The sequence below is a fragment of the Mus pahari genome, chromosome 16, assembly GCF_900095145.1.
Source record: "Mus pahari chromosome 16, PAHARI_EIJ_v1.1, whole genome shotgun sequence".
NCBI classification, from domain to species: Eukaryota; Metazoa; Chordata; class Mammalia; order Rodentia; family Muridae; genus Mus; species Mus pahari.
In genome coordinates this window covers 32667106-32739194 of record NC_034605.1, presented here as the reverse complement: position 1 = coordinate 32739194, position 72089 = coordinate 32667106, and the positions used below count along the sequence as shown (strand labels likewise).

Below are 72089 nucleotides of genomic sequence, written 5' to 3'. Positions count from 1 at the left end.
AAACACACACAATCAAGCACCTAAGATCTCACTTGTCCCGGGTAGATTACTCAACCTTAATCTTATAAATATGAAAATAAAAGGCACAATTAGAGCTAAAACATGACACTTTATTTTTAAACCCGAGGAAGCAAAAAGCAAAAGAGAAGAAAATGATCTAATTTGCATCTCTGGAGTGTGGGGGGCAGGGGGCAGGGGGCAGGGGGCAGGGGACAGGGACAAAAGTGCTTTTTCCCAGGGTTTGCTTCATCCCTCGGGCTTCTGGATCCCCCACCCCCTTGTATTTCCATTGAGCTCCAATTTTATAATTCCTTCTATGGGGACGGCAGGTGACAGGGATCAAGGCAAGTTCTCACTGTATTCCTAGCCTGCAATACCTGATGCTCTGGGGTATCCTCCTTGATGCTGGGTTGTCAGTGCGTACCACCACGCCTGGCTTTTTAGCGTTCACATTTCTTTCTCATTTTCTTCTGATAGTGCAGCTTTTTGAATGATCATAATGTCTGGCTAACAATGCACTTGCCTCCACCAAAAGTCGAGGGGGAGCTTTGGCAATGGGTCAATTTCTGTCCAGCTGGGAACTCCCTGGTGGTGTCTGTTAAGATGGCCCTAAGGGTGTCGGCAGTCTCTGATGGGATGGATGCTGCTGAGGATAATGGCTAAGATTTATTTTGCAGTTATCATGCACCTCTTCAGTATTTTATAACAACTCCGAACAAAATGACCTCATTTGACAAGGGAGAGATTCGGGGGTATAAAGGGATGAAGTGCCATGACGGGCCAAGTTTGGCAGGGTAGGTATGGGAAGCTGGGATTCTCCAAATGTTAACCATGCCCATGTACCTGAAATAATGGCAGAAATATCTGGAGAAGAAGGAAACTTACATCTTCAGTGAGCTGGAAAACAGATTTGTGTGGGATGCTGGAGGTGGAGATAACCACCAAGTCACGGTATTTGTCACCTCAGGGACATGTGTGAGTCTGGCTGTAGATAACACTTAGAAAGGGGGAGAATAATACTTCATATGCATACAGAAAACGAAATACCACTCAACCATCAGAAAAGAGGAGGGCCTCCTGTCTATAGTGGTTCAGATGAGCTTTGAGGACAGTGTGTTCAGTGATTAAAAATCCTGTCACTGTAGGACAAAACCCTACATGATTCCATTTATTGAGGGATCTAATCTAGTCAGATTCACAGAAACGGGGAGCAGAATGATGGTTACCTGAGATGCTGAGGGGAGGGAACATGGGGAACTGACAGCTCTGTTTAGCAATGTGTCTCCATACTATAGTAACCCTTAAGAAGCCAAGAAGAGACTAACTCTTGTATTCTTACCACAGTATCATAACAGTTGTCAAGTGTTAAGTATATCAGCGACAACTGAGAAGACAAGGGGCAGCCATCTCCCAGCAGTCGAATAGCTGGGAGGGCTATGGAAAGCTGTAGGTCAGATAGCACTAGAGAGGTGGGCTGAGGAGCGAGTGTTGGAAGAACAAGGAGCAGGACAGATAAGCAGCTGTAAGGGATAGGCAGCCCAGAGTTAGAGGAGAGATGAAGGGCTAAGGTCAGCTTCCTCATTGGCTAGCTGTCTCTGGGAGCCGCCATAGTTTCTACTCTCAGTTATTGTGCCTGTTTCCAAGAAAGACAACAATACTAGGTATGTTGTTCCCTCTACAGGGCAAACACTCTCAAGGGCGCGCTGCCTTGAGCCTATGTCTCTTTGGCCAGAATTATGACTCATGGCCACCCAAGGCTAAAAGGGAAGCTGGGCAAACAAGCTAGTCATCTGGGATTATAGGTAGGAGACAGAAGAGAATGGGCAAGCGAGCCACCAAACCAAGAGCAGCATCTGTACAGCTACCACCCTCACCCCTGCCTGAGTGTAAGTGGTTCACAAGATTGCTTCTCACCTAAGTCAGGGATGCTGCAGGGGAGCTCCCTTCAGTGGGAACCTAGGACAGAGACAGAGGAGAGCGAGGAGTGGGACAATCTCCACGTCTGCTGTGCTTCAAGGAAACAGGCTTATGGGGAGTCCAAAGTGCATGATCATTGTGCAAACAGAAATTAGCCTGGCAGCTGCAGGGGCCAGGTGAGGCAGAGCCCGGCCTAAGCCAGGAACACTGAGAGCAGAAAGACATGACAGGAACAAAGACCTGGTTTATTTTGTCATCTATCTCCCTAGCATCACCAGTGTCTCCTGTGTACCAATCACAAAAGATTCCCAATACTGGGGCTTTTTTCCCCCCTCATCCTCCACAGAGACTTTCTGTAAAAGCATCACTCTTGGGAGGCCTTCCAAGAGCTGAAGCAGGCCAGTAGCGATCACAGTCCAGCCAAGGCTGCAGGTGGAAGGGCCTTGGGAACAGGCCCTCCTGGCTGAGGTCACTGTGGTCCCTGGGAGTCATCCCAGCTGTCGTTTGAGCTATGTGGCTTTGGAGGGATGAGCTGGGTGATATCCTAGAAGCTGCCTTCCCTGACCTCCAGATGACCAGGGCCTGTTCTGCATTTAGAAAAGCAAGTCGTGAGTTAGCTTAGCAGAAAGAGCTGACACGAAGGAAGGAGGCCTTGAGTCATCCCATCTCATTTCTGCATCGTTATTTTTTTTTCCCATTTCATTTTGCTTTAATTTCATTTGCGAAGGCTGTTTTTGGCTGTGAAGGAATGAGCTTTTCCCATGGTGAGGTCAGGACTCAGGACTTCAGAGGATCTGTTACAGTTGTGGTTCCTTAGATGGGTAGAGCTTCTGGCAGCCAGGACAGCTGAGAAGGACTCTTTGTGGACCTCTAATGGCTGGGTCACCTTCTCTCCTGTGACTGGACGCAGGTCATGGATGGAGCTGAGGAGCAGTCGCCATCCTCAGGGGCCCTTGTGTTCACAGGGCTACAGGGGAGGGTCATGTCTTTTAACACAGCTTGTGCCACTTCCAGCCCCAGGGCTTGGCACGGAACCACTGAAGATGCTTTGAAAGCCTTACCTTATTTAAGGAGACCCTATTGGTTTCACGGGCTGGGGTTGTTGCTGCCAGTTTCCCACATGCAGAGGGAATGACTTAGGAAAATGCTACTGCCCTCCGAAGCCGCGACTCATGACCCTGGATATCATTTTGTTTTGTATCTTCAACAAAGTCCCTTCATAACGGACTGTGTTTACATGAACTAACTGACCTGTTGCCTCCTTTAAAGTCAAGCTTCTCTTTCAACGGTGGGTTTTTGTATCTGATAGTTTGGTAGCACACTCCCTCTCACATCTAAAAACACGCAAGAAAAGCAGCTTCCCTCTCCTTACCAGTGTGCTGTGCTGCGCTCTGAAACCAAGGCCTCACACATGCTGGATGAACTGCCTGCTGCCACCGAACTCTAGCCCTGCCCCCCCCCCTTTGTTGGTTTTATTCTATTTGAGACAGGGTCTACTTTATAGCCAAGACTGACCTGGAACTCCCTGTTGCTCAGGGTAGTCTTGATCTTACAGCAATTCTCCTGCCTTGCCACAACCAGATTCCCAAAATGTTTTGAAGTCCAAATCTATTCTTATATGGAGAAAGTGAAACAATAGAGACTTTCTGTTTCTTTAGAACTCAGGGATTGAAATGAGATTGATATACAAAATTCGTTTAATTAGTTCTCAACTGCCAAAATGTGTTTCATGAAGCCCCAATGATAGAATGCCACATTGTGCTTCTCATTAAGGAAAAAATCCTTGATTTTCTTGGAAATAGGTTTTTTAGGGTTTTTTGTTGTTGTTGTTTTGTTTTTAGTTTTGTTTCTGTTTTAACCAACTATTTGCTTATGTATGTATGTATGAAGTTCAGAGGGCATCTGAAGGGGTCAGATTCAGGTCATCTGGGGGTGTGACAAGTACCTTTACTTGCTGAGCTGTGATGGTTTGTACATGCTTGGCCCAGGGAATGGCACTATTAGGAGGTGTGGTCTTGTTGGAGTAGGTGTGTCACTGTGGGATTGGGCTTAAGACCCTCACCCTAGCTGCCTGGAATCCAGTATTCTGCTAGCAGCCTTCAGATAGAGATGTAGTACTCATGCCTGCCTTGATGCTGCCATGTTCCCGCTTTGATGATAATGGACTGAACCTGTGAACTTGTAAGCCAGCCCCAATTAAATGTTGTCCTTATAAGAGTTGCTTTGGTCATGATACCTGTTCATAGCAGTCAATCCTTAACTAAGACACCATTTCTGGAAGAAGTTGCCAATCTAGAAAATAAATTAATAGACTAATTGAAAGTGATTCAAAATTTCCATGTGGCCTTGGCTGTTCCTACATTCTCCTTTCCTTCCTCTGTAATCTCAGATGCCACCAAAAGATATAGTAGGTACTTCTGTGAATCTAAACGACCCATGTGTCTCCTCCAGTAACTAGTAAGCTATGAAATCATCTTGGATGTCTGGGATTGGGAAAGGGCGTGCAAGTAAGCATAGTCATGAGTTGAAACAGGCTCCGGGGATGCTTAGATTAGCATGCTGAGACACAGGCAAAGAACACATGCTAGGAGACAGACGTGGTGGCTTTTCTCCCGCCTTGGCTGTTCTCCCTTCGGTAGTGGGAGACAGTGAGAACATACTCGAACATCTCCCTTTCAGATCGTCAGTATCTGCACCTCTATTCAGCTCAGAGAGGTATGTCCACCATTGCTCAGTGGACTCCGTGGTACTGGCTCCTATCTGGATATCTCTGAAGAGCAAATAGGAGTGGCTCTGTTCTCCTAGAAGTCGGATTCCTATGAAGACCTTTGAGAGCAGGTGTGAGGGGAATTAGATCATGGATGAGAGCTCTCAAAAACAGGATTAGTGCCCTTGTGAAAAAGATCCTTGAGGAGCTGGAGAGATGGCCCAGTGGGTAAAGGTACTTGCTGTGTAAGCCCAAAGCCCCGAGTTCTAATCCCCAGCACCCAAGTAAACTACTGAGAGAAGCTGCATGAGTGACCCGAGAAGGGTCCCTGACCGTTGCTACCTGTCACTCTAGCTCCAGGCTCAGCGGGAGACTGTGTCAAAGGTTTAAGATAGAGCATGATTGAGCAGGACACTTGATGTCCTCCTCTGGCCGTTGTGCTCATACACAGGCACATGCATGTGCAAATGTACACACCACAGATGCACTCCTAAGGAATGTATACCAGGATCCTAGTGAATTCTCTCATGTTTTCTACCACATGAGAACACAGAAGTCTCCTATTAGACAGAAAGTGGCCCTCACCAGATACTGCATCTACTTTGAAATTGAATTTCTCCATCTCCAGAATTTGGAGAGAGAATTCTGTTCATTTGTAAGATGCCCAGATGGTCCTATTCTGTTAGAGCAATCTTGGTGAATGAACTAAGACTCTCACCCCTCCCCTCACATAACTTTCCAAATAACAGGGCTTTCCCTTATTATGATGACGAACCTAATGGTGTCATCCATTATGATGAACCATCCAATGTTTCACCATCATCTTGAAAGAAGAGAAAAACTAAACATTTCAATGAGACCCACCAGCTAAATTCTCCCATCACCACCACGCCCAGGATGTAAATCTGTGGTCCTCCAACTTGTCCTGTTGGTCTACAACTCTCTGTGAACTCTCTCCCCTCTTTGTTGTCCTGGAAACTGCTTCCCCAGTCTTCTAAACCCAGCTCAGTGTTAAACCTCGGGAGGATCCTGCCTTCTCTTGCTTTTAGGCTTTGTGTCTGACATGGCAGGCCTCTGTTGTAACCTCTCTCCCACTAGGGCTAGTCTTGCCCTCTGTAGTGGCTAGTTTTGTGTCAACTTGACACAGGCTGGAGTTATCACAGAGAAAGGAGCCTCAGTTGGGGAAATGCCTCCACGAGATCCAGCTATAAGGCATTTTCTCAATTAGTGATCAAGGGGGGAGGTCCCCTTGTGGGTGGTGCCATCTCTGGGCTGGTATCATGGTTCTATAAGAGAGCAGGCTGAGCAAGCCAGGGGAAGCAAGTCAGTAAAGAATATCCCTCCATGGCCTCTGCATCAGCTCCTGCTTCCTGACTTGTTTAAGTCCCAGTCCTGACTTTCTTGGTGATGAACAGCAGTATGGAAGTGTAAGCTGAATAAACCCTTTCCTCCCCAACTTGCTTCTTGGTCATGATGTTTGTGCAGGAATAGAAACCCTGACTAAGACACCCTCACAGGACTACTTGGGAAGGAAGAGGGTCTAGCTCATTCCTGTGTCTCCAGGATCCTAACACCACGTGGTACCATGAATTAGGTGCCTAATCTGTGTCTGTGAGAAGGAGTGCATGAAGGAATTAATGTATACTTTAGTGAGGAGAGAGGACTGTAAGGCATTTTCAGCTTGGGGGAGGGAGGATGTGGGGCCAGGGAGCCATGGGATGGGGGAAAGCAGGCCTGGTGCAAGCAGTGTGAGGTCGAGGGTTGTCCAAACCCTAGAAATCTCACCCTGAGAACAGCAGGGGTAGGATGGCTGCCCCCTGCCCCAGACCTGCATGACCCCATGTAGCCATGTGCCCTACCTTAGGGACTTCCTTTCTCCTTATAAGGTCATGTCCATCAGTCCCTGGAATTCCTCCTCTTGCAAAAGAGGCATCCCCAACACTGTGGCCTCTGCCAATGATTTACACTCATTCCCTGCCCACCTCCCAAAAGGTTTAAATAGCCTCCCCTCCAATAAACTCCAGTTCTCTGAAGCTGTTCCCAGGTGTGTGTTCTTCACCAGCGCTCTCATTGCTGAGCAAGATACTGCCTGCATCCGCCCACAACTGGCTAAGCACCCACAATGCAGAGAAGCAGACCTGAGATGGCAGGGGGATGGGGCGAGGGCTATAGAATGACCTTGAGTTGGGAAGTGTATGTGGGCTTCAGTCCCAAGCATCATTTATCTTTTTCCAACCTTACAGTGGTGGGTGTACGAGTAGAATTTCCACACCAGCTATTATCACCATCACTTAGGAAATTTCCGGAACTGTGAGTTCTCCAGTTTCATTCCAAGTTCACCCAGGTAGAGCTCCTGGTTTGGGTGGTTTGGGGGTTGGGTGGCAAGCTGTGTTTGAACAAGCCTGGCAGAGATTCAGAGGCAGCTCCAATTTGGAAGCTGGGCCCCCGAGGACAAGGAAGTCAGGATTTGATAACATGCTCTGTCCTGGCTTGAGCTCCCCGCAGGTGGATGAGTTTACACAGGCTCATCCTCTGCAGAAGACACCCCTCAGAGAGGCCAACTTAGTTTCCATACATATCTTAGACCCTTACCCCTTCCTGTCAACTAACCCTTTCCTCAGAGTGACTTTCCATGCTCTGGCTCTGTTTAAAACGGCCAAGTAACCAATTCTAGAGGACAAGATCTAGAGCTCAGATGACTGCGAAGAGTCTCCTGGGATGAAAAACATCCAGTTTGTGTTGGAATGAAGCCACATACCTGAGCTGCTTCGTCCCTGATAGCAAGAGGAAGAAGATGGCGGCCAAGACTGGAGAAATGACCTTGAAGTCAGGGAAACTCAAGTATCAGATAGAACACAGTTGGATTTAAGCCTCATTTGTCTGCAATCTAAGGTTTAGCAAAGCCTGGTGTAGAAGCAGATGTGTGTGTGTGTGTGTGTGTGTGTGTGTGTGTGTGTACGTATGCATGTGTATGTGCATGTGGGTGCCTGTGTATGTGTGTGTATGCATGTGGTCTCATGTGCACATGCACATGTGTGTTGGGTAGCAGTCAGAGACTAGCCTCTGGTGTGGTTCTTCAGGTGCTGCTCCATTTGTTGCTGGGTTTTCGTTGTCACTGTTGTCGTTTGAAGCATGGTGGTCTCTCAGTGTCCTGGAACTCGCCAAGACTAAGCTGGCTGATTGGTGAGCCCCAGGAACTAGCCCGTCTCCACTTGCTCAGTGCTGGATGTTTACATTACAAACACACAGGGTTTCATTTATTTTTTTGTTTGTTTGTTTTTGTTTTCTAAACATGTGTTCTGGAGCTGGAACTCAGGTCCTCCGTGGTTGCAAAGTGAGCACTTTTCAGACTGAGGCTCCACCCCCCCACCCCTCCAAGCCCGTGATCATCCTTATGGTCGAATCAAGATCTTTTCTGAACAGACCATACCAGGCACACCTGGCAGAGGGTCTCAGTACTATTGCATCAAGAAGTCATTTCATTGTCCTGGAGACTGGAGGCAGTGGGGGTAACATGGAGGAGGGCTCTTCATCATGGTTGCTGCTTCCATTAGCAGGGAGCAGAGAAGCCTTGCTTCCCACCCCCTCGCCCCTCCCCTACCCCCAGATCTCCCTAGAAATGGAGGTTTGGGCATTGCCCCATTCCCATGCACTAGTTGCAAAACAAACGACCATGCCTTTTAAGATTCTTGATTTCCCGCTGATCTCACCAGGGATTTATAGAGCAAGGAAGCTTTGCTTAATCTAGCAAGCAAGTTGGTTCATCAGAGTATTTGCTTATTTTCACCCCTTTGAAACTGTTTAGCAGCTGAATTATTTAAACCAGAAATAGATGAGGGAGTTAGAAGGCAGGAATGCTGGCCCCAGGCACAGCCAGGAGAGGGTGCTAAATGTGGTTATCAAGAGATCAAAGAGTCCAGGAAAGGCCTTTGATCTGATACTCGTCAGAGTCGCAATTAGGGCTTTGAGAGGCTCCCTCCCTCCTCCCGTGTTTCTTCTTTATTCTGGACACCTGGAAGTGGTAGAGGATGAGGGAGGCGGGTCCTGAAAAAAAGCCCCGGTGCTGTTGGCTGAGGGGAATCAAGTATGCTTTAGGACATCAGACTGTATCTACTGGAGGAAACCCGCCCCCCAGTAGATACAGTTGGCTTCGTTTGTCATTTTCCCCCTTTTTACGTGTATGTGCATATACATGGATGTATGAGTGTTTGGATGTGTGCGCGTGTGCGGATGGAGAGGCCTGAGGTTGACATCTAGTCCAGAGTCTTCTTCAGTTGCTTTCTACCTTATTCCCTGAGACAAGAGTCTCTCAGCTGAACCAGATACAGGATTGTCTAGTGAATCAGCTTGCTCCACAGAGCCCCTGTCTCTGCCTCCCATGTGCTGGGATTATTATAAACATCTACTCGACATTTATATGGGTGCTGAAGAGCCAAGTCCACATTCTTGCCACAGGACTTTGCCCACGGAGCCCTCTTTTTGGTACCATGTATTGTTTTTGAAGAATAAAAAGAGGAATGCACCCCCCCCCATACTCATCCCTTATACTTGCAAACGCGTGTTCTTGGGGTATGCATCGCCCTGTGGTTTTTTGTTTTTGTTTTTTGTTTTTGTTTTTGTTTTTAATGCAAGTCCTTTGATACAAATAAGAAAGGTATCTATCAATTGAGAGGTAGTAGAGTCGGTTTTGGGTGCCCAGATTTTCCATCTGTTGGCTATAAGATGACCCAGTGGAGATTGTCATATCTGAGTGGTTGGTTTTGTCACCAAGTCAAATTGTACCCCATTACCCTATGTGTGACTTCTTTCTTTCTTTCTTTCTCTCTCTCTCTCTCTCTCTCTCTCTCTCTTTCTTTCTCTTTCTTTCTTTCTCTTTCTTTCTTTCCTTCTTTCTTTTGCTAAACAACTGACTCATTGCACAACTGAACATAGAGCCTTTTTTTTTTTTTCCCGGAGAGCCAGGAAAGCTGTCTGCGTGGTCTGTAAGATCCTGTTTACAGCTGTAAGGAGCCTCAGACTTACTCTGAGCATCCCGTAAGACAACTTTCTCAGCTTCCAAAGCACAAGAGTAATGGAGCTGGTATCTGCAGCCAAGGCACTCGGTGTCAGTCGCTGTGTGACACAGAATGTCTCATGGTTTTCAGGTCTGTTGCCCCAGTCAGGATGTGACATGTTGGTTTCCTAGTCATAAGGGAGTGAAATACTGGTTCTCATCTCCCCTGGCCTCCTGGGAATGGAGCCAGCTTAGCAGTGGCTTCCAGCCCTGAATTTGGGTGGAACCCTGCTGACCTAGCCTGTGAAGATGAGCATGAGGTTATATTTGTTCTAGAGGCTGGGGGGGTGCAAAGGCCTGTGAGGCAGCTTGATGGCCTTGTTTCTTCTTGATGCACAGAGGAGGCCATTCCCAGCATTTCTTAGCCTGAGCTTGTCCCCAGTGCTCACCCCCAATCTCTTTTGTTTCTTTGTGTCTGCCTCATTTTAGTGTATACAGACTGTCTCATGGAAATAAGAAAAAGAATTACAGCTGAAGATTCATTTGAATTTCTGAATGGGACTGTGTGAAATACAGAAGATATTTGTTATTTAAAAAAATAATAATACTTGAGATTTACTTGTGGAATGAGGGACCTTAGCAAAAACCTCTTAGGCTCCCCCTAGCAATTAAAAGAGGCCTAATAACATATCTCCAACATGTGACACAGAAATTCAGGCTTTTTACTCTTTGAATTTCCATTTAGGGACGAGTCTGTCCCCTGCTTCAATTTTTTCCCTTGAGACAGTGTCTCCTGTGGCCCAGATGGGCCTCCAATTCACTATGTAGGTGTGAGTGACCTTGAACTTGTAACCTTCCTGCCTCCACTACCCAAGAGCTGGGACTATGGGTACATGCTACCACACTGGGTTTACCCTGCGCTGGGGACTAAACCTAGGGTTTCATTCTTGCTAAGCAAGCATTCTACCAACAGAGCTACGTCTCCACAACCATTCCTATACCTTAAACTCTTTAATGTTGGGAGGAAAATTACTTTTGGGGGAAGTTGTAAGTTTTAACAGTGGGAAGGATAGTGGATTGGCTCTCAGCCCTGCCTTCTTCTGTGTAACGCCCCAGTATGCTGGCTTTCTGAAGGAGCAAGTGACTATGGACTTGATAGCTTCCTCTCTGCCAAATCAGGATGAAATGATCTCTGTGATGACTTCTAGCTTCCACTTCCCCAAGTGACTAGTGTCCTACACTGGACACAAATGAAAGACTGTGGTTTCTTTTTTGTTTTTGTTTTTGTTGTTGTTGTTTGGTTGGTTTTTAAAGAAAACTCAGCCTGAGCATCCAGAGATGGACAGGGTATCAAATCCCTCTCTAAATTATCTAGATTATTAGTGCTGTCAATAAACACCCTTGGAGGAAAACCCCCTACTCTTCTGATGAGTGTACTAACTCCTGAGTGACAGCTAGCGTCCTCACCACTGCCTTCTGACCACTGCCACTCAGTTCAGAACACTCCTCTTCTAGCATGAAGCCATTGCTGCCCAAATTTCTAGACTCAATGGGCCTTCAGAGGAAGGTGCTGACACGCATCCCAGGCCTACAGTTCTTGCTTCTCAGTTCTCCCCATCCCCCCAAGCCTATCCTAGCCTTTATCTGGGGGATTTATAGGTTCTCTGTCCCTCCAAGTGGAGTTGGTATTGTATTCGCAGACTTCCTCTAATGGTCACTGAGAATGTTGCACTCAGACTCGATTAAGGAAGTTTTCAGGGGACCTGAGTTAGTTCTTGAGAGAGGACTGTGTACCTATGATCTATCTATCCCCTACCATCTCTGCCCTCCCATCTCAGAGGATTGCTGGAATGAGACTGTCGTCACACAGCATGTGTGGAGCTGAGCAAGCTAGGCATCTCCCTTTGCCTTGCTGTCCTCTCTTATCACGTGATTTGTTCCACTTCAATACACTCCTGTCATGGTGATGTCCTCTGCCATGAGGTCCCTTTCAGACCTGAGATGATTCTGGTGCCAACTCCTGGCATTTTCAAAATGTTAAGGTAAAGAAATCTCTTTATGTACCCAGCCTGTGCTGTTGCAATAGTGGCACACAGCTTGTGGGTGTAACCAACCAATATCTGATTGGATGTAAGACTCACTCCATGAGATGGAACCTATGCTTGATACAACTTGAGTAGTCAAGAAGGTTCTTGAATCTAGATAGGCCATGGACCTAAGGGGGAACAATCTATGTCTTTCTGCTGAGGGAATGTAGCAATGAAATAACTCCAAACAACATTCTGCCAAACTCATAGATCAGCGTCTTTTGCTGAGCTGTCATCAGAGAAGCCTCCTGCAGTAGAAGGGATCTAATACAGAGACCCACAACAGGACAACATGCTGAGAGGAAACGGTCTTGGAACACTCAGTCCTAAGAGGAATGTCTTCATCAAATGCCTCCCCTTCAGGGTTATGTGGGAAAGGAGGCAGAAAGACTGGAAGAACTGAAAGGGTTTGATGATACTCAGGACACTAAGAACCTTCTAAACACACATTACTGACACACATACAAACTCACAGAGATTGACACAGCACACACAGGGCCTGCACGAGTCCAAGCCACATGAAAAGACCCAGTACTGAAAAGGAAAGCAGATATAGGCTCTCATCCTTAACTCAGACGCTTTCTCCATGTGTCAACCACTCACAAAGGAAAAATTAGCTTTCTCCAGTGGAGTCTTATGGGCAATGCAATCTACAACTAAGGACAGACCCCGTGCCCAGCAGTAGATGGCCAACTCAAATGGCCTCAATGGTACTTTGGGAGATTTTTAGTCTCATAATGCTTTATTTGGGAATTTTTACCTTTTGCTTATATATTATGGTTTCCAATTTTGTCTTTTTATGGATTGTATGTTTGTGTGTGTGTGTGTGTGTGTGAGAGAGAGAGAGAGAGAGAGAGAGAGAGTCTCTGAGTATGAATATGTTTCTTATGCTTTTTCTTTTCTTTTTTATTTGCTTATTTTATTTTACTCTACCTTGATTTTTAATTTGTCTGTTTTCTAAAGAGAGAGAGAGAAAAAAGGCACGGAGTTGGAAGGTGGGGAGGTGGGGAAGATCTTGGAAGAGATGAGGGAGGGGAAACTGTATATATTGTATAATATATATTATATGAAAAACTCTTTTCAATCAATTAAAACTCTTTTAATCGAAATACCCAGCCTCGGATATTTTGTTATCACACTAGAGAACAGACGACTACCATCAGTCCACTCGAGTCCCCCACCGAGTAGGCTGGAGGACGAGGACGATTTCAGCATTTACTGCCTCCAGGGTGAGTAGTTTCATTCAAACTATGTTCATTAAAAACTATAAATTATAAAATTCCTATTATAAATAGATGAGAAGACATAAAAGCAAAAACAAGGAACTGTTGCTCTCAGAAGCAAATCCTCTATCTGTCATCGTTCCATTAGACGGATACAGTTTCTGGCCAGATGTGATATTCAGGATCCAGTGAGTCAGCTGATCTGAGGGCAGTTTCTCTTGTTTGTGGAGAGGGAAGGCTTCTTTAAGACCCAAAGGATTAGTGTCAGTCACTACTGACTACTCAGTGATCCCCATCCACATATGATCACCACACCCAGTGAAGAATCCTTCCTGTTTTCTCTGTCCTGAGTGATAAGAAGGTCAACCTTCGGCTACTGCCAAGGAGGACTGGGAGGCAATTGATCCCACACCATCACTGGAGTGAGTAGAATCCAAAATTTCAAAGAGAAAGTAGCTTTTGCAAGGCAGCATGGTGGAAACAAGCCTGGGTAACAGATAAGGAGACTCACTGACTGCCAGTGATGTAGTTGACTTAGGACACAAACATAATTTCTTGCTCTCAGTGAGCTCAGAGTGACTGTCAACCCGTATTCATTCCTTACCAGAAATACTGATGTAATAGCCTGAAATTCGAGAACATTTTCTTCTCTTCATAATTAAGTAGAGATGTTGTGGGGATGGAGCCAGAGAATGGTCCAGATCTGGATAAATTCTGATATTTAGGGGAATGTATATGAAGGTGGTGGTGCACCTGTATGTGTGTGCATGCACCTGTATGTGTGCATGCACATGTATGTGTGTGCATGCATGTGGACAACCTCAGGTGTTAGTCTTCTGAAGACGCAGGCATTGTTTTCTGAGACAAAGACTGACTAGTCTGGAACTTACCAACAAGGCTAAGCTGCTGGCCAGTGGGTCACAGGGATCTGCCCATCCCTGAATCTTTAGCACTGAGATTCCTAGTGGGTACCACCATATCTAACCAGGATCCAACTGCTGTCATTGTGCTTGTATGCCAGGTACTATAACAACTGATCTCTCTCTGTCTCTCTGTCTCTCTGTCTGTCTGTGTGTCTGTCTGTCTGTCTGTCTGTCTGTCTCTCTCTCTCTCTCTGTGTGTGTGTGTGTGTGTGTGTGTGTGTGTGTGTGTAGATAGTTTGATAGATGTATTACAATTGCTACATAGTTCTGGTCAACCTCGGAAATGGAAGAATATCAGTTGCACTAAGAAATCCACATTTCTGCCTTTTCCATCCTGTTCTGTCATTTGATTCATTCTTGGGTTTGCCTTTTTTTTTTTTTTTTTAATTTTGAGAGCCAGTTTCGCTGGGTAGACCTTACTCACTATGCAGGCCAGGATGAGCTCAAACGCATAGGAAATCCACCTGCCTCAGCCTCCCAAATCAACCTTTGTCACTTTCTTTGGCTATCAGGAGCCTGGTTTTGCTTTTAATCATCCTGTGTGTTGGGCAACTCTAGAAATAAATTCCAGGAGAAAAATTTCAACCCCTCAGGCTGAAGAAGCATGAAGCTCACAACTGGTGGCTCACGACCTACCTCCCATCTACTGTCAATCCCAGAGGTTCGCTTGCTGATTCTTGGTTTCCTCCTTAGAAGTTTACTGGAACGAGCCAAGTGAAGAGAAAGGGTACATTTTTATAACTTGTGGTTGCTATAATTAAAGTTATTAGTTAAGGAAGGGCTATTACTCCCGGCAAAACAATCAGAAGGAAGTTTTAGCAATTAAGTCAAATACACTGTGGTGGGGAGGGGGGTTCCCCTCCCTCCACCACCCACCCTGGTTCCTTTTGGAAAACAACCTCAGGCGAGTGTTCTGTACTTCTCAAAGAGCATGGTGACTCTGCCGAGGCTGGAGAGCAAACAGTGGAGAGTGATCTGGGCTGTTGACTCTCTCAGTAGGTTAATTAAGAAAGCTGTTAGCGATGAGAAAAAAAGCTGGAGCAGTCTCAGTTCCTATTGACAAAATCCATGACATCGGCAGAACCGCTGTTTGTTCAATCCTGAGAAAGACATGCTGGAGGCATTTAGGGGAAAAGGCTGACGAAGGAATCTCCAAGTCCAGTACAGAGTGTCCCGAACACTACCACAGCGCTGACGACCTGAAACGCCGTGTGCCTTTCCCTTTACTCTAACTATGTGAGAAGAGGTATCTGGGTCCTCAGGTCTGCTCTGAAAAGCCCAGTTGACGGGACAGAGAATGATTACCAAAGACATCTGGCTCAAGATTGGAAATACTGAATCCTAGACCCGCAAATGGCATACTATGTGACAGGAACAGAGTTTGACTCTTTGGGGTTCCATTCTGAGACTGTCTGTACAGTCCAGCCTTGGGGACTCAAGCAGCTGATCTTTCCCCTGGGACATCACCCCTGAGCTGCTCCCTCCCCAACGGGTGTGCTAAGTGAGATAGAATCCTATCCATTACCAGAAAGCTGGGCTAGGAGTAACAGAGCCCAAAAGGACACATTGCTGGGATTGTCCTGCTCACACAGGGCCTGGAGCCAAAAGGATGTCACTAGTGATCTTTGACTTTGGCCTTCCCTGATTCTTCCCCAGTGTCCCCAGCCATGGCTCAGTCATGTCCCTGCAGGGTTGGTCTCTCTTAGGACCACCACAAACCCTTCCTAATGCTGTGGACAAACATACCAGACCTGGAGAAACTGTTGAGAATGAAGCAGAGGGCTTCACTCCAGCGGGAACAGGCCTTCACGCCTTCCCTTTTCCTCCACGAGGGCACCATGGTTCATTTCCAGTTGTTGGTTGATCAAGGGCAAAGCCAAAGGGAAGGTACCTGTCTCTGGTGGCCAGGGAGCAGGGAGGGAAGACTGCTGTAACTGGAGAGCTCATTGTAAGTTAAAATGGTTATCTCCTCTAGTTCTTAGGAGTGAAGATGAAGGGTCTAGATGGTGTATTGAAAAGTCTACATGTGAATGAAGAGGAGGGAGACCCTGTATGTTTCCACGAAGTATCTTAGGACACCCTTGGGGAAAAAAAACTGATTAGCAATAACATAAATGGGAGATGACACAAACCAAGCTGGAGGCACTAGCTAGGCTTAGAACGGTTAAGGGGGAAGAAATGAAATTTCATTTTGCAGAAACTAGGTGTATCTAGAAATAAATTAGATGGGTGTATAGCACACACCTCTCCGGAGGCAGAAGCAGGCTGTTCTCTGTGAGTTAGAGCCCAACCTAGTCACAGAGTCTACAGAGTGACACAGGGCTGTATAAAGAGACCAGTGTCCTTAATTAATTAATTGATTAATTAATAATTAATAATTGATAATTAATCAATCAATTAATTAATTAAGAAAAGCAAATACGAGACGCCATACTCAGTCAAACAAACAAACAAACAAGCACTAGATTAAAACACAATCTGAGTTGAAGACTGCAGGACAGAGCCACAGAAAGTGACAGTGGCCTTTACTCACTCGGGCCAGGCTCGGCAGCGAGCAGGGTACTGCAGCTGGAGCGTGAAGCATTCCCTTCGGGCTGTGAGTTTGGATACTTGGTTCTCAGCTGCTTTGGTAGGTTCTGGTACTACTAGAGGTAGTGCCAAGCTGGAGGAAGTGAGTCACTGTGTCACCGACCTTATGTTCCCGTCCAGTCTCTGCCTTGCCTGTCATTTGCCTAACTCTGAGCAAGCAGCCTCCTGTCCCTGATATCATGCCTTCCCACCATGGTAGACTGAACCCTGAAACCATTAGCCACAGTGAGCCCTTCCTCTACAAGGTGCTGTTTGTGACCAAGGTCCTCTTTGCCTGATTTAAGCCCCAGTTTGCTCTGCATGATGTCCAGGTTGGTTGACTTCACCAATTATCAGAGACAAGGACAGAAGGGGACTCTAAGAAATGAAGAGAAAGGAAAGAAGGGGACACTTACCAGCACGGCTTACCGGGTAAAGTCTGGGCATTCCTCTCTCTCTCTCTGCTTTTTCCTTTCTATCTCCTTCCTGGCTCATGACCTAAGTGGTTTCCTTTGCCATTAAGTCCCTGCCATTCTGTCTGTGGTCCCCATAAGGCCCAAAGCAATGGGGTTGCCTAAATTCTGACTAGGACTTTATATGTTAATTGCCTTTATATATATATATAGTGTGTGTGTGCATATTTTATAGTAATGGAGCAATATGTATACAATATCCACATATACTATATACATACATACTCTCTCTCTCTCTCTCTCTCTCTCACACACACACACACACACACACACATACACACACACACACACGTATATGGAAGTTAGAGGGCAACCTGCAAGACTCACATCTTTTCTTCTAGCACGGGGTCCTAGGAATTGAATTCAAGTAATCAGGACTATGAGAAATGTCCTCGGCTGCTGGGCCATCTCACCATCCTTTCAATAGAGTCTTTTTCAAAACAATGACATCGTTCACTGGTCTCCCACCCATGTCTCACCAAGACTAGAGAGACATTGAAACTTGGTCATGTCTTATTTATTTTGACTTAAAATATTTCACTACACCGAAAACTACAGAGACTAATGTCCTAGATGCTCCATCCACCGGCATTCTGATGCTGCGTGGTCATTTAGCCACTGATGTTTTCTGAAGCTCTCAATGAGATACCACTCCAGACAGTATGCTTGCTCTCCTTCATCCTTCCTCTCCCTCCCCCTCAGAGGGAATCACTCCCCGGAAATTAGTGTATCTTTCTGTCTGTGCCTTTCTACCATGTTAGGAAAGAACTAAAATTCTGTAAAGAATATATGGCACAGCTTTGTGGAGTTATCGTAGTATGTAGCCCTGCCCTAGATTCATATGCCAAGCCATTATTCATCAGAGCCAAAATTATCTAAGCTTTCTAAACCTGTTTCCTCAGTCATAAAATTATTATAATAAAACATCACTTCTGAATTTTTCACGATTTAAGATAAATTGAAGGAAGCACTTGGTTCTGTCTAGTGCCTGCAAAGCTTGGATGCTGATGGTGCTGAGGGTTTCCCAGCATTTAGAGCATCATCCTGCCTTCATGATGCCATCGCACAAGACTTATCCCACAGGCACATATGGCTCTGTTGGTTTTTTTTAATTATTATTACGTTTTAGTGCATCATGTTTTGAATGTTATCATACTTTCTATAGATTTCCAAGCTTCTGGATCTTAGCTATTAAAAACCAGGACAAGGGGCTGGAGAGGTGACTGGTAGTTAAGAGCACCGGCTGCTCTTCCAGAAGGCCTGGTTCCAATTCCCAGCACCTACCTGGTGGCTAACAACCATTTGTAACTTCAAGTCCAGGGGATCAGATGCCCTCATATGACTCCCAAAGCAGGTGGCAACTTTAAAAATTGAAAATAGATTTTTTTCATACAATATATTCTGACTACAGTTCCTCTTCTTCTGCTCCTCCCAGTTCCTCCTCACCTCCCCTTCCATCCAGATCCACTCCCTTTCTATCTCTGGCTACAAAACAAATAGGTGGGGCTGGAGAGATGGCTCAGAGGTTAAGGGCACTGGCTGCTCTTCCAGAGGTCCTGAGTTCAATTCCCTGCAACCACATGGTGGTTCATAATCATCTGTAATGACATCTGGCACCCTTTTCTGGTCTTCAGGCATAAATGCAGGAGACTGCTGTATGCATAATAAATAAATAAATAAATAAATAAATAAATCTTTTTTAAAAAATTAAAAAATAGGCATTAAGGAATAAATAAAATAATATAAATGAAAAACAAGCAAATCAGAACATGACAGAACAGCAGAACAAGAAAAAGAGCCACAAAGAATACATAGAGACACACATATTTGCACAACCAGGAAAGCCATAAAAACCCCAAACTCAAAACCATAATATATGTGCAAAGAAAGGAAAAACAAACAATATCGGCCTGGTACAGGCACATGCAGGCCCCAGTTGGCTGCCTCAGTCTCTGTGAGTTCCTGTGTGTGTCAGCCCTGTTGCAGTTAGGAAGTCTTCTTTGGTGTCCTCCATCCCCTCTGGCTCTTATTCTTTTTGCCTCCTCTTTTGCAAGTTCCCTGAGCCCTGAGGGGAGGAATTTGGTGGAGATTTCCCATGTAGGGCTCATGTTCCAAGGTCTACTACTCTCTGACCATTGTTTAGCAGTGGGTCTCGGTATTTGTTCCCATTGCTGCAGGAGGAAAGCTCCTCTGAGGATGGCTGAGAGAAATCTTGATCTATGAGTATAGCAGAATGTTGTTAGTAGTCATTTTACTGCGATGCTCCTTTAGCAGAAAGCTAGGTTTTGGTTTTTCCCTGGGTCCCTGGTCTCTCTAATTTCAGGTTCTTGGCCGCCCGAGTAGTGTCAGGTATGGGATCCATCTCATGGAGTGGGCCTTAACTCAGATCAGACATTGGTTGATTATTCTTACAAGATTTGTGTATCTTGCAGGCAAGTCACTGTTGTACATCAAAGGGTTTATAGCTGGGTTGTTGTTTATGTTTCTCCTTTGGTAACATGCTGAGCACCTTCCAATACAATGAATACTGGTCCATAGAGGTTAAGCCTCTATAGAGGAGAAGCACCAGCTCAACTTCTCTGTTGTATGGGTTGTATGGTGCTGTTTTCAGCAACAGGGCATTGTGTTAGTTTGTGGAGAGCTACTGATGATTGCCTTTGCAATTCCTTGGGTGGTTTGGCCAACAACTTTACTAGATATAACTCATCCCCAGTACTGGAAGCTTGATATGGTGACAAGAGATGTCCAATTGGTGCTCTATCTCCTCCATTATTGGACAATTTCATCTAGATTATATATATATATATATATATATATATATATATATATATATATATATGTATGTGTTATGAATTCTACTATATTAAATTTCCATGTGACCCCTCAAGTGGCGCTTAATTTTAACTGTCCTTTTCCATATCCCCCCTCATCGCCTTCCTTCGTCCTCTCCTTTGATCGTCTGATTCCAGGCCCTATCCTGTTCATCCATAACTATTTATTCTACTTCTCCTTCCTAGGGAGAGCCATCTCTACACCCCAGTCTCTTAATCAGTCTCTTAACATTTGTGGTTGTATGGATTGTAGCTTGCTTGTCAATGACTTAAAGACTGGCATCCACATAGAATTGAATGCACACCATATTTGTCTTCCTGGGTCTGAGTTACCTCGATCAGGATGGGTCTTTTTTTTTTTTTTTTTTTTTTTTTATTTAAAAAACAGGTCTATCCATTTACATGCAAATTTCATGGTTTCATTCTTCTAGTGAAAAGTACTATTTCATTGTATAAATGTATCACATTTCCTTTATCCATTCATTCACTGACAGACATCTAGGTTGTTTTCAATCTCTGGCCATTATGAATAGAGAGCAGCAATGAACATGGTTGAACAAGAGACTCTGTAGTAGGATGAAGCATCCTTTGAGCACATGCCCAAAAGCTGTATAACTGAATCTTCAGGTAGACCGATTCCAATCTTTCTGATGAACTGACAACCCTGATTTCCAGAGTGGCTATATAAATACAGCTATGTGTGCTAACCAGCAAGGAGTGAATTCTCACCTTACTCCACATCTTCACCAGCATGAGCTCTCTTCTGTTTTATTGATCTTAGCAATTCTGATGGATGTAAGATGAAGTCTCAAAGTAGTTTTGTTTGACTTGCATTTTCCTGATGACTAAGGGTGCTAAATATTCTTCTAAGTGATTCTTATGCATTTGAATTTCCTCTTTTGAGAATTCTCTGTCTAGATCTGTATCCAATTTTTAATTAGGTTGTCTTGATCTTTGGGTATTTTGGTTGTTTTCTTGCTTGTTTCTTTCTTTATTTAGTTTGTCTTAGCTCTTTATATATTTTAGACACTATCCCTCTACCTAATGTATAGTCAGTAGAAATCTTTTCCCATTATGTAGCTTAGCTTACCACTTTGTCTAAATGATGGTGTCCCTTGTGGTGCAGAAGTTTTCGGTTTCGTGGGTCCCATTTATTAATCATTGTTCATAGTGTCTGTGCTACCGGTGTTCTGTTCAAGATGTCATTTCCTGTGCCAGTGAGTTCAACACTATTCCCCACTTTCACTTATAGCAGGCTCAGTGTATCTGGTTTCATGTTGAGATCTTTGATCCATTAGGACTTGCATTTTGTGTTGGGTGGTAAGTATAGACCTGTGTGCATTCTTCTACATCAAGGCTAAAGAAGACAAGCCCATAGGAAGAAAAGGGTCTCACAGGAGGCAAAGGAGTCATGTCGAACATTTCTTTAAGTGTTTTTCAGCCATTTGAGATTCCTCTGTTGAGAAGTCTCTGTTTAGATTCACACCCCATTTTTAATTGGGTTATTTGGTTTGTTGATGCTTAGTTTTTTTTAATTCTTTATATATTTTGAATATTAGCCCTCTGTCAGATGTAAGGTTGGTGAAGATATTTTCCCAATCTGTGGGCTGCCATTTTGTCCTATTGACTGTGTCCTTTGCCTTATAGAAGCTTTTCAGTTTCATAAGGTCCCACTTATTAATTGGTGATCTTAATGTCTGAGCCGTTGGTGTCTTGTTCAATAAGTTGTCTCCTGTGCCAATGCACTCAAGGTTATTCCTCACTTTCTCTTCTACTAGATTTAGTGTTTCCAGTTTTATTTTAATGTCTTTGATCCACTTGGCTTTGTGCAGGATGATAAATATGGACTTATTTGCATTCTTCTCCATGCAGACATCCAGTTAGACCACCCAACTTGCTTTTATGGTCATGGTGTTTCCTCACAGCAATAGAAACTCTAACTATGACAGGTGTTATTTCAAGTTTCTTGTATCTGCTGATATTTTATTAGAATCCAAGTATGTGTTAATCTTGAACAAAGTTCCATGAGGTGCTGAGAAGAAGGCATTTTCTTTGGTGTTTAGGTAAAATGTTCTGTAAGTTTTTTTTAGCCACATTTGGTTTATGAAATCATTTAGCTCCAACATTTCTTTGGTTTTTGTCTGTAATATCATGTGTACTCACTAGAGTGGGTATTGAAGTCTCCTAATATCAATGTGTGAGGGTCAAATACATGATTTTAGCTGTAGTGGTATTTTGTTTGTTTTTATAAACTTGGGTAAGTTTGTGTTTGATCCACAGATATTAAGAATTGTAATATCCTCTTAGTGGATTTTTCTTTTGATGAGTATGTAGTGTCCTTCTCTATCTCTTCTGGTTAGTTTTGGCTTAAAATCTATTTTGTCTGATAGAAAAATGGCTATCCCAGCTGACTTCTTAGTTCCATTTGCTTGGAATATTTTTCTGTGATTTTGCCTGGATGGTGAGGTATGTTTCTTGAACACAGCTAAAGGATGAATCCAGGTTTTGCATCCATTCTGTTAGTCTGTGTATTTTTGTTGGTAAATTGAGATCATTGATGATGATTTTGTTGTAGTATAGTTATATCCCACCCCCTTCATTTCATTTGCTGGTCTGATATTATTTCATGTTTTTGTGGATGTGGTTGACCTTTCTTTCTAGGGCCACTGTAGTGCTGGATTTGTAGGTAAATATTAGTTAAATTTGGTCTTATTGTAGAATGTCTTTATTTATCTATTTATTGTGATTGAAAGTTTTGCTGGGTATAGTAGTGTGGCTTTCTATTAGCTTCTAAGATCCAGAAGTTTTTTTCCAGCCTTACTTTATTGAATAATAATTTCTCTAGCTGACAAACTGCAGGTGGCAGTGCTCTCTGGCTCACGTGTGTCTAGTTTAGTTTTCTCTCTCTCTGGGTAACAGTTTGGAAGGTATATTTAAGGTCACTGATTTATTTTATCACATCATCTGCTAGTAAGACTGTTAGTAAGCCTATTGGGTCTGAATTCCTTTCAGATGCAGTATTTTTCCTTGCTTTGTAGATAGGTCGGTAGGTAGGTAGATAAATAAATAGAGATAGACGGGTAGATATAGACAACAGACATGTAGATTCATACAAATAGATACCTACATGGAAATAGATGATAGCTAGCTATAAATATATACAGAAAATATAAATATATAGAGGGGTATATTTTAGATGATCGATAGATGATAAATTGATAGATTAGATAGATCAGATACATGCCAATCAAATAGATACCAATGATAGAGATTAGCGATAGATATAGATATGAGCTACATATATTCTTGACATTTCACTGAGATTTCTCTTGCTTTGTATGTGTCGCATTCTGAAGCATGTTTTTCGCAGGTGCTTTAAAATCTTGGTTTCTAATCTGAACCCCTGGATTGTCTCAGCATTGGTTTCTTTTATCTTCCATTCCACATGAATCTAAGTATCTATTTCTTTGTAGTATTCTTTTATCAATGCTAGATATTGTAGATAATTTGTCATAGGGAGAATCAATTACATAAGATATGGTCCTTTGCTCTTGGTGAAGCTTATGGTCATATGGTAGAATTTTATGAATATCTCCACCTGGTTACTATATTATACCTTCAATACTTTCTTTCTGGCTAGGTTACAGTTCCAAAGTCTCTGAACCGTGTGGTCTCTTGTATCTCTGTGTATGGAATTCTCTGGTTTGGGTCCAGGATTTGTGGGGAATCTTCTGTGTTCTCTATGGCTCTCTATAGAATTCCGTGGCTCTGTGCAGTTTCCTCCATCCACCACTGCCAGGCTATCACCAATTCTAGCTGCCTCTATTTTTTTTTATTTTTAAAGTAATAATAGTGCCTTAGTTTTACTGCTGTGAACAGACACCAGGACCAAGGCAACTCGTACAAGGACAACCCTTTAAATGGGGCTGGCTTACAGGTTTAGAGGTTTAGTCCATCATCATCAAGACAGGAACATGGAAGCATCTAGGCAGGCATGATACAGGAGGAGCTGAGAGTTCTACATCTTTAGCTAAAGGATGCTAAGAGAAGACTGGCTTCCAGGCCAGGCAGTTAGGATCAGGGCATTAAAGCCCGTGACCACAGTGATACACCTACTCCAACAAGGCCACACCTCCTAATAGTACTATTTCTTGGGCCAAGCATATTTAAACCATCACAAATAGTGACCTTGTTTCTGATTTTGATGGAAATTTCTCCAGTGCTTTATTATTTGTTGTTTATGAATCTGAGAAATTGTTTTCTATCTTAAGACTTTCTAAAGAGCTTAGTTGTGTAGCTCAAAGCTTTGGCTGAGTTCAATACCCAGAATTCAAGTAAGTGTGTATGCGTGCAAGTGTATGTTTGTGTGTCTCACACACATATACCTAATCTCACACACACACACACACACACATATGTATATATACACACACATGCACACATACACAGACAGACAGACAGACAGACAGAGATACAGAGAGAGATTTTCTTCTCTTGCTTAGCTTAAAGATTTTCCAACTAGATTATATCATATATTGGTATATTTCTACATTTCCAGTCCTTAATTTACTAATACATATTGATACAATTTCTAAAACTTAGTTATGCTTGCATTTTATAATACATTTTTATGTACTATTAGCTGTAATTTTTCAAATTTTATGTCCTCCTTAATATTTAAGGAACTAAGACAATAATAATTGGCTTTAAAGTAGTGGGTGCTTTAAAAAAGAATACATAATTTATCAAAAGTAAGTGGGCTAATGTGAATTTTATTCTACATTTTTCTACTCAATGCTTCCAAGATGAGTCATAGTGAAGACTGAGTTACTATTTGTGAAATGGAGAGAATTTAGTATCCTAGCTGCTAGCCTGGGAATCCAGGGCCCTTGGTCAGTCTGCATTCTTTGCATTTCAGTTGTGTTGTCTGTAGGATGAAGAGAAAGATTGTATTCATAACCCAAGTTTCCTGTGAGCATCAACTGTGGGAATGGACATGTTTTGTATAAATAACAAGTCCCTGAACAATGGTCATGCTCTGTTACCAGTCATATTTGAGGACTACATAGCCAATGACACAGGTCATTCCCTTGGCGGAAATGCATTATGGGAAGAACCTCTTTGACCCTTGCCTCACTGTCTACTGTTGGGTTCATTGATGCGGTTGCCAGGACAACTCCTAAGAGGGGCATGTTTGAGGAGGCAAGAAAGGGAAGAAATGGCCTGCTCTCAATTCCAGGGAAGAAGGAAAAAAGAACTGAACCTCTGTCTGTCTGAATGGTGGTATACCTTTGTAATCCCAGCACTGAGGAGGCAAACACTAGTGGACTCCTAGGGTTCTCTGGCAGCCAGTCTAGCCTACTAGGAAAGATCTAGATCAGCGAGAGCCTTTGTCTCCAAAAAACAAGAAAACCCCCCAACAACAACATCATCGTGCCCTGGTTGAGTTTGTCCTCTGGCCTCCACACGCATGAGCACACATGTATATATGTACATCAGTACACACACACACACACACACATACACATCTCTGTACACATATATACACAGAGAGATAAAATGAACAAAACCCACAGTAACAGAGAGAATCCAGCTGAATCTGTTCTAAGTAGCCCAATTTTCATGTTCCTCGACACAGTCACCAAACCCCTGTGTGTACGTGCCTCAATCCAAGGGTCTGGGTGATCAAACTATAGCAAGGACAGCCTCAGGACCTATTCAAGTCACGTTTGATGGTGATCGGTGAGACCCTCTTCCTTTTCTCTCTTTAAAAATTTAGGGACTTGTTCAACTAGGTTTTTATATATTCTGGAAGATCTGATTTGCTTTACCAAAACAGAACCTGTTCAGTGGTGAGAGAAATGGATTCATTGAGGGTGAACACAGAGAGGCTGTGTGTTGGTAGCATAATGTAGGTCAGTCAGGGCACTCTCTGCTTTTCCCATTTTTTTTTAATTTTATTTTATGTGCATTGGTGTTTTGCCTGAATATATGTTGTGAGGGTATCAGATCTTGACCTTATAGACAGTTGTGAACCACCATGCGGGTGCTGAGAATTGAACCAGGGCCTCCGGAAGAGCAGTCAGTGCTCTCAACCATCAAGTGTTCTCTTAGTCCTCTGCTTTCCTCATTTTTAAGGCTGTAACTTTCATTGGTGTCCTGCTTTGTGGCTTTTCCAGGACGCCAGCTGCAAACATATCAATGCGCCTCAGTTCTGCTCTTCTTGTGACCCCCGCAGTCTCTGAAGTACGCCGGCCTGCCTCTGCACATCTCTCTTCGGAGCTTCAGAATTGGTAGGTTAAGTTACATTAGCGTGGTTCGATGTAGAAAACTCAGACATGATTCAAAAACAGTGTTGGAAAAGGAATAAAAAAACAAAGCACCAAGTCGGCATGAGAAAAAAAAAAAAACAAGGAAGAAGGAAAAATGATGCTGATGATGGATTTTTAAACTGAGACCGTCACAGGCTGGAAAACATTGGGAAATTGAAATTAATGACCTGGAAAAGAGACTCGGATTAAGAAAGGTCAGGCTTCAGAGTAATCCTGATGAGACAGAAGTAAGAGGAACAGTGACTTTCCTCCCCTCTTCCCACATACCATGTTGCAAAACTGCTTTGGACAGATACTTTTTAATTCTTTCCACAAACAGGAACGTCATTTCCTCAAAGCTTGATGCAATGATAGCAGCCCCTGCTTTACATGTGGGAAGCAACCTTCTTGCAGGGAAAAGGCAAAATACCTTCATTTCCTCTGTTCTCGCAGGACCAGTCCTTTGAAGAAGCTGACAAAGCCACCCACTGTGACCTGTTTACCTAGACTATAGGGCTTCAGACGGGAGTAAAAAGTGCTAAGCACAAGTCTCATGCTTTTACAGCTGACTCTTAGCATCCTATTTTTAAAAATTCAGTCTAAGGGGCTGGGAGGTAGCTCAGTGCATAATGCACTTGCCCTATCAATATAAAGTCCTGAGTTCTGATTCCTGGCACTCCTGTAGAAAGTGAGGTACGCTGATATTCCAGCATTAGGGAGCCAGAGACAAGAGGGTTCCCTGGGGGCTCAGAGACCAGTTAGTCTTGTTAAGTTCCAGGCTCGTGAGTGAACCTCTCTCAAAACTTAAGGTGGCAAGTAATTGTGAAATGCACCCAGTGTTGACCTATAGGACCCCCAAGCAGGCACACACATGCAGACTTACACACTTACACACATACATGAAACATACATAATAAGTAAATAATAAAAGAAATCAACACACTCTTAAGGTTAAACAGACAATTGTATGGACTCTTTCCATGATAATCTTTTCAAAGCGGTGCCCAGCAGGAAGAATTTTTCAACAGTGAAAGGAAACAGTGTTTGAGGGAGAAAGCAAGATGCAGTAGCTTTTCTACCTTTTCTAATCGGTCCGGGAGAGGCTGTTGGTCAGTGGGTGAGTAGCATTTTATGAATGAGAGGAGACGTGGCACACCAGGTCTAGGAACATCAGATAAGCGTTCAGTCCACACCAGAGACCTCTCGGTGCTCTCTTGTCCCAAATCCACTTAAGCTTTGCTCCAATTGAAGAGAGACCTGGTGGCCTCCCTTAAAACATGGGTGTGACAAGCTTGGGAAGGGTTGGGTGGTTGCCCCAGGTCACACAGGTATTTTGGGGAGAGGCCGGATTTGTGACTGGGCTAGTCATTCTCCAGAATCCACACTTCCAACCACAGTGCTGTGGTTCTGTACTGGATATAGGCACGGAGACTTTAAAAATAACCTGTTTCTGGCCATTTTTGGAAAAATATATTCACGGACTAGAGCAGTGGTTATTTTAGCAAGGGTAACTCTTCTTTTTCCGGCCACCCATTCATTTGTAAGACAAGTTTAAATACACAACAAGCTAGAGTCATCATGCTGTCCACACTGTAGAGTAAAGCAGGGGGCTGAAAACTGAAAGGATGGCTGGCTCTATGTGTGACCTTTGTCACCTTTGTGTGACCTCCCTGGCTTGAAAGGGAATGATTTCAAGAGAGTCCTTTTAACATTATTGGGGACTGGAGAAATTACTCAGGCGGACCTAAGTTCAATCAGAATACACGTTAAAAAACAAAAGAGCAAAAACAGATAACAGAGCAAAGTAGCTCACTTGTTTGGGTTTTTGTTGTTGTTATTGTTGTTTTGGCTTTTTTTTTTTTCGAGACAGGGTTTCTCACTGTCCAGGAACTCACTCTGTAGACCAGGCTGGCCCTCGAACTCAGAAATCTGCCTACCTCTGCCTCCCAAGTGCTGGGATTAAAGGCATGCGCCACCAGTGCCCAGCTTGGCATTTTTATTTATCTATTCACTTTACATCCCAATCACAGCCCTGTTTCTACCTTTCCACTGAGTCACACCCTGTTCCCCCTTCCCCTTCTCCTCCAATAAGGGGAAGCCATACCATGGGTACCAACCCATCCTGGCACATCAAGTTGAAACAGGACTAAGCACATCCTCTACCACTGAGGCCAGACAAGGCAGCCCAGCTAAGGGAAGGGGATCCAAAGTCAGGCAACTGAGTCAAAGACAGGCCTTCACTCCACTTGTTAGGGGACCCACATGGAGACCAAGCTGCATATCTGCTACCAATGTATAGGGGGCCTAGGTCCAGTCTATGTACACTCCTTGGTTGCTGGTTCAGTCTCTGTGAGCCCCCATGGGCCCAGGTTAGTTGACTCTGTAGGTCTTCTTGTGGTGTCCTTGACCCCTCCAGCTCCCTCAATCCTTCTTCAGACTCTTCCACAAGTCTCCCTGAGCTCTGCCTCATGTTTGGCTGTGTGTCTCTGCATCTGTTTCCATGAGCTGTTGGATGAAGCCTCCCAGAAGACAGTTATCCTAGGCTCCTGTCTGTAATCTCATTAACAGCGTCAGAGGGTGACTCTCTCCCATGATCAAATGGGTCTCGAGTTGGGCCAGACATTGGTTGGCCATTCCCTCAATCTCTGCTCCATCTTTATCTCTGCATATCTTGTAGGCAGGACAAATTTTGGATTGAAGGTTTTGTAGAAGGGTTGGTGTCCCATCCCTCCCCTAGAAGTCCCATCTGGCCTCAGGAGGTAGCTACTTCAGTCTCCATATCTCCAGCAGCTAGGAGTCTCAGCTTCTTTGGGTCTGTGGTTTATGGCATAGTTATCCTGTATTTTATGGCTAATATCCACTTATATGTGAGTATATACCATGCATGTCTTTCTGGGTCTGGGTGACCTCACTTAGGATGATATTTTCTAGTTCCATCCATTTGCCTGCAATTTGCATGATATCTTTGTTTTTAATAGCTGAGTAGTATTCATTTTCCATCAAAATTCCAACTCAATTCTTTGCAGACCTTTAAAGAGCAATTCTCAACTTCATACGGAAAAATAAAAAGCCCACCTTTCCTGGAAGCAGCCAGAGGTGACCTGTGAAGATACTCTCTTGACCCAGAAAACCCCACAAAAATAATGCAAATCAAGAGGTTTCAACCTTCATGTTCACTCTAACAACACCTAGTAAACTGCCCAGGCCATCAAGGGCATGCATGGCCACAAAGCCACTCAGTATCTGAAAGATGTCACTTTAAAGAAGCAATGTGTGCCATTTGGACGGTATAATGGTGGAGTCTGTAAGTGTGCCTAGGCCAAACAGTGGGGCTGGACATAGGGACAGTGGCCAAAAAAGAGTGCTGAATTTTTGCTACACATGCTTAAAAATGCAGAGTAATGCTGAACTAAAGGGTTTAGACGTAGATTCTCTAGTCATTGAACATATACACACCCAGGTAAACAAGGCACCTAAGATGAGCCGACGAACCTACAGAGCTCCTGGCTGGATTAACCCATCCATGAACTCCCCCTGCCACATTGAGATGATCCTCACTGAGGAGGAACTGATTGCTCCAAAGCCAGAGAGGATATTATATAGAAGAAAAAGACATCTCAGAAGAAATGAAAATTCATGGCGCAAGAATAAATTCAGCATAAAATAAATGCAGATAAAAGTTAAAAAAATAAATAGCCCAATTCTGTACAGTAAAAGAACTTCTAGAGTTAGCACATCCCTGATTTCAATCTATAGTAGAGGGTAGTGATAAAAACCACATGGTATTGACATAAAAAAAAAAAAAAATCAGTGGAATAGAACCAAAGACCCAGAAAAAAAAAAATCCATACGCCTATGGACACTTGATTTTTGACAAAGAAGCCAAAACTATACAATGAAAAAGAAAGCATTTTCAACAAATATTGCTGGGCTAAGTGGATGTCTGCATGTAGAATACAAATAGATCCATATTTATCACCCTGTACAAAACTCAAGTTCAAGTGAATAAAAAAAGCTCAACATAAAAACAGATATACTAAATCTAATAGAAGAGAAAGTGGGGACTTCCTTGAACACATTGGCACAAGAGACAACTTCCTGAACAAAATACCAATAGCTTAGTCACTAAGAGCAAAAGAAGACTAATATTCAAAATATACAAAGAACTCGGGCAATTAGACACCAACAAACCAAATAACCCAATTAAAAAATAGGATACAGAGCTAAACAGAATTCTCAACAGAGGAATCTCTAATGACTGAGAAGCACTTAAAGAAATATTCAATGGTCTTAATCATCAGGAAAGTGCAAATCAAAACAACTCTGAGATTCTGTCTTACACCTGTCAATATAGATAAGGTTAAAAAAAATTCAAGTGATGACACATGCTAGCAAGATTGTGGAGCTAGGGGAACACGTCTCCATCGCTGATGGGAGTACAAACTTGTATAACCACTTTGGAAATCCATTTGTCAGGTTCTCAGAAAATTGGAAATTGATCTATCTCAAGACTCAACTATACCACTCCTGAGCATATACCCAAAAGATGCTCCACCATAGCACAAGGACACTTGTTCAACTATGTTCATAGCAGCTTTATTCATGATAGCCATAAAGTGGAAACAACCTACATGCCCCTCAACTGAAGAACGGGTTAGGAAAATGTGGTACATTGACAATGGAATACTACTCAGCAGCAACTCACTTACAATTGTAGCACTGGGAAGTGGGAACAGGCAGATCCCTGAGGCTCGCTGACCAGCAAGGCCTAGCCTAATTGCAAGCCTGAGGTCCCTGTGGAATACCCTATCTTCAAAAGCAAGGTGGATGGAATCTGAGGAACAACATCTCTGGCTTCTACAGGCATGCTCACACAATGCCCCCACGCCTGACACACATGAACACATACTCAAAACTATGGAGACAAATGTGAGTGACTAGTAACCTTTAATTTCAACATATTTCCTTTGACATAATGCCAGGTTTAAGTTACTCAGCTGTCACAGGTGATACAACGCTCTCTTAAGTTCAGAGAAGGAAGAACACCTCCTGAACCAGGCAAGTCAGAAGGCAGGAACTGAAGCACGGTCACTCTTGGAAATACAGAGGCAGCTGATGCTACTGGGGAAAGTACACGAGAGTTGCTGTCCTGCAAGTCACAGAGAGAAAAATCTCTCACAGGGTGAGTGGTTCTATGCCACAGGGAAAGGATCACATCTGTCCCTCCTACCTAAGAGCCACAGAGTTAAGCTTCCAAGATGGCTGAAGTGGCTGTCCCTTGGCCTGTGTCTTGAAAGGCAGAGAGCCCATGAGGTACAAAGGAAAGAAGGCTTAGGGAGCAAAGAGATCAGCTTCCAAAGGGAGCGCCACTGGGACCCAGGAACTGGAGAATGACAGGCAGCTACTTCCATCCATCTGCTGCTCCATCCATTACTTGTCTTCCTTCACAAGGTGCAATATTTACCACAAAAACGGTAGAAAACAATCCTTGGGAAGTTAAGAGCTTAAATTGGCAAACTTGACTTAACTGAAGTGAAAAATAGTATCTTTAAAATACGTATTAAGATCTGGGCATGGCTCACACAACCCTAACACTTGAGAGTAAGACAGGAAAGTTGCCACAAGTTCAAGGTGAGCCAGGGCCACAGAATGATACATTGTCTCAAAAGACAGCGAGACACAGGCCTACATGGAGAGTGGAGGTAGACAGGAAGTTCCACCACTAGCAGAGAAGCTATTGGTTGGCAATGGATAGCTCCTGGTAGAGGGAGAGTCCATTTTCTTTAAGAGTGTAAGTCCCTGGCAAGTTGACCACATTCAAGTAGAAGGCTCCAAAAATATATGGGCAGTGCAAACTGAACTCGATAGGTTAAAAAAATAATAAAAAAAAAAAATTAAAAAAAAAAGGAGACAAAAATTGGATGGACAGGGAACTGGGAATGGAACTGGAAGTAGCTGGGTGGGTATGACCAAGACACATTATATCAAAGAACTAATTCACAAAGTATTACGTGGCTGGGGAGTTAGGACAGTAAAGATACTTACCTTTTATAAACCTGTGTTTGATCCCATTTTTTAAAAAGACTGGATGTGGTGGGATGTGCTTGTCATCTCAGTTATAGGGAGACAGAGAAAGGCTGGTCCCTGGTGCTTGCTAGCTAATCAGCCTAGCCTATTCAGTGTGTTCCAAGCCCGTGACAATGTTCCAGGGGTAAAACATCCTACTCAAAACAAAGTAGGAAAGGTTTATTCAACTTACAATTGCAGTTTATAGTCCATAATTACCAGGAGTCACAGAGACAGGAGTGTGTGTACACACATGCTGCCTGCTTGCTGTTTTCTTTACTCATAATTCCAGGCCCAGCCTAGGGAATGGTGCCGCCCACATTCAGAGTGCATCTTCCTGCCTAAATTAATAAGCAAGACAACCCCCCCCCACACACACACCCCTGCCACAGACTTGCTCACAGGCAAACCTGATTCAGGTAATTCCTCAACTGAGGCCTCTTTATCATGTGACTCTAGGTTTTTGCAAGTTGGCAGTTAAAATTAGCACAAAAAGAACTTGTCTTGAAAAACAAGATGAAGAATGATTAAGAAAGGTTATCTTCTGACCTACACATGTGAACACACACTAACACAGAAGCATGCCTTACCCCTAAGAGAACCCAGATATATATGTGTGTAAAAACAATATATCTATTTATATCTATCTACCTCTCTCTGTCTATATATATATATATAGACAGAGAGAGGTAGATAGATAGATATATGAAAATTGATAAACCTAACAGAAATGGCCATTCTATTATTTAGTACAAGACCATGGTTAGATTGTTATTTTCCATTTTGATGATAGAAAAGTGGTATATATTTTCTTTCTTTTCATAAAATATTCTTGCTACTTGGAAAAAAATCCTGAAAATTATGTGTGATAGGAGACAGCTCAAATAACATTGAGAGTTATTTCTTTTTCAAGGAGTCAATGCCCTTGCAATTTCATTAATTATATTTGTCATATCATATGCTAAAGCTATCGTTGGTGACTGTGAATAGACAATTCAGACTTGATGCTTAAAAATACAGTCAAAACAGATACAATAGCCTCTTCACAGTTATTATCTGCTTATAAAATGGGGACAACACTTCTAGAAGCTTTTTGGAAGTGGGGAGTAATGAGAGACTGGTGTTCAGTAGTCATTTAGCACCTACACGGTGCCAGGTGCAACAGCTAGCAGGTGCCACAGCATACAAGGCACGGCACCACTGCCGATCTCCGACATTATGTAATTGGGTGTAGCATCTCCTGCAGATGCACAAGAAGCTTCCCAAAGGCATTTTACTTCATGCTGTAATGTGAAAGTATGAGCGCCTGTATACACTTCCAAAGAAAGAGTGTAAATCTTCTCAGGTTTCACCCAAGACATAAGACTTCCACAGTCCCAATATAACCAGGAAGCCAATTACACTTGGGCTGGGCAATTGAGATTCCGCTCATGATTTGTATGGTTTTCTTGAACAGCATATGCCATCTCTATCTCAGGGTGTGTGTGTGTGTGTGTGTGTGTGTGTGTGTGTGTGTGTGTGTGTGTACACGCACACTCATACACATGTTGTATGATTGTAGAGGAGGGAGAGACTTACAGTGAGCTGGATCACATGGTCTTGGAGGGTAAGGAGCTCCACAATCTGCCATTTGCACAATTGGAGTCTCAGGAGAGGTAGACTTGACATTTCTGCACAAGTCTGAAAACCAAAGGCCCAGGGACTTTTGGGAGATTGATGCCCCAGCTCAAGGCACAGCAGAGTGGAGTAAAACAATGCTCCTTCTCTTTGGACTTAGTCTAGCATGCCACAGTCTGGATGCTGCAGAGTTAGGATGCCCATCTACACTGGTGCAGGGATTCGAACGTGAATCTCATCAGGAAGCACCTTCAGGGAAACACCCACAAATCACATTTACGCTGGACACTCCAAGTTAACCACTGCAGGACCCATCCATGAAATTTATCATTAAAAATATCAGAAGACCCTTGAACCATTCTCCAAGAACCAAGCCTCTTGACTGACACCATAACCAAGTAAAGGTGCAAGTGTTTACAAACTCAAGGATTCTGTTTTCAAAGCAATTAGAGTGGGACTTTGTATCTTACATCACAGTTTAGAATTTAGATTATATAAGTATCTTGCCTGTTTTTTTACCTACTCTTGTGCCATATCAGATTTAATGTCCAATGTTTTAGTGGGGCACATAGCATCCCACAAATTTCCCCAGTCTGCAATGTTTCTAAAGATTGTATGAATTACTTTCCTCACCAACACCAACAATAACCTGCGGATATGCATCTTGGGGGAAGAATTTATTTTGCTTAGCATTTTAGTATGGCAGGGATGCGGCATGACAGCTTGGTTCCTGCATGGTGCAAGCTAGTCAGGTTTCCTGGGACCAGAAAGCAAGGCGCAGCCTAGAACTCACACCAGGCTTTAACCCATCAACTTGCCCAGGGACCTCCATCTGGTCCTTAATCCTTAGGAATTCAACAATCTCCTGAATCAGCACCACCAGCCAGGGACCAAGGAACGAAGCACAAGATTTTGTAAGGATATGTCACAGTCAAACTACGATAACATTAAAACTTGCAAAAGGGTGGCATCCAGGGTAGATCTCTGGATAAGACCATAGTACCCTGATATATCAGGACCCTCCGGGAAGTTCCTGCTCATGTACGATTGGCTTTCAGTTTGAGAGATGTGTGGTCAGTGACAATTGTAATCTTAGTGCCTGGGATGTTGGGATAGGTAGACCCCTGGGGTCTCACTGACCAGCGTCACTGTAGCCTAACCGGCAGGCCCAGGCCAACTGATAGACTGTCTTAAAAAAAAAAAAAAAAAAAGAACAGGCAGACAGCATGGAAGAAGCAACACCTGAGGTTGAACTCAGGTTTCACATGGACACACTTGCACATGCATGAACATGGGTACACACACACACACACATACACACACACACACACACACACACACACACACACACACACACAAATGAGACAGGAGCACAATCATAACAAAATACTCTTCACTTCATCTTAGCCAAAAGACTGTGACCATCTCATCTCAAAGACCACCACGAGACTAGCTAGCAATAGGAATCTCTATGCCATTTCTAAGATGTTGATTTTACAATCACAGGCCTGATGACCTTAATTTCTCCTGAGGGGGTCCTCTCCATCACATTCCAGGAGGATTTCTTTTCTGTAGCTTCTACCTTCCAGAATTGGTTTCTCTATACAACTGTTTTGTTTTGTTTTAAGAAAAAAAATCACTCCATCTCTTACACCAAGACAAGAAGGTACCCCATATGCATGTCAACCTCATGGGACACTTTGTCCATTAAGCTCGACCTCTCTGGCATTGCTTTTGAGGCTGGGATTAGAGGCCTTCGGCGGGCCCCACCTCCTGTCCAGCAAGCTTGCTGATTTCTCTGGAGACACTCCTGTGCTGCCCCATGCCGACAAGCTCCTTGTTTTAGCACTGGCTAATCACTAATATGTTCTGTTAAGTGAGACTTGTAGATGCTGATTATTGCATAAATTACTTCATTATTAAAATCAGGTCATTTGAGCCCCCCAACCATTACCATGAAAGCTATTAACATAATTTCATAAGCTAATAAATCAAGCAAAGGAAGAGAATTAAAGGATTCTTGGTGATCAGTGTTTCTTCAGAGATTAAGGAACACAATTTTCCCATGCATATTTTAACATTTCATGAGTGGATTCACACAAGAACAGAATCTCCTCTCTGCATATGCAGCTCACTTCATCTCCTCTGTCCCTCAGCCTTTAGAGTTTATTTCAAAATTAAGGATTCCCACCCCTTCAAATAACTAAAGCAAATTTCACCTAAGCCTATCAGCTCTCTGTGATATGCTGCCTGCCAACAAAATTCTGATTTTTTTCCCCCTAGAGCACAAAGACTTTGAGATAGGGAGCAATGTCGAGGTAAGGAAAAGAAAATACCATGGGTTGGTCGTAGAAAATGTGATTTTCATCTAGGTGAATTCCAAACATTTCCGAGTCTTAAGAGGTTCTTGTGCAGTTCTAATTATCACTCTAATTACAGTACGTACTGAGGTTAAGTGTTCTTATCAAATGGTGCATTTAAAATGGGTTTTATTCCCAGGATGGATGTAATAGCTGTGATTCTGGCCTGCACACACAGAAATGGTTCCCTCCGTTCATTTCACTAGCCAGATTGTGGAAGACGCTGAGGGTCAGGGCCATCATCATCCCATGCGATGACGTTGCCTGGAAACGGAGATACGGTCCAGTGTAAATTAGACTCTAACATCTTCATACTGCGTGTGATTTGGATAATGTTTTCAGCAAATAGCAACTGATGGATCATAACTGCAATCTGTGGAATGCTGTGTGGTGAGCACACTGTTTTACAGGCGACTGTAGAAGATGGGCACTCTGTGTATGAACGAGGAGTGACCGCACCTAGCCTGCCTACTGACCTCAGAGACTTCCAGGACTTCCGCCATGCTCCAGCCTCTCCTGTCTGCCTCATCAAAACCCTTCCCCTGAGTCTTGGCAGCCTTAGAATAAAATACATAGAAAGACATTTCTCACCATGGCCTGGAAGACCCCATGGGCTAGCCTGCCCTTACCTCACGATTTCTTTACTGTTTTTTAATAGCACCATGTCCTGCCTGTGACTGATACTCTGCTCTGCTCTCTGAATACATAAACTCTTCCTTCTTTCTTCAGTTCTTAGCTCTAGAGCCGTTTCCTTCAGGAAGGCTTCCATGACATCACTGATAAGATCAAAGCTTTCTGACCTGTGTTGTCTCCTTTGTATATTTTTCACAGTTACAATTTTAAATTCTGAAGTGTGGTTATATAAAAAATATGATCGGGCTGGTGAGATGGCTCAGTGGCTAAGAGCACCCGACTGCTCTAACGACGATCCGGAGTTCAAATCCCAGCAACCACATGGTGGCTCATAACCATCTGTAACAAGATCTGACGCCCTCTTCTGGAGTGTCTGAAGACAGCTACAGTGTACTTACATATAACAAATAAATAAATCTTAAAAAAAAAGATTTAAAAAAAATAAAAAATATGATCATGTTTCCAAAGTTAAACACACACCACACACACACACACACACACACACACACACACAACTAGCAGAGGTATTTCATATATATGAAGCAGAAAATCTGAGTTAACTTATTTATTTATTTATTTTTACTCTTTTGGCCCATTTCTCCTTCCTTTGGAGGTAAATGTTCTTTTCCATTTTTAGAACCACCACCCCTTTCTCACTGGTCATACATATGGGAACACAGTACTCTAGGTCATGATTATACCCTACTTTAACTCTGGAGCATGGCCTACGTGAAAACGTAAAGACTCCTCCCTCCTTTTGATAGCTGTGTTATAGTCCACTGTGCAATGGCCCTGTTTGTGAAGCCAGCTTTGTATACCAGCTGTTAGTTTGCTTCTGGTCTTTTACTGCGAAAAACATGAGTGTGTGTGTGTGTGTGTGTGTGTGTGTGTGTGTGTGTGAGAGAGAGAGAGAGAGAGAGAGAGAGAGAGAGAGAGAGAGAGTGTTTCTGTTTCTGTGACACAGCAACTCACAAAAAGCAAGTTGGGGAAGAAAGGATCTATTTTGGTTCACTGCTCCAAAGAGAGAGAGAGCCCGTGATGGTGGAAAGAACATGCCCCTGTCCTGAGTGACTGATCACATCTCATCACCATACTGGAAGGACGGGGTGCAGAGAGGAGAGAGAACAGGGAGCCATGCTAGAACCCCTCAAAGCCTGTCCCCGATGGTGTACTTCCTTCATCAAGGCTAACTACAAGTTTCATAACCTTCCTTTCTTGGGAGTTTTATTTGCTGTCATAAATACCACAACCAAAAGCAACTTGGGGAGGAAGGGGTTTATTTGACCTTACAGCTCTCAGGTTAATTTCCTTTGTTAATGACTGATGAGGGAGGGCCCAGCCCATGGTGGGAAGTTCCCTGCCTAGCCTCATGGTCCTGGATGGTCTACTCCATCCCTGTGCAAAGTCAGGGCTGTATCCTGGAGGCAGGAACTAAAACAGAAGCCAAGGAAGGCTACTTGTTGCTCCCTGTGGCTTCTAAAGCCTGCTTTCTTATACCACCCAGGACCATGAGGCTAGGCAGGGAACTACCCACCATGGGCTGGGCCCTCCCTCATCAGTCATTAATAAAGAAAATGGCCAACAGAAATTTCTCTATGAGCCAATCTGATGGTGACATTTTCTTTACTGAGATTCCTCTTCCAGGATAACTCTAATTTGTGTCAAGTTGACAAAAACTAGCAGAAGTACTTCCAAAACTGAATGAGCATCTGGGATTAGTGTCTAAATACATGACAGGAGCCAACGGGTGACATTCTTCATTCAAATCACGCAACAGTATGCGTGTACCCATATGCCCATACACGTACATGTTGTTCTGCACATGTGCATTCTATATGTAGAAGAAATATACATTACTAGGATTGATTTGCAGGGTCAAGGGATATATACATCATAATTTTTTAATGATAATCATATTAGACTCTCATTTTTTTCCTCTGTCACTGTGATCATGATATTATACCACCAGAATGACATAAGAGACAAGATTTATTTGGGCTCACAGTCTCAGAAGGTTTTAATCTATCACAGCAGGGCAGGTCTGGTAGAGAAGCCCATGGTAGCAGGAGTATAAGATGGGGGCTATTCACACCGGAGCAGATCAGAATTCAGAGGGTACGATCACAGAATCTAGCCTTCAAAAGCCTGCCCCAAGCATGCCAGGTAGGCCCCCAACTCCTAATAGTTCCAGGGCTTTCTGAGTAGCCTGTCCATCTGGGAGCAAGTATTTGAAACAGGAGCCAGGGAAGGGCACTTTAGATTCAAAGCAGACTGTGTATTTTGTCTTGGAAAGTGTGTACAAAGCCTTCTGTCTACTGTAGTAGGATTTCTTTGAAGAAAGAAATGTATTGTTTTGTTTTGTAATCCTGAGGGTTCTTCAAGAGGTCATTTCTAAGGCATCTATGGAATTCATGAGAAATTTTGATTTTAATTTAATTGATGTTAATTTAATAGGTAAAAGGCTGCTAGGAGGTTGGCAAGTTATCTAACATATGTAAGAATCAGTGTCACATGATAATATATTTTTACCGTTATGAAAACATCTATGTATGCCTCTTCAGGGGCACAATTGAGTGTATGTATATGTGTATGTATATGTGTCTGCATGTTCACACATGTGCTCATGCCATCACATGCTTCTGTCAAAAGAGAGGCAAAGTGGCCAAAATTGATGAGGCGTTAAGTGCCCCTCTCCTTCATCAAGTAGGTTACTCAACAGGTTCAGTGGTGGTAGCTTCAAAGCCAACACTAGGAATTACTGAAGATGGGACCACCATGCATCTGGAAGCTCTGTGAAGCAGAAAAGTACCACCAGCAGCAGAATGAGCTGGAGGAGGACCACAGAAGCACCTGTGAAAGTAGGATGTAACAAGCAGGCTATCTGAGTCCAGGCTATCTGGGCTTAAACCATATAAAAAGCAGAATCAGGTAGCCAAGGCCCATGGTTTCTCTACCAAGGAATTAACTGTTGATGGCAACGCACATACTAAAATGTTGTGGGATATTTGATCACACTGGGATCCCCAAGATTGTGTTGTTTACCAGGAAAAACCTGTTTCTAGATGTGGTGTGGCTCAGCCTTAGTATATCCCTCTGGTTGGAATACAGACCAACCCTTAGTACACCCATTTAATCCCAAATCAGGAAGGTAAAGTTAGTTTGTAGAAGGAGGCGCCATGTTTGGAAGTGATATCTAATTGAATGGCAAACAAAGTGACAAATCAGAGAAAGATTTGACAGGATAGGAGAACAGAGAGAAAAGAGGGGCTACTTAAGATAGTAGAACAGAAGAGGAGGAAGTTTTACTGGAATAGTTGTACAGAGAAAGACTGCAAAGAGAGAAAGAATGGGTGAAAAATTAAGAGGGAGCCAGACGATTAGAACAGATTACTATAAGTTGGTTTGAGGCCAAGCAGAGCACAGAGTCAGAGGCTGAGGGAGAAGCCAGATTGAATCAGTCAACTTGGACAGGAGTTTGAGCCAGAACAAGTGAGTCGAATCAGCCAGCAAGAGATCAGAAAGAACTAGGAGGAGGTGAGCTTATTCAGCAGCAAGTCTCAGAGGCTGAAAACCTTCTAGGTCTAGATAAGATTGTATGGAAGTCCTAGCTTCCTAGACTAGGCCTAGGTTAGCAGATGGAGGCAGTAAGCCTCAGAGAGGACAATAACAACAGAAGAATGAAAGTAACTTTCACATTAAAATAACTGTGGCAACCATCTCTCCTTATTTGAGCTATACCAATCTGGCATTATCCTACAAAGCAAACTACCCACGAAGACTCTTCCGAAACTGCATCACCTGGCCATTACACACAGGTGGCAAGACTGAAGTCCAAAAAGGAATGGGATTTATTTGTGCAAATAGCCCAAGCAGTTACTTTGACAACTCTTTCTCTTCGGGGTCTTGTTTTACCTGCCCATGGAGTCCCACTCCCTAGCAGAAGAGGTGGTTGTGTGTGGAAAATGGGCTCTTATGAATGGAATCTCTCTCTCTCTTCACCATCCCTTCTGCAGTATGCACAGAGCATTCATGGGAGAAATCAAACTTTCAAGTTTTCTGCAAAGAAAGCAACAGAAACAAGACTTCTTCCAAGGCTGTTTGGCTCTGGTTGTGAAAGGCAAGATTCTGCACGAGGTTCTTTGTTTAAAGAAATAGCAGTGTGTCTATCGTGGCCTGCTAGAAAGAATGGGGCTACAGGCTAAGGTCTTGGTGATACTCATTACGGATTCCCAAAGCACGGAGTTGTTCGGATATTATTATTTCTATAGCTTAAAAAAAAAAGCAACCTTCCATTCCTTTCTATGAAAGCTTTCCATGTCCTCCTTCCTGTGTGCAGTTCTGAATCTTACACAACAGAATGGACACCCCATTCCTTTCCCTCACTTATGAAAATCACCTATCTCGAAATCTCAGATTTTTAACGTTGAAAAGTCTCTTACTTGTGTATGTTAGTAATCTAATCCCCTCATTTACCAATGGGAAAAAAATTGAAGTTTAAGATAAGATCGTGTCCAAGGTCACCTCTAGCTGAGGTTTTATGAAGTACCTTCAATCCATTTATGTGTCGGCAGAGCAGATTAAAGATTTTCTTTCCCCTCTCTTGTGTCCTCGGATTATCCCAGATGAGACCTCTTTGAGTGGCTAACACAGTCCAGAGAAGTACCGCCCTATCCAACTTACCAAACAGTGTTTTGTTTTGTTTTGTTTTTTCTTTCCTTTCCTTTCCTGTCTCATCATTATTCATTCTTTCTCACTTCTCCTGTCGGCTTTTGGTGCCTGGGCTGAACTGGTCATCCTTTACACTGGATGTGTGGGAAAATGTCATGGGTTAACAGTTAATTAGTAGTATTTCAAGAAGTCAGCCTTGCTAATGTGTCCAAGCCTCTGTGTGTCAGCCATGTTGGAACCTCTGCTGCTCTCAGTGCTGTGAAGCCCGACACGATTGGGAGCACCAGGAGATGGGTTCTGAAAAAGAAGCTGGCATCATTGCTCTGGGACTGCCAAGTTACTGGGCTGGTGTGAGGGCTGACAAAAAACTACACAGCTGAAGGTGCATGGGTACTCAGTGTACCCCCAATGGATAATACCTCTATGGATACCTACATGGGACAAACTGATGGCCTTTGAACGGGACAGCAAAAAGAGCAGTGGGCTAAGACAAAGAGACTGACCTTGTGGCACTAGGTAATGTCCCAACCATACCACCTGTATTGTTAAAATCATATATAGTTAAACTTTCATTCATTGGAATTACCAAATAGCATATTTTTGGGGGGGGGCAAATATTAAAAGCATAATTAATAAAACAGAAAGGTTATAAAAATCGGTGAATTCTTGTTTTGACTTAGTTGTTTGGCTCTTTGGTTGATTTTATTTATTATTTATTTATTTATTTATTTATTTATTTTGAGACGGATATTGTGTAGCTCAGGTTGGCCTCAGACTTCCTATGGACCCAAGGATGAGTGTGATCTCCTAATGGTCCTGGTTCACCTTTCAAATGCTCCAATCGTACACGGGCCCCGCCACAGCCGGCTTGCAAATCCACATCTTCCAGCCAGTGTCAGGGTAGCCTGCGAAGAAGAACAATGCTTTATGAGAGATTTCCCAGGCAATTTGTGTTTCATCTTCATTGAAATTGGTTATGATAGAGTATACTTCTCAACTGTAGATTTAGAAAACTTAGAATAGGAAGTAAGCTCGGCTTCCTGGCTTCCATTTCAATGGGGAAAAGAAACTCGATGAGTTGAAATAATCAAGTATTTAGCTCCAGCTCACTATGCACAGGCTTGTGCCTAGAGATGTTGGGATTAAGGCTTGGGTCTGTGATTTCCTGGGGTAGAGCTTAGGGCTCAGGCAGTTTATACAAATGTTTCACTGAGTACCTTTTCTGGACCAAGAAAATCAAGCCCTTCTTACATTCCTCTTTTGAAATTGCCCCTGGGTGCCTACCACTTTTATTCCAATAGAGAAATGTCTAAGCTCTTGTCTCTCATGTTTAATGGAAACCAATGGACATTGATTGTCATGCAGAATGCAAGAGATATGATTGGTTCCACGATTACTCCGATTACTCCGTGCTCCAGAAAGACAAACCGGAGGGACCTCTAACTAACCATAGCAAATTAAAAAAAAAAAAAAAAAAAAAAAAAAAAAAAAAAAAAAAAAAGATTATACCTCCAGTTCCTCTCAGGGACATCCTGAGATGCAGCAGGAAAGTGGAAAAGCATGCAAGTCAGGACCACAAAAGAAAAGAGAAAGAAAAAAAATCTACCAAAGGCTAAATGGTAGGTGAATGGGCAATGTCTGGCTCAGTAGATGGGAGGTTGCATGGGAAGAGTCTGAAAACCAAAAAAAGCCAAAAGCCAAGCTGAATGAAATGACAGGGCCCTGGAATGTTCAGCAGTAGAGGCATCAGCTACCTTCGCAGAGTGTGGGCAGAGAAGAGGAGAAGATAAAAGCTGTCTTAGGAGCAGTTTGATCTTCAGATGTTCCCTATGATATCTGGCACCCCCCAAGGACTCTCCCTTCCCTGCTTGGCACAGAACTGGAGGCTTGTTTTCAAAAGAGGTTGACTGGCCAGCAAAGTCACCAGCTGGGGAACACTGGACAGGGTAGAAGACTTCGGCATGCATAATCCATGGGGTGCTGGCTTTACAGACACTCAGAATGCAAATGTCATAGGACTTTGGAGGTTTCCACTCATATTTTTAAGGAAGGGTCTGGAGGCCATGACATTTGTAGTAGAGACAGTATCCCTCTGGGAAACTGTAACTAGGAGATTTAAAAAGCTAAAAGGTGAAACCTAAGCCACAGTGAAGATCAAAGGAAATTGGAGACACTAGGAACAAGGATTGTCTGCCAATGAGAGAGACATCTATGACCATCGCAGGGAAAATACAGACTTGACTCACACTGGCGATGAGGTACTCCAGCTATGTGGATGGTGATAGGAAAGCACAGTACGTGTGTCATCAGTCACCCGGGCCCTCCACACTGCAGAGTCAAGGACTTTGGATCAAAACTATTATTTTAATTACATCTGTGCTGATTACAACTGCTTTGCCCGCCCCCCCCCCCGTTAATGCAATAAAACAACTTTAAAGTAACATTTACATTGTGTTAGCTATCCAAGTAGTGAAGAGGTGACTTAGGCATTCATGGGAGACTCAGATGACCTGAATTCAATTCCCAGAACCTATATGGGGTAAGGAGAAAACGAAGTCCTGCAAGTTGCCCTCTGACTTCTATACACACACACACACATGTTCCCATGCACATACACGAAGAATAAATAGATGTAAAAAAAAAACAGTAAGTAAATTATCTATGAAGGTGTGCATAGGTTATATGGAAACTGCATGTGTTCTATATGAGAAACTTGGCATGCTTTGATTTGGGGACCCGGGAGCAACCTGGAACTAATCCCTCCTACATCCTGAGGGGCAATATGCTTTGTGTGTGTGTGTGTGTGTGTGTGTGTGTGTCTACAGCGGTGTGATACAGTACAAAAGCAGCCATGATTCTGTGCTCTTTGCAATGTTACCTCGCCAGCATCTCCTGTCAAGAGATGAAATGTATTATTATTTTTTTTTAATCCCCCGTGGCCGGCCTCAGAAGGGATGCTTCTGAGCCCAGCACTCGAGAACCTGTACTGATCTCCACTTTCATCTTGTAACCTTACCATCCTGTGAGTGAGCAGGCCTAGCAAGAGTCCAGGGCAGGATGAAAGAACATGAGAGGTAGGAATGAGTCACCCCAGCTGGAGCTACTTAGGCCAGCCAGACCTGAGCCAGCCCAGTAACCTCACAGCTGCACACATGAGCTCAGCCAAGACCAGAAAAACTGTCCTGCCCAGCCAAGCTCAAACTGCTGATCAGCAGGATTGTGGGTAAATAAATGGTTCCCTTAAGCCAATAAGTATGGAAGAGGGTTGTTACACAGCAGACACAAATTGATAATGAATGTGTACGTGTGTGTACGTGTGTGTGTACGTGTGTGTGTGTGTGTGTGTGTGTGTGTGTGTGTGGTGTGTAGATGCCCGTGTTAGTAAAGCTAAGCTTTTAAGTTTTGTAGTGGAAACTATATCTAAGTCAGAAGACATGTGACACAGTAGAGGTCAAAATGATGACATGATTTTCAAGTGGACGATCCCAAGAGTCATGAATCCAGAGCTGGGAGGGACAGAGGAGTGGACTGTTCTTTGTCATTAGAGGTCCTGTAGACTTGTCCATTAAGGAAATAAACAAACAAACAAACCAAACCAAACCTACATACATGCTTCATTTTGAAGAGCAGAAAACTAAGTAGAAATCAAAAGGAGAACTAAATAAATGCTCCAACCATCATAGGACGCCAGTGCTCAGCAGTTGACACTGCCAGGAGCAGTCATGTGGCCAACACATGCCCCAGGGCCAGAGGAATTTCCAGCTCAGACATTGCCACCACTAACCCAGATTTCCCTTTTGATTAGTATTCAGACTTCACGCTTGCATGCTTGTGGTTAGCACACAGTGAGGGGAGCTGCAAAGGGGGTGCACGGAAAAGCTGGACGCAGACAGTCAGACCCTGCAGGTGCTCTGCACGTTGGTAGTCTCTACTACTCAGCAGTCCAGCAAGGACCACAAGCATCCAAGTCCGTAATGGAAAACTGGCCGCACCCAATCAGGAATTGGAAAAAGGGGTCATTTAAAAATGATTCTGTGGTAACATTGAGTTGGCACTGGGGGAAAGTGGGGCAAACCAGCAGACTGAAAGCCGTGAGGGACACTGGGAAGATGAAACAGGCAACACACACATACTGTGACAGTAAGAGACAGACAGACAGAGAATGGCAAAGACAGAGTCAACTTGACTAGCCTCTAGACTAATAAGATGATTTAGCACATAGAGATACCTGCCTTTAAGCTAGATGACCCAAGTTCAATACCCACATCTCATAAGGTGGGGAAAGGGAACCAACTCCTCTTGTCCGATGATACAAAGCATGTATGTAGACATGCATGCAGAGTTGACAAATAAGCCTACTAAAAGTTCACTCCCATTTCCCCAACACCATTCTCTAAGCTTAAGTTTAAATGCATTTTCTCTCTGAAATGATTATTTTTCAGTGATTAATGGCTTATATTTTAGGTTCCCTCTCCCATCTTAGATGAGAAATAAATTTGGAGCATGGTAGAGAAAACAAAACACAGTGCTGTCTCATTAGTCAGGATAGACTAGGGTGTGCCACAATAGGGAAAACCTGAAATCCTTTTGAGACTTCACATCCCAGGCCTGGGTTGCAGTGGGTCCGCAAAGCACCTTTAATTATCCAGGTGCCTCCTCGAGGATTCAGGCTGCTCTGTGCTGTCACCGCTGGTTTTCTCAAAGGGAGCTCAAAGGGGCCTGCATCCCTTCTGTTTTGTACTTCAATAGTGAAACCTTGTCTAAATTCATGAGGGTACGGATGTGCTATCTGACCACAGACCCAGAAGGAATCTGGTATAACTTAAATCAGTAGTCTCTCTGTTCTTCAAGCAGAACATGCTTAGACTTATCTTTGCCCCAAGTAAGCTTTTCCTACAGGTTTTACCTCATGAGTTTATTATGCTTTAAAGGCACGGGGTGAATCTGGGTAGAATGGAAAGGCTGAGAGGTTATATGAGGTCCTAAAGTTATGTAAAGTAGTGTGTGTGGCTTCGGGTTGTTTTTTTTCCTCCTGTGGTTGAGTGGCACAGTACAGTATTTGCAGAGCAATCCTGGTTTTCCTTAAGTGGTTTCTATAACGAGGTCATTTTCATTCACCAATCACCAACCAATTTATTTCTGCTTACAAGTGGTCTCAATGTGTGCCTGAATTTTGAAAATTGTGAGTTTAGGGAAACTCCACCTTCTGGGTGTTGAAGCAGGGACCCTAGCTCCCCTTGGAATAAAATTGGTACAGGTGCACCAGTGAGAGCTTTCTTTTCAGAATCCCAAATGAGCAGTTGCACCTTAAATAGGAGAAGGCAAGGAGAGCCTGGCTACAGATGTGGGAGTTCAAAATAGTAAGGTTTTCAGAAAGATGCAAGTGGGTGGAGAAGGGCAGGAGACGGTTTCCACCTGTTGAGAACTAAATCCAGGAGTTCTTCGCAAAGGACTTCAGTGACATAGAGCATCACTCCCCCTTTGCCTGTAGATACAAACAGAAGAGCGACTCAGATGTTCATCCAGAGTCCCCACACTCTCCTCCACCAAACCCAACTTCTGAGAGTATCACATCCAAATATAGTGATTCCACCCTCTCTACAGTCCAAAGAGCCAGAAAGGCTGAACTCCCCGAGACTGTGCCACTTTGGAATAAGGAAAAGCTCATGCCAAGTGAACCCACTGAAACCAGGCATATTTTCAAAAGCAAAGCAATTTTTAGGACATTACTGGGTTAGAGCTAGTCCAATTTTTTTCTTTGTATTTTTTCTTCATGTGTTGGAGTGTGTGTGTGTGTGTGTGTGTGTGTGTGTGTGTGTGTGTGTGCAAGATTTTGGGCAGGTGCTTATACTGGATAGCCTTAGGCATTTTCCTCAGGGCACTGCCACCTTCTTTGAAACAGGATCTTTCATTGGCTTAGAACTCACCAATTAGAGTAGATCAGTTAAGGCCCAGAGATAGACCTATCTCTGCCTCTGCAGTACTGAAGTTGTAAGTGCTGCCACCAGTTCATGGATTTTGCTTTGACCTGTTGACGTGGTTTCTGGCACTTGATTCAGCTCCCCATACTCCTAAGACAAGCCCTTTACCAATTGTTTGTCTCATCTGTTCTCTTCCAATTGTTAACATCCCGAAATGACACAAAATATTCAGGCAGAAACAAACACTGGTGTGATGAGCCACTTACCCATCTTATTCTGCATTTTGAACCCTAGAATCTTTATCATGGAACTTACCAACCAATCTGGTTTATTAATAGCAAAGTCTTTCATCTAGGACTTGATGTGGTTTGCGGAGGACATGGGTTGTGGCACATCGGATCCACAAGCATGTGTCTCAAACCGAAAACCGTCTACTAGGGGGGAGAACACCTCAAGGTCTCCCTCACCAGCATGCTAAGGGCATATCACCACCAGCATCTGAAGGAGTGTCCGAGCCAGGCTCTTCTGTATGCTCTTCTGTTTCCGTGTTGCTTTTTCCCACACCACAACCGGGATGCATCAGACGTCAAGTGCTTTATATTTCAAATGTCAGTGTCTGCACCAACTACCACATCACACACACCACATCACGTAAGGGGAAATGTCAAGGCTTGTCCATGTGGAGCGCTTTTTTTTTTTTAACATTTTAAAACTTATTTTTACTTTGTGTGTGTATGTGTGTGGGGATGAGTGCCACAATGCTCACGTGGAGGTCAGAGGACAATTTTAAGGAGTCAGTTTTGTTATTTCACCTGGTAGGTCCTCAGGATTGAACTTGGGTTGTCAGGCTTAGCGGTAGGTGACCTTACCTGCAGAACCATCTCATCTCCTGCAGCAGTTGATACTTCCTTAGGTGATTTCTCTAGACTGGAGTGTCTGAGCTTCAGTGCCATTGCTGCCTTGGGGCTATGGAGGGCGGCTGCCCTGGGCATTAAAAATGATATGGACCTCTGCCACCTAGACAATAAGAACACCTATTCCTCTCTCTGATGACTGAGCAGGACTATTTCAGGACATTGCCAATGGTCCCTAAGGAAAGTCCATTTGAGAACCAACAAGCTAGGCAACTAGCATTTAATAGAAATGTACCATAAAACACAAGTGCAAGCCACAGATGTCCTGTTATCTAAAACTTAAGTAAAAGAAATTAGCATAATAAAATTGAGTGCTATTTTACCATAACACAGTGTATTCAAAATATTGCTTCAATATGTTATTGATTTTTAAAAAATCAATAATGAGATAGTTTTTTAGTTTTAATCAACTAATGCCTTTGCTTTGGATCTGTGGTACATCATGGGAGGGCAAAGTTGGTAACCTCAGAACTATAAGTTGAGAGACAGGAGAAGAGGAGGAAGAAGGAAGACAAAAGAGGATGGGGGACAAGAGGAGAAGGGAGGAGGAGGGGGAGGAGGAAAAGGAGATGGAGGAGGAGGAGGAGGAGGAGGAGGAGGAGNGAGGAGGAGGAGGAAGAGGGGGAAGAAGAAGAAGAAGAAGAAGAAGAAGAAGAAGAAGAAGAAGAAGAAGAAGAAGAAGAAGAAGAAGAAGAGGAGGAGGAGGAGGAGGAAGAGGAAGAGGAAGAGGAAGAAAAGAAATCAGCAACCAAGGTCTCACCAACCATCCCTTTTGAGGATACATCATCAGTTGGCCCCACCCTTAAATTGTACCTTCTCCCAGTAGCATCAAACCGAAGACCAAGCATTAACCTCAAAGTGTTGAGGAATAGTCCAGATCCAAACCACAGCCCTACCGTTCTTTGTCTCCCTAGCTAAAAGTCTGGAATGTAAGGACGAGAAAGGCAGGGAACATACCTTCCCACTTCCTTGCTTTCAGTTCATTTCCTAGTACAGTGTGAGATGAAAAACCAGCCTCCGCTGCTGAACAGATGTGAGTATGTGCCTACAAGATGTGTTCTGCCGGCTCTGACCTCACATACCCTGGAGAAATGCAGAGGACAGATTCAGAGCAGGCCCCATTGGGCCTGTCATGTGTACATACACCTGCAGAACTACTGGATAAGAACTAAGAGATGACTGACCATCTACCACATTCCTCAGTGACATATTAGGTTATGTTTATTAAAACACAGAATAGTAGACAATCACAGTTACTAATTTACCACAGTATTGGGTTAGTTAAAATTCCCTATCTAGCATCTGGAGAGAACAGTAAGTTTGTAATTCTGTTTTTGGATAAATCCTATTATAATATCAATTAATAGGGCTATAAGAGGATAAGAGCCACACCATCTTTATTAGGAAGAGTCCCTTTCTTCACAGGAGAATTAAAACAGGTCACAGAAATCACTGCCTCTGAGTGCCTGGGTCTTCTCCCTTGTGTGCATTTTGTTCCACTGTGTTCCACTGTGCATGAATCTTCTTGCCCAGACATTTGTACTGACAAGACATTATTGCTGACAAGATGAAGAGTAAGATACTCCTTGTACCGAGTAAGATCTTTAATGCTTTCATTCAAATTTCATAATGTTCTAGAATCTTCCAGTGTCACCTGTTTCCTGAACTTGCACGACCATCAAGGTCCTTTGGGGTATAGGGGACTTCTGTAAGACTAAATGGAGAGAAGATAGAGAAAACAAAAACAAACAAAAATGTGATGAAGGACTATGAGAAGCAGTACACTTCCAATGAGGAACTCAAAGCAGGATGGAAGTTTGTCAGATGGTTGACTTCTAAATATCTATGTCTGAGTCTATATCCATCTCAAAGAACCCTCCTCCACATATTGTATTTTATTTGTTCTATTACTGGGCATAATTGTCACATATTCTTAAAGCCTCAGGAGTAAGTTTGAAGATCTATGATTTGGGGGAGTTGGTGTCCTACTTTCCTGTGTAAGAGAGTATGTGATGGGGGAGACATAGAAGGTTCTCTGCGTTTCCTTTGTCAGTCTGTCTCTAGATTTGGGAAGATGTCCAGTCCTGGCAACATCCCCACTCTAAACAAGATTCAGGGAAAACTTTGAACTGAAAGTCAAGGCAGTTAGATTTGATTCTGTCTGTTATTGGAGATCTGTCTTTAGCCAAGTCATTTATTCTGGCAATCAGTTTTGTACCTGCAAAATGGATTTTATAAGCAATAACTCTTACTTTGTGTCTTTGGGAAATGTGATTTCAAATGTATTTAGGCTGCAGAGGACACATTCATTAGAGCTGTTATGATTATTCACTGGTACATAAAACAGAAACTCAAACACCTCAATATTTCTCCCCAAATATATTTGGACAGGCTCATTCATTGACAGAAGCCCCTTCTTGTTGTCCCTACAAGGAATCATCTAATGCTCAGTTTGATGGGAATATCACTGCAAAACAAGCACAAATAAAGTAGAAAGACATACAAATACTCACTGCCCCTTTCGCAATTAAAGTCTCCAATTAACATAAAATTAGTCCCATAAATGTACTGATTATTTCATGGTATATTTTCATGTCTTTTTTATTTGAGTACTAATATTTTATATCTAATGCACAGAAATATAAAACACTTAAAGCACTCTTTTGTTAATATTTTCTAAATGATAGGGCCAATTACAAAGAGATTGTAGTTAATAACTAAGGATTAAAACATGGCTAGTTAGAATTAATCTGCATATGTATACTTAATTAATGGTTTTATTCAAATTGGGTAATTTGCATAAAATTTGAGACAAATTTACTTTATGGGGTGTTTCCATTTTCCTAACGCTCTAATACTTTATAGCTGTCACAAAAGCTTAAAATGGTTATTATTTGGAGATAATCAGCCTGAATATGGTGATAAATTTTTTTCATAGATAGCCATTATTATATAATCCATCAAGCATATTTATTTTGACTCCAGAGATACAGAAGAAAAAAAAACACATACTTAACTATCCATAGAAAATCTAGATCAAGAGAGATGGAAGGTCATGAATTAATTCTGAGATCCAGAGTCTACCTGTGGGAAGCAGGTGTGGCCACAGCAGTCAAGACAGCACCCTGGCTCATTGTCAAGGCCCATGATCCCTACTTACCAAGAACCTGAGCCTGTGCACTTGTATGATCCTGTACTGCCCACCTCATGAGTTACTGGCCTATCACCGCAAGCTCTGCATGTATGCACGGCTCATGTTCAGAGCGTGTTGAACACTGATTGGATCCAGGAGACAGGGGAGTGATAAGATCAGAGGACAGAGGGGAAAAATGAAAGAGAAACTGAATGATCCCCGAGAAAAAGAGGAAGCTGCTTGAATGTGGGAAGCAGGTATGGCCAATCCCCGTGATCCCTGTTTACCAAGAACCTGAGCCTGTGCACTTGTAAGATCCTGTGCTGCCCACCTGATGAGTCACTGGCCTATCACTGTGCGCCCTGCATACATGCACGGCTCGTGTTCAGAGCATGATGAATGCTGATTGGATCCAAGAGAGAGGGGAGGGATAAGAGGCAGAAGACTGGTGAAAAACAAAAACAGGATGAGCCTGAGATAAAGACGAAAGTTGTTGGAGAAACCTTCCTTGGTGTTCGTGTAGTTTTTTCCCCCATCTCTGCCGGTTGGAATGTGGGGTTGCAGCATCTGGTGACCCGTACAGGGAAGAAAAGGCCAAGAAAGAAGCAGAAAAGAAAGCAAAAGCAGAAGCCAGGCAGAAGGAACAGGAAGCCAAAGAAAAGCAAAAATAAGCTGAATTAGAAGCTGTTCGGTTGGCTAAGGAGAAAGAAGAGGAAGAAGTTAGAAAAAGAAAAGGCAGAAACTTCAGAATTCATGCAAGAGCCGCAATGAGAAAAAGGAGCTACGGGGGAGTTCTGTGGTAAGAAAGAATTGATCTAGCGCTAGGAAGAGGCTCCCTGGTAGAGGGATGAAGTTAGGCTCCCGGTAGAGGGACGAAGTTAGGCTCCTGGTGTAGGGACAGAGTTAGGAAAGTCTAGCCTCCCAAAGGGACGGAAAACCTCAGATATGAAGCCATGGGATCCACTGCTTCAAAAGTGAAAGTAAAAACCACATTAGTGCAGCTTCTCAAACGAAGTGGAGTTAAATTAAAAAATGAAACTCTAGACAAATTCTTGGAAACAATAATTAAAGAGGCACCCTGGTTTCTAGACGAGGGCTATGTGAACCCCCCAATATTGGGAACGATTAGGTTGAGACTTGTAGGCAGCGGATTCGACTACCCTATTATTGTCAGGCACACTAGCCATTTGGAATTTAGTCAAATTTTGCCTGACAGACAAGACTGGAAAGTATATTGCTGAGATAGAAAAAGTGGTAGAAGCATTAGAGGAAGTAAAGGAGGTTATGTCTCAACCTGGTGATCAGCAGAAAAGAAAGGAGGCTAAAAGACAGGAGAGTACTGATGAGAGCACAGAGGAATCTTCAAATTGTGGAGATGAAGTAGCTAGCATAATATCTAAGTTTTGAGCTTTAAGTGAGAAAGACCGCCTGAGCCCTTTGCGCCTCCCTTACCCTCACCTCCTCCTTATACAGGGGACAAGGGGAGTGAGGGGAAACACAGTTGACATGCTTTGGTGTGGCAAAATCTGCCTCACAAGGTTGGAGCCTTCCCAGTAACTAGAATTGAACCCATTGCTGGTACAGTGAATGTGTTTACAGATGGATCGAAAGGAGGGGTAGGAGTGGTTTATGTGGAAGGAGATGCCCCACGAGTTCATCTGTTCCCTTCTCAATCAGCACAAGCAATAGAATTACATGCTGTCCTACAAGTGTCCCTAGAAATTGAAGAGGCCTTTAATTTGATTTCGGATAGCCAGTATGTGGGCCAAGCAGTTCAACAATTGGAAAATGTAGGGTTAATTAAGGCAACATCCACTGTTTTTGACCTTTTGTCATCCTAACAAAAATGTATATGGGGTAGAAAAAAGTCATTTTTGTATTATTCATATTAGAGCCCATAATGGACTCCCTGGGCCATTGACAGAAGGCAATGCTATTGCAGATACACACACGCGTACAGTGTTCATCTTTTTGTCCGCCTCCCCTTTTCAGCTTGCCCAGGAGGTCCACACAAATTTTCATGTTAATGCAGAAACCCTGAGAAGAAAATTTAACATCACACAAGAACAAGCTCGTGAAGTAGTATTGAAATGTGCCCATTGTGTTTCCCTGTTGCCTCAAAAGAGCATAGGGGTGAATTCCAGAGGATTTAAACCATTAGCAATCTGGCAGATGGACATTACCCATATTACTGAATTTGGATCTTTAAAGTATGTCCATGTATCAGTGGATACCTGCTCAGGTGTCATTTTTGCCACTGCTCATGCAGGGGAAAAGGCACAACACGTTATGGCTCATTGCCTTCATACCTTTGCTGCGTGGGGTATGCCGAGACAAATTAAAACAGATAATGGACCTGCCTATACATCACAAAAATTTTTACANTTTTGTCAAGCTTTGGGAATACATTTGGTTCATGGCCTGCCCTACAATCCCCAGGGCTAAGGCATTGTGGAAAGAGCAAATGCAACTTTAAAATATGCTTTAATTAAACAAAAAGGGGGAATCGGAGTACAATTTAAGTCCCCCAAATATAAATTAAATCTTATTCTTTTTATTCTTAATTTTTTTTCAATTTGGATTTTGATGGCCGTTGTGCTGCGGATTGTCATTGCTCTCCACATGTTGCTAAATCTGTGTCCGTCCTATGGAAAGACATCCTTTCTGGTCAATGGAAAGGCCCTGATCAGGTTTTGGCATCTTTCCACAGGATCAAGAAAAATCTCCTTTGGGTGCCAGAACATTTGACACGACCATGGAGAGAGAAACCTACCGATAAGTATGGAGATGGCTCAGGAGAGAGAGTTATGGGGGATAGTGAAGGCCCTTCCCCTACCGGTTCCCCTGAGTGCTGATGTTTATCCCAGATTCTGTGCAATGCCTTGTTTAATGTATCCTTGAAGGGGAGTCTGTGATTTTCTGTGGAAAATAATTGTAAACTTACTTCTGTATGTATGGTACCTCCCTTTTTCTTTTTAATTAGTAATAGGAGTAGTTCTCTTGAATTAGAATGCTCCAATATCACATGCTTTTTGTCTCATTGCTGGAATGCTACTAGAACCCCCCTGGCGATGGTGACCAGAATACCCACAGCCATACCCTGGCCTCTGGAGGTGCAGGAGGGTCAGTTATCAGTGTTCCCAAGGAATAGGAGAGATTTTGGAACTACAGCCGCCATCGTTACAGCAGTGATTAGAGATGCTGTGGTGAATGGTATGCATGCGCAGGCGGGCGCAGGCTGACCAACAACTGCTGACTCAAGCTATGGCAGCTATAGAGTCAGGTAGTTCGCCCCATGTTTGGCTCAGTAGGATGGATCGCTAATCCATGATGGGTAAAACTCTCACAGGTGCATACCAACCTAAGACAGGTTGGTGAAATGAGCTCACCAAAAGAACTGTTTGAATGGCATTAAGAATGCTGCATCAGATGTAAGCCCTATCAACAGCTATAGAACATCATATACTATGACTGTGTTGCCCTTTTTTTTTTTAGCTAGTTTTCATTGTGTTTTGTTTTCACTCTCGATAAATAAAAAGCTTTAAAATTGCCACTGAATCATCTTCAAACATCATTATGCCATTTTTTATCTGACTAGAATTTTCAGGATAGATACTGTACTAATAAGGTTTATGATATAATTAAACAGATATACAATAAAGCTCTGTTGTTTTGTGAAAAAAAAAAAGAAAAGAAAAGAAAAGAAATGAGCTCACCATGCCTATGATGGGTAAGAATGTAACATGAATGAGGGCAACCTAAGACAGATGCGATCCTGGAGCCATTTTAATTAAACAAAAAGGGGAATATGTGCGAAGCAGGTGTGGCCGCGGCAGCCAAGACAGCTCCCTGGCTCATTGCTAAGCCCTGTGATCCCTACTTACCAAGAACCTGAGCCTGCGCACTTGTATGATCCTGTGCTGTCCACCTGATGAGTCACTGGCCTATCACTGCGTGCCCTGCCTGCATACACGGCTCATGTTCAGAGCGTGCTGAATGCTGATTGGATCCAGGAGAGTGGGGGAGGGATAAGATCAGAGGACCGAGGGAAAAATGAAAGAGAAAATAAATGATCCCCAAGAAAATAAATGATCCCCGAGAAAAAGAGGAAGCTGCTTGAAACCTACCTTGGCTTTCGTGTCATTTTTTTCCCCCCGTCTCTGCCGGTTGGAGTGTGGGGTTGCAGCATCTACCTATGACAGAGTGCCGTGTGTGTGTGTGTGTGTGTGTGTGTGTGTGTGTGTGTGTGTACATGTGTCCTTGCAGGTATGCAAGGAGATCAGAGGTCGATGGTGGGTATCTTCTTCCTGTAACATTTCTTTATTTTTTCTAAATAGGCTCTCACCCTTTCTCTTCTCTCTGCATTGGTAAGCTTTCTGTAATAATGGAAAAATATGGGATAAAAAAATGAAGGTTTATTTGGGCTCAGGGTTCAGAGGGTTGAGACTGTTGTCCACAGGCTCCAGTGCACTTAGACTCATGGCAGAAGGCACACAAGAGCGAGCCTGTGGTGGGGACCACCTGGGTAGCTTACTCTGGGGGCCAGGTTGGGGTTGAGGTCAGGATGCTAAGACCAAACAGACTCTTCAGAGCCATCATCCCTTCCTCAGTGTCCTCTTTCCTCCAGTTAAACCCCACCCTGCAGAGATCCTACCACATCCCCATAGTCCATGAAGCCATGACTTCTTCAGTCACGTAACACATCGGTGACATTAGAACCCTCATTATCTTGTCATTTTCTAAGACCCTCAACTCTGCACACTGCTGCACTGAGACCAAGCCTCCAATGCATGAGCTTCAGAGGTAAAATTCAGATCCAAAGCATAGTGCTATCCTCCACACACTTCCCAGCCTCTGCTAAACACTATTTTAGGACCCACTTCCACAAAGCCGAACTTTGTAGCATCCAAATACAAGTGAGGTCGCATAGCAACTATCTTTAAGCGCCTCCAGTTCTGCAGAATAACATTTGTGACTGACGTTTCTTTACTAAACTCTATCTGTTCTCTTTCTCCTTTATTAAACTCAAGATAGGTGTTTGGGAATTCTTGTACCCTTAGGTTGGGATTTTTTTTGTTGTTGTTGTTCAAGTAATAGGCAAATTAACCCTGCTGTCATTCAACAGAGACTCTTGGGGACCTACTAGGTGAAGAAGAGCTCTGTGGGGTTCTGAGAATAGCAAATTCTCTTGGTAGAGGCAGTCCAATAGACAAGGAAGGACCAAGAGGATGAAGCTAGGGAAAGGTCCCTGACTGTCTCTGCAGATCTGGGCTTTGAAGTGGGGTAAGCCCCAAACAGATCATTAGTTGGGCTTAACTGCTTATTGGCTCAATCAGTAAGATCTGCTTCAGATTCTTACAAGGGAAATGGCTATGGGTGACTTCCAATTATACAGGAAGTCTGTAAATTAGGTGCAAGTTGTGCCTTAACAGTTCATTCCTACAGAGGTTCTGTGGAATTCATCAGCAGCTTTCCTTTTTTTTTTAATTAATTTGTTTACATTCCAAATGTTGCCCCATCCCCCTCCTAGAGTTTTTCACCTCCTAACCTCTCCCCTTCACCTCTGAGAGGGTACCCTCTCATCCCCCTTCCCTGGGGCATCAAGTCTCTACAGGATTAGGCTCCCACTGTGGCAGACAAGGTGCTGTTTGGCCAAGGGGGAAAGTGGGGAGGAGCGGGGAGGCGGTTGTGGTTCCGGACCAGCCTGTGTATGCTCTTTGGTTGGTAACTTAGTCCATGGGAGCTCCCCAGGGTCCCAGTTGACACTGCTGGTCTTCCTGTGTAGTTGCCATCCCCTTCACTTCCTTCAATCCTTCCCCTAACTCTTCCCTAGGGGTCCCTGATCTCAGTCAGATGTAAGTATCTGCATCTGTCTCAGTCAGCCCCTGGCAGGGCCTCTCAGAGGACAGCCATGCTAGGCTCCTGTCTGCAAGCGCAACATACCATCAGTAATAGTGTCAGAGTTTGATGCCCGCCCATGGGATGGATCCCAAATTGGGTCTGTCATCGGTAAGTCTTTCCTTCAGTCTCTGCTCCATTTTTGTCCGTGCATTTCTTTTAGACAGGAACAATTCTGGGTCAAAAATGTGAAGGTGGGTTGGTATCCCCATCCCTCCATTGGGGCCCCTGTCTAACTACTGGAGGTGGGCTCTTCTAGTTCTATCTCCTGAGTTTTGGGTATTTCAGCTAAGGTTACTCACATTGAGTCCTGGGTCCCTCTCACATCCCAGGTCTCTGGGACTTTTTAGAAGTTTCCCCACCCCCACCAGCAGCATATACACTTTTGTTCTCCTGGCCCTCTGAGCTTCTCTCCTATCTCCTCACTCTTCCCCTCTTCCCCTCCCCACTTTCCCATTCAGGTCCCCCCTTCCCTCTGCCTCCCATGAATATTTTGTTCCCCCTTCTAAGTGGAATTGAAGCATCTTCACTTGTGCCTTCCTTCTTCAACTTCTTACGATCTGTGGGGTGTACTGTGGGTATTCTGTACTTACTGGCTAATATCCACTTATCAGTGAGTGCACACCAATACCATGCATGCACTTTTGGGTGGGTCTGGGTTGCTTCACTCAGGATGATATACTTCCATCCATTTGCTTGCAAAATTCATGATGTGTTCACTTTTAATAGCTGAATAGTTATTCTACTGTGTAAATGAACCACATTTTCTGTATCCATCCTTAAGTTGAGGGACATCTGGGCTGCTTCCAGTTTCTGGCTGTTACACATAAGGCTGCTATGAACATAGTGGAACATGTGTCCTTGTGGTACGGAGCATCTTTTAGGTGTATGCCCAGGAAACTATATGCTGGGTCTTCAGGTAGAACTATTTCCAGTTTTCTGAGGAAGTACCAGATTGATTTATCAGCATGGCTGTACCAGTTTGCAAAACCAGCAGCAGTGGAGGAGTGTTCCTCTTTCTCCACATCCTCACCAGCATGTACTATCACTTGAGTTTTTGATCTTAGACTTTCTAATTGGTGTAAGGTGGAATCTTTGGGTTGTTTGGATTTGCATTTCCCTGATGACTAAGGATGTTGAACATTTCTTTAAGTGCTTCCTGGCCACTCGGTATTCCTCGGTTGAGAATTCTCTGTTTAACTCTGTACCCTATTTTTAAATTAGATTATTTGTTTTTTGTTTTTGTTTGTTTTTGTTTGTTTGTTTTAGATTCTAATGTCTTAAATTCTTCATATATTTTGTATAGTAGCCCTCTATGGGATATTGGGTTAGTGAAACTCTTTCCCCAATCTGTAGGTTGCTGTTTTGTCCTATTACAGTGTCCTTTGCTTTACAAAACCTTTTCAGTTTCAAGAGGGCCCATTTATCAATTGTTGATTTTAGAGCCTGAGCTATTGGTGTTCTATTCATTAAGTTTTTCCCTGAAATAATTTTTTTTTTTTTTTTTTAAATTTGAGTACACTATCAGATCCCATTACGGATGGTTGTTAGGCACCATGTGGTTGCTGGGCATCGAACTCAGGATCTCTAGAAGAGCAGTCAGTGCTCTTAACTGCTGTGCCATCTCTCCAGCCCACCTGGAGCACCTTTCTAATTCAGTGTTCTGCATGGTTGTTATGATCTTAGTCTTGTAGCACATAGAACTCTCTTATATCCACTTTGTATTTAAAGTTAAACAATTCATACTGTTCATACTCTGGCCCTATGTAAACTGAGTTGTTCAGAAAACAGGGCTATAAACTTTGCATATGCTAAACACTGAGCCCTCCCCCTTGGGTTTCTGGCTTCCCCTCACTCTGCCATTCCAGAGCCCGAGAAGCTACTCCCTTTATTTCTTCCATGTGACCGATACTGGAATAGGAATAACCTGGCCTTTATTCATGGCAACCCAAAGCTGCAGCCAGGAAAGAAAGTTTCAAGGCTGAGCTGTGTCTAGATGTTAAGAGATTGAAAGAGAGCTACACACATTCACACCACTAGTCCATCATCTCCTTTCCATGTGAGTGTGTGTGTGTGTTTGTGTGTGTGTGTGTGTGTGTGTGTGTGTTGTATACACACAGTGTGTGTGGAGGCCAGCCGTCCATGCCAAGTGTCTTCCTCTTTTGCCTTCCATTTCATCTTGTGACTCAGTCTCTCACTGAACCTGGAGCTCGTCCGATCAGCTCCACTGGCTTGCCAATCCATTTCAGGGATCCGCCTGTCTCCCCTGCCTTGCACTCAGATTGCAGAGACCATTACTTCGCTTGGCTTTTACCTGTGGGCTAGGAGCTAAGCTGTTTCCTCGTGCTTCTGGAATAAGTGCCCATCTCCCCAGCTCCTACCACATTTTCTCATTCAACAGTGAGAATAAATGTTGGGGCAGGGAGAATTGGTGCCATCTTGGTGAATGATGTTCTCAGAACATGTCATTTTTTGTTACCATCTTCTAGAATTATTAAGATGTAGTTCCTAATAAGGAGACTATATGTTAATGTTTTTCCAATATGAGAATGGCAATTGCGAGAGCAGTAAATTTCAACTTTCTATGAGATATTAGTTAAATAGTATTAAATGGACTGATAGGTTTGTATTCTTCTAGGCTACTTACTACATTGTCAGTTTGTGTGTATGTATATACGGGGAGATGGCAGGACAACACTGGGCATCCATCGTTCCTTAGGTGCAGTCAACTTTGTTTCTTCGAGGCAGGGTCTCTTATTGAACCTGGAGTTCACAGATTCAGTGGCTGGCCAGGCCAGTGAGCCTCTGGGATCCAGCTTTCCAGCTTTGGGATTAGAGGCATAGGATACCATACATGGTTTCCATGGGTCTTGGGGACTAAGCTCAGGTCCCCATACTTTCAAGGCAAGCACATTACCAGCTGTTAACGTGCACAACTCAGTGCACTAACATGGCCACTTTACAGATAAGCAACTGAGGCTCAGCACATGGGCAGAGCTTATCCAGCAAGTTAGTAACAAAAGAGACTCAGCCTGAGAAGGGTGCAGTCGGAGTTCAGCTCTCTGTTTTCTCCTAGTGCTTTGTGTAGGGCCCCAAGAACAGAGCTGTTAAAACTGAGTATTGTCCTCCATTTCATATTGCTGAACCAAGGGAGGAGACGATTATTTTACCCATGATTGGAGAAGACACAGTTCATCATGGAAAGGAGAGGGTGGCAGAGGGCTTGGTCCACAGCAGTGGCAGATGGGAAAGGAGGAGGTGGGGTGTTACGTGCTACCTGGCGCTGACCAGGAAGCACGGAGCTAAACCCAAAGTGGGGCAGTCTAAGACTCAAGGCCCACTGCTACTGCCCTAACAGCTACTAGCTAGGCCCCATGTCCAAAAGATTCTCCAGGTTCCAAAAACAGCAACCCTACCTGGATGCCAGGTATCCTAATAGGCGAGCCTATGGAGACACTTGACAGTCAAACTACATCTCTTCTATTAACCTCAGACCAAGCTTGCAGAGCTTGTTCCTGTGGTTCATAGGAAAGACCCTATCTCAAAGGACCAAGGTAGCTAATGATAGAGCAGGACATACCACATCTTCCTGTGACCTGCACAAATACATGAAAGTGCATGCACACACACACACACACACACACAAACACACACACACACCAGTCCTATATATCATAGCTCACAGAGGCAGAATAATACAAAATTAATCATCACAGGGGCCAGTTCAAGGGACACTCCCTCCCCCTGTTCCTTGCTTTGTGCATTATACATCTGCTTTCCTGTTGGCCACAAGATAATTAAGAGGTGATAATAGTATGAATCCTCCCTCATCAAAGTCATTAACACATTATTATTGTCGTGAGGCAGCTTGCTAGGGCTTGGTCAGGGTCAGGCTGCTTGAAGCAAAGAGTCTTTATTGTTCTATAGGGATTTCTACTGTGAAGAAAAACTAAGGGTTTGGGGATGGATTAGCAGGTCACATTTTCTGTGATTCCTCGTTGATTTATTTACTGAAGCTTTGCAGACTTCTGGGAGCCTCTAAAGGGCCATACTGACTCTACGCTCGTCCTACTTCATGAGATCTTTCTAAACCAAGACCCCCACAATGAAGCAAGTCCCACCTGTCCTTCCAACTGTGCTTGAAGATTTGGCTTGAAACGTTCCCTGATCTGTCCACAATGCCTTCTCAGTTAAAACCGAGACCTGGATCAAGACACATCAGACTCTTTCGATACCGGTTTGTTTTCAAGTTCTGGTTAGCGAGAGCTACCAGGTGCAAATACACTCGGACAGTAGGGAAGGTTTTGTAATTCGTCTCTCCAGCAACTCAGAAAAAAAAAACAACCTAGGAATATCTGTTTATGTAGCTTAAATATGTCTATAAATTGGAATGGCAAACGGATTTGGCATGGTTTAGAGATCTCCGAGGCTCTATTATGTTAGAAAATTATATCATTTGCCTATATGTATGTTTAAGTTGTATGACCCTTGAGGGTAGGAATGCATCTAATTTTTTGATCATGAGCCTTCATAATAATCTGAGCATGGTAGTTTAAGGTTTTAATAAATTTACATATGTTAACGTATACATTTTAAGAATCAAACATTGTTAAAGGTCTTAAAAAAAGAAATGAAAGTGGGGCCAGAGAGCAAGCTTTGCCAGTAAAAGCACTTGCCATGAAAGCCTTAGGACCCAAGCTCTGTCCCTCCAGCGCACATAAAGAGATGGCTGTGGAGGTGTGCACCAATAATTTTAGCACTCCCACTGAGAGATGGGAGGTGGCCACGGGCCCTGCCCTGACACCCACAGACCAGCAGCCTAGAGTATGCAGGTCAGCTTCAGAACAAGAGAGACCCTGTCTTCGCAAGGTGGAAGGGGAAAGAACTAAGTCCCAAATGCTTTGACTTTTACATGCCATGCACGCAGACATGTGCACACATACAAAAAGAAACAAATATTTAAGAAACAGGAGGAAATGAATAATGAAATGCTCCATGGCTACTGTCATCACTCTTCCTACTTCTCAGAAGGCTGCATCTTTAAATTTTGGATATTTCTTCTGATGCTTATTTGTGAATTTATGAGTAATACATGTATGCTCTGTGACCTGTAAATTTCTCTATTTAGCTCCTGCTAGAGTTGGTGACGATTTAAATCTCCTTACCTACAATACCCTCTTCTTGTGTTCTTCTTTTGGGTTGAATCAATATTCGGGGTTTATATTATTATAACTATGTAAACAACATTCTCCGCTGAGCTAACACTACACTATTATTACTTTTCCTTTCTTGTTGAACTTTTTTGTTTTTCTTGGAGTTAATAATTGATTGCCTTGTTTTTTTCACCGGGTTGACTTTGTATGTTTCTATCCCCCAAGTGCCAAAACGTCCAGTATTTTCCCCCAAAACTTTCCACATAGTAATATATAAAGAGAATCCTTCCACGTCTCAAGACCTCCTTGATGAATCCTCACACCCTTTTCATTTTTCCATCCTGGAATGATTTTTTTCAGGGCAAAAAAGACACTGGTTCCCCCTGTCTATCTTTGTAGAGGTGTTCTTGCATCTTCGTATATCTTTTTATTTCCTTGGAGGGTTGGAGCCTCTCTTGCCTGGTTCTTTTGTGCCCCCAGTTCAGTGCCACACCCTTCCTGAGGAAGCGTGAGTGTCAGGTGACTTTACTAGGAACTTTCCTGCCTGAAAATATCCTTATTCTACCTTAGCACTAGTTTGCAGTTTGGCTACGAGTTGAATATTAAAAATAAGCCTTGTTTTTAATTCAGAGGCATGCATCTTCTGTTTCCCATGCTCCCCTCAACAGGTCCACTATCGTTGGTCACCTAAGCTGGTTTCTTCTGCTGTTCTCAAGTTTCAAAATGACAGGCTTCACTTGGTTTTTGTCATGTTGCATTGGGCACAATGGCCGTGGGCTATGAAGTTCTAGTTTGCTATTTCTTCTGTAGTCTGTTTTCTCTTGTCCTGCCCAGGACTTACATTTCCTTTTGGTTTGGTTGGTTTGGTTTTGGAAACACAGTCATTGCTCTATAACCTAAGTTAGCCTCAAAGTAACAAATGTTCCTGCCTCAGCTTCCTAAGGGGTAGGCTTAGAATTGTGTACTACTTTAACCAGCTCCATTCTGACTCTGTGTGTGTGTGTGTGTGTGTGTGTGTGTGTTTCCACGACATGTGTGCACATGAATCAGAAGACAACCTTGGTTATTATGTCTCAGGTACCATCCACTTTTGTAGACATGCTCTACCTGACCTGGATCTCACCCAGTAGACTGGGTTTGCTGGCCTACAAGCCCCAGGGATCTTCCTGACTCTCCCTCACCAATACTGAGATTAAAGGTGCACACACTATGATGCCCAGTTTTTGTTTTTGTTTGTTTGTTTGTTTGTTTTAGTTTTTAAAATCTGGATTCTAGGAACCAACCTCAGGCCTTCCTGCTTTAAGTAAATAAATAAATAGGCAAGTGAGCAAATAAATAACTGAAATTTAAAGGTACTTTACTGATTGGGCTACCTCCCAAGCCTTTTTGGCATGATTTCTTTTATCAGGTTTTTATTAGCTAGTGATCCTTCTGGATTAATCTCACATATTTCTGTCTTTTCTCTCCTAAAGCCTGCTCTGTGGTTTCTACCTTCTGGAAGAAGTTCATCCTCTTTGTTTCTTAAACTTTATATTGATTTTTCATTTACTTATTTGCTTGTTTTGTAAGGCAGAATCATGCTGCACAGGTCCAGAATTATGTAGCTGAGACTGTCCTCAAGTTTTTAGCAATCCTAAAATCCTAATTCTGACTTTAGCCTCCCAGTAACATGTGGATCTGTTATTGCCAGGGTGCTTAGCTTTAATTTCTAGGAAATCTTTCATGTTTTATGATTAGTCCACCTTATTGCACCTCTTCTTGTTTTATGGATGTAATATTTTAAAATCTCATAGCAATTAAGTACGCTCCATTGGCTGTAATCCCTACATTGTTTATTTTTTCCCCTACGGGTTTCCTTGGCCACTGTTTCCTTATTTTATCTCCATCTTTCATCTCGGATGCTGTCCCCAGGTCTGAAGGAATGGCATGTTTCGTGAGGTTCATTGATGATTGTCTATGAGGCAATCAGGTACACTTGAGCCATCAGGTCCTCACTTAGCATCCTTGACTTCTTCAGATCTTTTCCTTTACACCCCTCAATGTCTCTTCAGAAGAATGCCTTAAACATGTTCTTTGGTTAACAAGCAAAGGGGGGCTTTGGGGATGGTAGATGGAGGGAGTGGGCTGTAAGACTCTGGTGGCTGGGCAAATGGCTCCAGTTTCCCTTTTGTCTATGCCTTGGATGCAAGTCTATTCCTGAGTTGAGTCTATCTGCTTCACTATTTAGAAAGAATCAACCTGGGGGTGTAAAGTAACGATAACAAATGGACCTAACCGTTGAAGTGTGTCTCCTATTGACTTTAATCCACCCAGCACTTCATATTGGTACCTCCTTCTGATCCCATGTGCTGAGTCCGACACAGCTTGCTCCTGGAAGCCTGCCTGGAAATGGAATGCAGACAGTTTAGACATGTGTATTTAAAAGCTAGAGTCATGTAGGTTGCACTCGTTCTGCTGGAGAAATACCAACTGAGAAATATATCCTGGAAGCTCAGAGCTTTGGTTATATATAGGACAAGGGGAGGAGTTAGCTCATCTCTAGTAGGAGGTCCCTGTAGGGGAGCAGTCTCAGGCTGTACACATCTGGGAGAAGGAAGCTGCAGTTGCTAGTTCTTGCAGACACTGGTCAACTGTTCATAAGCACTTGTTCTTGCACACACTCTTAATATTTGCACTCCAACCAGACGGAGGCTTTGCCATCTGTCTGAGCTTCAGTTGAAGGAAGACTTTGCCACTCCCACAGGTCTGAGGCATTGACGTCCCTGATATGACCCTGCACATATGAGCAATACACACTCACTGAAGGCTTCCTCCACTCCCCACACCCATGCTCAAAGTCCCCTTGCCTTTCCTGAGTCCTGTTTATGATCAGATAGCCTATGCGGCTCATGGAACCTTCTCTATTATGTGTAAGCTGTTCCCACTCTTTTAATAGCTTTCTATCCAGAAGATGTTTGCTGACATTTTTGGCCACTGATGTTCTTTCTTCCCCTGTGCTGCCCTGTTCAGGCCTAAGGATCTTTATTTTGCATGTCTTTACTGGCACTTAAGTGTGTTTCCAGGATGGAGTAGAGATAAATATGCATGCAGGTTAAAGACAGTACGGGTGCGTGGGTGCGCATATACATGTGTGTATTCAGCAACCCACACTGAAGAGCCTAAAAGTTTTATAATTTTGTCGATGACTATTTCTGAGTCACAGGCTGTTTTTAATAAATGTTGCACCTCGACAGACTGATAAATGAAGCAGATGTGCAAAGTTACATGCCCCATCTTTGTATTATTTCTTTCAGTGTTATAACTCAGGAAGGTTGGGTTTCCCTTTACAAATGAAGGCATTAATGTATAAAAGTAGGAGGTGTGTCCTTGTTGGAGAAGATGTGGGATGGACTTTAAGGCTTCAAAAGACTCTAGGTGTGTCAAATTAGCATGCCTGCTTCGTGCCTGTGGACTGAGATACGGACTCTCAGTTGTTCTAACAGGATGCTTGCCTGCCTGATGCTCCTGCTTCCCACTGTGATGGCAACTGACTCATATCCTTCTAAACCATGAGCTCCAAATAAAACCTTCCTTCTAGAAATTGCCTCTGTCACAGTGTTTTATTACAGTAATAGAAGCAACTTGCTTTTCCGCTGTATGTGCTGGAAGGTAGAAAATAATCTTGAGAACTTTGTAGACTAGCAAAGAAGCCAGCTTTTAAAAGAAAACGGGTAACAATTATGCCACATAATTGATCTTAGTATAGAAATGTCTACCTAAAGCAATGGAGGTATCAATGAAAACACAAGTCATTTTCTCTTGGTGTTCGTCATGTTGGAAGCAGCAGAGACCAAAGCTCTGACTACTGGGAAGGTTGGAAATAGGTTGGTGGAGCTATCAGCAGTACTATCTCCCAAAGGGTGTAGGTGACATAGATGTCAAAGATGGTGGAAAGTATTGACCTCACATCTTTCTCCTAAGAGACTCCCCAATTTTTGTTCTTTAGGATTGAGCCACTGCTTTGTATCCCCTCCAGAAAATACCCAACCCTGAAGGCAGCATCCCACAAGTAGTTATCCCAAACTGAATAGAAAGAATCTAGCTAGCTGAGCACAGGCAAAGCATTCATCTCTCTCTGCTCCCTGACTACAGATGTAATGGGACAAGCCACCTTGTGTTCTTGCTGTCATGCCTTCCCAACCACAGTAGACTCAGCTCCTACATAATGAGCCAAAATACGCCTTCCTTCCATAACTTATTATCTTTGGGCATTCCATCATAGATGTGAGAAAAGTACGCCACTGTACATAGAGCTTAGGAACACTAGCACATTTTTGTAAATACTTCAGGCCCAGCTATGTATATGCTCCTTGTCAGGATTTTTTTTTTAATGCCACTGTGGCAAAAGCAGTGTCTGAACCTCAGGTTGTCTCCATGCTTAGTTCAGTTGACCATATGGCAATCATTTCCCTTGATATGAGAGGCTTTAGCTGTGAGGCTCTGAAAAGAAACTGAAATGTGGGAGGAGACACCCGAGTGAGGCGCCTACCTGCTTTGTCCCGTGTGCTAACTTTCACCCACAGAGCTGCAGCATGGTAGGGTCTAGTCCTGTTATTCAGTCACTGTCTCAGGAACAATGAACAACTAAGCCATCCTTCATCATTGTCATAGTTAGGGTAATTATTGCTATGATGTAACTCTGTGACCAAAGCAACTTGGAGGGTATGGTGGTTTGAATCAGAATGGCCCCATTATGGCCCAAAGACAGTGACAGTACTAAGTGGTGTGGCCTTGTTGGAGTAGGTGTGGCCTTGTTGGCGGAAGTGTGTCACCATATGGGTGGGCCTTGTAGTCTCATATATGTTCAAGCTAGGCCTAGTGTAGCTCAGTCTTTCTCCCACTGCCTGCAGATTAAGATGTAGAACTCTCAGCTCTTTTCCCAGTCCCACATCTGTCTGCAGGATGCCATGCTTCCCACCAGGATGATAATGAACTTAAACCTGTAAGCTGTAAGGCAGCCTCAATTAAATGTTCTCCTGTATAAGACTTGCTGTGGTCATGGTGTCTCTTCACAGCAATAAAACCCTAATTAAGACAGAAGGGGGGAAAGGTTTATTTGGATTACATTTCCATATCACTGCTCATTATCAAAGGAAGTCAAGAAGGGACTCAAATTGGGCAGGAACCTGAAGGAGCTGTTGCAGAGGCCATGGAGTACTGTTTTCTGGCTTGTTCCATGAGGTTGACTCAGCTTTCTTACAGAACCAGCCGAAGACGGCCCCACCTGTAAAAGACTAAGCCCTTTCACAGAAATCACTAATTAAGAAAATGCCCTATGGCCCAATATTAAGGAGACATTTTCTCAATCGAGGGTCCCTCCTCTCTGCTGGCTCTAGCTGTGTCAAGTAGACATAACCTAGCCAGGGCAATCACCATCTAGCTTAAGCAGTTACGTTTTACAAGGCTGTGTTTGGCATGCGGTGCTTGGGCTCTGTCGGCGTTTACTGAGCACCCTGTAATACTTGACTGTTTATAACACCCTTTTGACTCAAACTCTCTAATGAGAACCACATTGGGTTTATGCGTGTGAATCTCCTCTTCCTTCTCCAACATCAGTCCTTGATCGTTTCCTTCTATCCAGTGTTCTACTGCCTCCAGGGGAACTCTCATCTGTTTGCTACTTCTATGCTCATGGACAGTCAATGTTTTCAATGTCACTTTTATTTCTTCAGATAAAGAAATGAGATGAGAGCTGTACCCAAGTTGTGGGAATCCATGGCTTGGGCTAAGCCCAGAGCGTTTCCTTCTCTGTTCTAACTATCCCTACGTCTAGGCCTGAATGCTTCTAGCCTCCATACAATCTAATCTTCCAAGCTGACTGATTTAATCTGGCTTCTCTCAGCTTCTGCCTGAATTGCTTTGCTTGGCCTCATACTAACTCTGGCAATCTGTTCTAATCTTCTGGCTCCTTCTCATTCTCTGACTTGTTTTGTCTTCACCTGTGTCTATCTTGTCAACCTGTTTCTGTAAAATGGCCATACACACACCACCCTTTTCTCTTGCTTGCTTCTCTTAAGTAGCCTCTTTTTCCTGTCAGTTCTCATGAGAGTTGGCTATATCCTATCTCTGACTCATTCTGTCAGTTCTTTGCCTGATTCATCACTTTGTCTGCCCCTCAATTAGACATGACTTTCAAACTAACCTTGCCTTCATTGTTAGGGATTAATGGTGTACTAAGGTCATGTCTGTATTCCAGTCAGATCATACAGGGTGTGTCTGCATATAGACCTAGAAGGTCTTTGAATATGATCCCTTACCAGACCAGCCATGTTGCTGGGTTAAAATTCCTCTATACAACCTGTATGAATTATTTCCATTTCATAGTACGTTCAGAATCAAAATACCTAAAAGAATATATGTATGTATGTGTATATATATATATATATATATATATATATATATATATATAATTTTTAATGAATGTTTACATTTTCTAAAACTACTATTTATGAGTACACTATATTTACATAATATCTACCCCTTCTCTCAACCTTTCAGGTTCTCCTGCCCACTCCCTCTTATGACTTCTCTTATACTTACTATTGTTGCACACACAATTATTATTGTTACTAAGTCCATCTAAGGTTGACCACATCATAGTAGATAACCTATCAGAGTCTTATCCTTGGAGAGAACTGACCTCCTTCCTTCAGCAGTCATTAATTGCCTATAACTTGATTTATCTAGAGGTAGGGCCTAGTGACCTTTTTTCCAACTTCATTACTATGTAGACTAATGTGATCCTTATGTAGGTCTCAACAAACTTCCTATCATTGGCTTAAACCAATTTTCCTCTTTTTAAATTGAAATTTGTACTATCCTATTTTCTCTCTGTATGTGTCTCTCTGTCTCTCTCCATCTCTTTCTCTTTCTCCTTCCCTCTCTCTTCCCTTTCACTCTCTTTGCTAGGGATCATGTCAGGCTCTGCCATTGAGTTCTAGCCCCAATCCTCTCTTGGCCTTAAATTCATGGTGAGCGTCTCTAACATAAACACCTCACATTGAGACCTGTGAGTAAAGGCTCTTACTGGGTAAGCCTGGAGACCTGAATCAAGTCTCCAGAGCCCACATAAAGGTAGAAGGGGAGCTCTGTCTCCACAAAGTCGCCCTCTGCCCTCCACATGTATGCTGTGGCACACGTACCACACACACATCATTCACGCAGATAATTTTTAAAGACAAACCATAAATCTGTAATATCAAGGATCCAAAACATTTTGAGCCTTTTTATGATATCACAAGGAGAAAAAAGGCCACACATAAAGCTGCCTCTCTCACCTCTCTTCCACTTGTGACTCTAGGAATAGATAAACTGTACTTCAACATCATTTAACATTTTAGATTATAAAGTTATTTAAAATGTTCTATAAAATTACTCTCTGGCTCTATAAACCATGTGCTCCTGTGGAGCTCTGCCCTCTGGGCATCGCTATGTTGGCAATAGAGAAGCCATGATTACCACACAAGATTGAGCCCCATAGCATCCGTCTTCAAAGGTCAAGGAATGATCACAAAGTGGCACACAAAAAGATAGGTGAGAGCTTACACCTTATCTGTAAAATGGAAACAGAAAGAGAACTGGCCTGGTATAAGCTTTTAAAACCTCAGAGGCCACCCCTAGTGATGCACCCACTCCAACAAGGCCACACCTCCTAAACCTTCTTCCATAGTCTACCAACTTGGAGCCAAACATTCAAATACATGAGCCTATGGGGCTCATTAGCATTCAGCCCACCACCCTGTATTTACATTTCTTTATACGTTGGTCCCTATAGTCCCCTTATTCGACCTATGTAAACACTACTGGGTGTCTGATGGCCTATATTAATTCACTGTTCATGTCTTCACATGTAAATAAGTTTGGGCAGGAGGTGAAGATTCTTTCTGCTCCCTAAGAACTAGCAAGTACTCCGTGTGCATGCTTGCATATGTGTATTCATGTGTGTGCATGTATGAGTGTGCCTGTGTCTCTGTGTGTGTTCTTCAGAGGCAATTACCAGGCTCCAGATAAAAGGAATCTCAAGTGACATTTGAAGTACACAAGTATGTGACCTCTTAATGCTTATTTCATAAGGAAAATCATCAGCCCGCTGTGACTATCTCAGCCTTCCTAGGGTGTCAAATTAGTTAAAGGTTGGATTTATTTTTCCAGCCATCTAGAGTTAAGATTAGAAAGACCTTATACATTTATGGAATGCGAATTAAATTACCTTTTTAAAAGTAGTTTCAAGGAATTCCCGTGTTTTTTTTTTTGTTTTGTTTTGTTTTGTTTTGTTTTGTTTTTTCAGTATTTGCTGGAGATTTCTGTGTGGCCGCTGAAACTCCAGCATAAATGGGGAACTGGTCTTTTCAGAGCGCAAGTCATGCCCTTCTCTTATCGTGAGCTCCTGGTGGGTAAGGCCGCGGAATGCATCATCTCCAGCAGGTGCTGTCAGTGCCCTGCCTGATAAGAGAGAAGGCAGCCTTTCAGGGCGAGGCAGGGTTCACTACAGAGGTCATAGATACTATAGAGCCTTCCCAGTCCCTCCCTCCCCGCTGCTGGCAGTTCCTCACACTCTGATGCCTTGGGTTTTCCAGTGGTTCAGAGACTCAGACATCCCACGGTGCAAAACCTTCTGCATGATGGAATCGCAGGTTGCCACTCCAAGTCAGAGTCTGCTTTCTGTTTAGAATGGACCTTAAATTTCCAATCACGGTGCCATTTCTCCAGAAGACACTCGAGAGGAGGACTGGGAAATGGACGGTGGGATTCACATCATGGCAAGGGTATTTTCAAACGGTGGCTGATGGTATTTGAGGAAGTCCTTAGACGGTGGGACTTTCTGCTGACAGACCTCAGCTTACCCAGTTAGGGACAGCTGACTGTATGTCTGTGCTTTGGCCGCTGAGATGCTTTGGTTTCTTTGAGCCCTGTTAGCATAGATTGCTCTGCATTTTCAAAGGATGCGTATAATAAATGACGTCTCCAGTGCTGCGGCAAGACTAACCTGGAACTTTCTCTCCTTGGTTTGGACTCAGTCATCTGTTGCTTATTTTGGAAAGCCTGCTAGAGACTGCCCTTCATCTGGCTCAGGAGAAAGGAGCTGCCCTTTGGGAAGCACTGAGTGGTAGAAGTGACTGTAGTTCTTCCCCAAACCTTGGCTCCTGCAGTCCGTGGACCCTATACAGATTCCTGGGTTATCTGAGCTCTGTTTATGCTGGCAGGTTTAGGTTTAGGATTTTTTTTAAGACCTGTACACCATTGGCTTTCTCAATCTACTCCTCTTATTTGCATTGGCATTTGAAATAATGCTATGGTATCTCTGTGGAAATATGTATGTAGTGTGCACACGCATGCATAGACCAAGACCAAGTGAGACCAAGTCTAAAGGCTTTTTGATTTGGTCAAACTAGCTAGCTGGCCAACAGGTCCTGCATGTCCTGATGTCTCCACTTCCCCAGTACAGGATTATAAATCATCTTTCTAAGATCACTAGGTCCAGATCATTAGGCTTTCTAAGATCTCATAGTAAGTCAGAATTTAGAAACAAAATTTTCTCCTTGTGATCCTGAACTAGAAGGAAAGAGAAGAGCATCACTGTCGGGCAGTGTTTCTGAAGGCCGTTCTCCCTGACAGTAACAAGGCCAGATGGCTAAAGAGAAAGGCTGATAGACT

At 43.3% G+C, this 72089-nt stretch overlaps 1 pseudogene; it reads left to right on the top strand.

The window, feature by feature from the left end:
- The first annotated feature begins 29140 nt into the window (after window positions 1-29140).
- Window positions 29141-29700, top strand: LOC110333588 (annotated as a pseudogene).
- The last annotated feature ends 42389 nt before the right edge of the window (window positions 29701-72089 follow it).